The following is a 57,701-nucleotide window of genomic DNA, read 5'->3' as shown; positions in this document are numbered from 1 at the left end:
CCTTCTGGCAGGACACTGAAAGAAGGTGAGGAGAGTTGAATACAATGGATTTAGAAGAATATTTACACAGATACATGTCTGTGTATACAATGCATTTTATCCAGCAGAGATTGAGATATTCAATGGGTGTCAAAATAAGGTCAAACAAAGCAATTTTCCACTCATCACACTCATCCCAAAAGTAGCATATCCGAGGATTTGAGTCTTTCCATAGATGTAGTACAGAAATAATAATAGTTTGTGAGCTTTATTTGGCTTTTTGCCGCTACATCAATTTGACTTCTTAAAAGTCTGAAAAAATTAACAAATAATGAGAATGCAAATCAACACCAATATTCACATGAGGTTGTGTTACAGGGCTTACATGTTTCAACGTTTCCAGGTTTTGTGCTACGCCATACAAATACGAGAGTGCTATCCGTCATCTTACAGAAAGAAACAAAATATCAAACTCATAATAACCAGGATACTTGTATAGTATAGTATAGTCTAGTACATTATATATTTATTAGTTGCTGTTTCTATCTTGACACCTCCTGACATGCTCATCTCTTTATGGGGTCACAGAACAAAATGGTTTATCCTCACGTTGGTATTTGATTGTAATGTGCTTCTCAAATCAGCGTGTGTGTGTGTGTTCATGTATACATCCAGTGTTATAAATTCCCCCCACCCTTCTGGTTACAGCTCAGCAGTATTATGATTGATCTGCTCTAATGGGGGGCTGGCAGCATCAACCTTGTGTAATCTAATGACAGCCTCTGGGCCCCTTTATCTGTCTGTATTCTGACTGGGCTGGGATTACTAAGAAGGGGAGGGTGGCAGGATGTGATGCAGTCGAGTGTTTTCTGCAGATCTGAACCTAAGCTGGTGGCGTAAACAGATTGAGGTGATGATGGCGGGGTGTGTGGGTGAGAAGGTGGTGTTGGTGACAGGAGGTCAGGTGTGATGATGCCCTCTGGGTGGGTAGAAGCCAGGACACCCAGGCTAAACTGTGGATTAGTGAGGGGTGCAAAGTGTGGTTGTCTTCTTTTGTCCGCTTTGAGCTCAACGTGAGTCCTCTTCGTCGGATTTCACCACAATCACTGTCAACCGATACGCCGGTGCATTCCATCCCCAATCCTCCACCTCCCACGCCCATTCATTCAGTTCCTCTCAACCACTTGTATTTAAACTCCATCTGGCATTCCTACTGTATGCAGTTAATATTTATCACCCCTTAAAAGTAATAGTTTCACAATGATGTCAGATCGCCAAAGACTGATCAGCTATTATAACACTGTACACTTAAAATATTATGAATTGCATCCATAAGCCTTGTATGTTTTTGTGATTTATTAGATTATTGGTGAAACTAATAATAGTAATTGTCTTTTAAGTCACTCTCCATGCCAAATGAAGTAACACTATAGGGACTGAGCCTGTGCCCCCCTGATGAAAGTCCTCACATTTATAGGTTGCTGACTTCACTTTTGTAACACATCTTAACAGGTCCTATTAATAAAATAAAATTAATATAAAAAAAACATATGAAAGCATAATGTATATATATATGCTGAGTTTGGGGGGGTGTAGTCTGGTTAACCTTGCGGCGGTGGAAAGACTGGAGGTAGTGCGCCAAATGTTTGGCCCAAAGCAGTTGGAATTATTTATTTTAAATATGCCAGTCATGAGAAAAAAAATGTATGGAATGAAATAAACAAAAAAACTCCAAAACCATTCTAAATTAAAACTTAAACTTAGACTTCAAAATCAAAATAACTTCAATAATCAAAACTCAAAAATAACAATTCTCCCCAATCTATCCCCAAAAACACCCCTCTCATCCCACACACTTGAAATGGGAAACATCCAGCCGCACCGATTGACAGACAGGTGATTTAGTGTAGAAAAACTTAGCACCAATGACGCTGACAAACATTTAAACAGCTTATAGATAAATGCTAGACAAATTGCACATTTCTCCACAAGTAATGCAATCCCCGGAGAAACTGAAGCAGGCCTGACGATGCCCAGCAGAGACGATGGACTGCTGATCCAGTGTCGGTGTCAGCCATTAATTTTCACAGTCCAAGAGACAGTGGTTTTGTCTGGTAATGCAGGCTCTGCTAATTGAAGCGGCCTAAGTGTTTGCGGCTGTTCTGAGACGCCTGTGTCAGCAGAGACTTTAATTTTACAACCGACCACCACAGGAAGCTATGAGAGCGAGCCGATGCCAAGAAGAAACGTAGAGCAGCACATTTTAACTGGCAGTTAATCGACTGATTATGCAAATGCATGCCTTCAACCTGCAATCTATTCAGAGCCCTGACAGGGTATTTTTATTTCCAGTTGAGCGTGTGTTTTTTTCCACAGTCGGTGGTAAGAGTACGGAGTGCACCTAAACAATGTGGACGGGCTGTAAAAGCACAGTGAAACAGTGGGAGGGAGGAAGGTTTCCTGCTTACAAGACAGGGTGGAGGACACCAGAGAGACGGAGACACCGAGGTGTGATGGAGCAACGTGGACATAACGGGGAATCATGCTTGTTTGATTTCTTGCTGAATGTGAGGTGAAAAGTTTGATACCATTCTCCTATCGATACAGTAAACATGAAGCTTGAGGCAGCCTCTGATTTAGCTTCGCACAAAGAAATGATTCCAGCATATATTCCCCCCGAGACCACAACTTGTTTTATCTCTCCAACTGTGTTTTGATTAAACAAATGAGATTACATGTTCGTTTGTAAAATGAAGAGGTGCTGGTTAGTGTACTTTAGTGCCAAGTGCCAAGTTTCAGTGCCAAGCAAGTTGGACGCTACCCCTTCCAGTCTTTATGCTAAACTAAGCTAAGCTAATCTAAGCTGTCTGCTGTCCTGGCTTCATATCATAACAGACCAATCCTCTTCTCCTCTGACTCTCAAGAAAACAAAAACATCAAACTATTAGGCTAGAAACATGTTTCTAGTTTATTTATATTTATTTTACACTGGCTAGCTCACTGTTAGCACATTTGTACTGTTAGTGCTGTTAGCACTGTTAGCTACAAGCTGCTGGCTCAGGTGTCTCCATGGTGAGAGACACTGAGAATATGAATTGCCATCAATGTCCTATTATGCACATTTAACATATTATATTCAGTCACTTATTTCAATAACAATGTCAAAAGGCATTCAGTTTTCTGTATCCACTTACTGTCAATTGGTGGTCATTATTAAGTGGGTTGTAATATCAATCACACTAAAATCAATATCAACAATGATGCCTGTGAACTTCTGATATACAACACACAATAAATTAACTTTCAATCCCAATGTGGATCCAGTAAAAACACATTTTCTTCTTCAGCCATTCTCGGTTCTGTCAGCCATCCAATCAGGTTAGGGATAATGGTTATAATGAGCCGGAGACCACAGCCACACAATCTGCACCACTAATCTCCTCGAGTACCCCTCAATGTCATGACAGCGACTATTCAAAATCACTATTTGAAGGCTTCCAAAACTGGAAGGGAAAACACCACAGGCCCTCCTCCCTCAGCCTCAGTGTGGTGTGAGAGGAAACCACGGATCAGGACCTCTTTATCCCCGGGTGTTGTCTTTTGACACCACGGCAGGGACAAGTAAACATTTTCAGGGATGAATCTGTAAAAAATGAAAATTCCATTGGTGAAAATCAGACTGATTCAGGGTAACCTGCATTTTCGAAGCTGTTATAGAGTGAGTTACATTCTAGTTTTTCATTTCATGGTTCAGTATTGAGTGGATAAAGACGCCTGGCCAAAAAGAAAGTGTATGAGCTCACTAAATTGAACTTGATTGAAGCAGATGAGATACAAATTGTATGTGGATTTTGTGAAGAGTGATGCAGGGATGCCAGATTTCAGCTTCACTGTGGTCTGTGACAAAAGGCAGTGACTTCAGGAGACTTAAGGGAAATCTGACGAAACTATGATATGAAGAATGCAATAAAGCATGGGGGAGCAAAGTGGTACAGAATATTACATTGGCCCACTCAGAGCATTTGAGGTTTACCGGCATAGCTAAGTATAGGGGAAACTTACTTTAAATAGTAGGTCTCTTGTTTCTGCTCTCAGTGACTCATGACTCCAAGGAAGGGATGAGGTCATCTGGGTATGACAGTTTATCCATTTTATATACATCCAAAAAGTTCAATCTGAGCTTCTTTCTGAGTTCTCTTATATTTTTATATTCTCAAAATTGTCTCTGCACTGAAAACGATCCTCATTGCATTCACAGATCTACAAAAACACACAAACGACAACAGGGGATTATAGTCCATTTTGGCCATTTTCACAAAAAAATGACAGCAATTTCTTTTGTGCAAACACAAACCTTTAACTTATGCCACAGTTATCATCTCACCCACATGGTCCTACCAGGTCCTTCCTCTCGACCACCTACCCCGATCTACGCTTGAATTTCACGCCGTCGCTGTCACCATTCCTTTCAAACTCAACATCATAGTGATCTATCGCCCACCCGGTCCTCTTGGTGACTTTTTGGATGAGATGGATGCCCTCCTGAGCTGCTCCCCTGATGATGGCACACCGCTCGTCGTCCTCGGTGACTTCAACATCCACTCGGGAAAGCTGCACTCATCTGAATTCATCGACTTCCTTTCCGCATTTGACCTTACGCTCTCCCCCTCTCCACCAACTCACCGGGCCGGGAACCAACTTGACCTTGTCTTCACAAGATCCTGTGGCATCTCGGCAATCTCTGTTACCCCGCTCACCGTGTCCGACCATCACTTTGTGACTTTCTCCCTCCCCATGAAGCCCACCACATCCCTCCCCTCTACGCCTCGAATGGTCACCAGCCGCCGCAACCTGAAATCCCTCACTCCCTCCGCTCTCTCCTCAACTGTTATCTCCTCGCTCCCATCCTCGGAACAGTTCTCCTTAATGCCTACTGAGGAAGCCTCCTCTATCCTGATGTCCTCACTCGCCTCTTCTTTGGACACTCTCTGTCCCCCAATCGCACGACCGGCGCGATCATCTCCCCCCCCTCCCTGGCTGTCTGAACCTCTGCGAACCAACAGATCATTGTTGCGAGCGTCAGAGAGAAAATGGAAGAAATCGGGACAGCACGAGGACCTTGCTCACTACCACCTCCTCCTCTCTGACTTCACCTCAACTGTTTCGGCAGCTAAATCTGCCTTCTACCTGGCAAAGATCAACTCTTCTGCCTCCAACCCCAGGAAACTCTTCTCCATGTTCTCTTCCCTCCTCACCCCTCCTACCCCTCCGCCCCCTTCCTTCCTTACTGCCGATGACTTTGCAACTTACTTTACCAAGAAAGTAAATGACATCAGCTCATCATTCACGCCTATTCCCTCCCAGAAGACATCTCCCCCAACTCTCAACTCGGATGGTCTTACCAGCTTTAGCCCCCTCACCTCTGAAGACGTTCACGCACTTGTTACATCTAACCGTGCCACCACCTGCTCCCTTGACCCGATTCCCTCCTCTCTTCTCCAGGACATCTCACACGACATCTTGCCATTCCTCACCACCCTGATCAACTCCTCCCTCACCTCAGGTGTCATTCCAGCGGATTTTAAGACCGCTATCGTGAAGCCTCTCCTGAAAAAACCCACCCTTGACGCTACTGACATCCAAAGCTACAGACCTGTATCTCTTCTTTCATTCCTCTCTAAAACCTTGGAACGCGCTGCCTACAACCAACTGTCATCCTATCTCTTGTGGAAGAACCTCCTAGACCCTAACCAATCAGGATTCAGGACTGCCCACTCCACTGAGACGGCCCTCCTCACTGTGACCGAGTCCCTGCGAGACGCCAAAACATCATCCAACTCCTCCGTTCTCATTCTCCTTGACCTATCTGCTGCATTCGACACAGTCAACCACCAAATTCTCCTCTCCACTCTGGCTGAACTTGGCATAACCGACTCTGCTCTCACCTGGTTTACATCATACCTGACAAACCGCACCTTTCAGGTCACATGGAATGGCTCTATGTCCAAACCCTGCTCTCTGGACACGGGTGTCCCTCAAGGCTCAGTATTAGGACCGCTTCTGTTCTCACTATACACCAGATCACTAGGTTCTGTTATCACATCGCATGGATTCTCCTACCATTGCTACGCTGATGACACCCAGCTGTTCCTCTCTTTTCCCCCGTCCTCTGACGCTCACATTGCAACTCGCATCTCGGACTGTCTGGCTGACATCTCTGTCTGGACAACTGCACATCACCTCAAGCTTAACCTGAATAAAACCGAACTCCTCTTCATCCCAGGGAAAGACTGCCCTCGCATGGACCTGTCGGTCACTGTTGAGGGCATCACAGTATTTCCTTCCTCAACTGCGAGGAACCTGGGTGTAATCCTCGATGACCAACTATCCTGCACCCCCAACATCACTGCTGTGGCCCGATCCTGCAGATTTGCCCTCTACAATATCCGCAGGATTCGGACCTTCCTCACAAAGGATGCAACGCAGCTCTTGGTCCAAGCACTGGTCATCTCCCGCCTTGACTACTGCAACTCTCTCCTGGCCGGACTCCCGGCCTATGCGATTAAACCATTGCAGCGTATCCAGAACGCTGCAGCACGCCTTATCTTCAACCTACCCAAATTCTCCCACGTGACCCCCCTCCTCCGTGACCTCCACTGGCTCCCTGTTGCAGCACGCATCCAATTCAAGACGATGACACTGGCCTTCAGGGCCATCAATGGAACAGCACCTGCCTACCTTCAAACACTGGTCAAACCTCATGCCCCGAAGCGAGCACTCCGCTCCTCTACTTCAGCTGGCCGGCTGGTACCACCATCGCTGAAATCAAACAAATGTCGCTCAGCAAAGTCCAGACTCTTCTCTGTTCTGGCGCCTCAGTGGTGGAACGAACTCCCGACCAATATCAGGACAGCAGAGTCATTTGCCATCTTCCGAAAAAGGCTCAAGACTCACCTGTTCAGACTTCACCTCGACTCTACATAGCATGACCCACTAACACCCTCCCTCGACCCCCCCCCCCCCCCCCCCCCCCCGCAAAAAAAAAAAAAAAAAAAAAAAAAAACTCGGATCGTAGCACTGTTACTCTTGAAGTACTACTTTACTCAGATGAGGACCTAACACTTGTTCTATTTTTAGCTCTTACTGCATCGGCAATGATACGTCGTGGTTTCTTTGTTTCCTTCTTTTGACAAATGTACTTATTGTAAGTCGCTTTGGACAAAAGCGTCTGCTAAATGACCTAAATGTAAATGTAAATGTAAAACCACCAGCTCATGTATTAATCAAGGTTTGCTGAGCCATAACCACATGCTGAAGTTTGACCTTCTAAAACAGCAAATAACTACATTATTTTATCATTCAAAACTAAAAGTCTGTGTGCTGTTAAACACTGCCGCTGAAAGACCACACTCAGTTATCAAAGACATTAGAGTTGAACATCAGGATTCAGGTTGTTTTTTTCTTTTTTACAGTGTGCAAAACAATGGAGAGGTTAACGGTAAAATACAGCTATGTTCACGTCATTCAGTTAAAATAACTGTAAGATACTTTTATGAAATAAGTAATGACAACACACACATTTGTTTGTTTCCCCATTGCATTTGTGTTCATTGACAGCAGACCACAAATGCCAAAGAGTCTAAATAACAGTGTTTTATTGTTAGCACATCAGTGTGCCCTCGGCATGTAGAAACAGCTATTTATTTGGTGTTTGTGTGAGTAGTTCTGACACAAAAATAACATTTCGGAGGAGTTTATCTAGTTTTGAATGAAGTGTTTGCTTTTGCAAGTGATGTAAGATATTTTGTATTAATTGTATCTGTTTTTGGTTTTGACAAAGAGTGCTCTAGTTTCAGTGATTGTGTTTGATGATGTAATAATAGGAACACTCTTTTCTCTTTGCCATCCTCCTCTCATACTGTAGCTTCATGTTTTTAATCCCATCGTCTCCTCCTCTCCCTTCACATTAACAACCACTCGGATCCTGTGGCAATTTGTTAGGACATTCCCAGATGGAGGAATGTGACACAAGTGGGTTACTACTGTCTTGTGTTTTTACTCCAGAGGTCCCCAGGCTCCACGGGATGCTGAGGGAAACAAGCAAAGGGGCAGACCCAGGCCTGGTGTTCCCACCGCGTGACGTGAGCAAACGTGGGTCAAGGTCAGCGGGGGCCAGGCTTTTGGGGATTGTTGTTTGGGAGTTTCCATTGGCTACACAAAGATTTTGCGGTGAAGTAACGTGGTTGAGGAAGGAACCATCTGTTTCTTGTTAGGGTGATTGTGTGACTATGTGCATGCTTGTGTGTGTGTGTGTGTGTGTGTGTGGTTTCTCAACAGGATTCCCTGTTGGCAGCGTACAATTTGTTGTCCATGCTCACTATTTGCAAGATGTAAACACATTTTTTGGAAGCTGTGACTCGTGTCTGACAGAAAAATACGTTACAGCCAATTAAAACAACAAATGCAGGAGGAAACTATTGTATGACACTGACAATTCAACCCAAGGTTGTATCCATTCCCGTTTGTTTGAAGACTGAATTAAGTATTGATCATGTAATCCCTGACCAAAGAGTCAAGGCTCTTGTATTGATTCTTATTCCGCTTGAGCGGTTGTTATTACATTGAGGCGCTTGTGTCGTCAGATGATGCCTATTTCAATAGTAGTTGTTGAACATTTTCCTTCAATAATCTTTGAGACACATTTAGGTAATGTATACCAAACCTGATCAAATGAAATTACAGAAGATGTGATACAGAACATGTATGTTTTCACTGAAATGATTGTGTGTTATGAAGGGAATGCTTGTCTTCTCTCATTCTATGTAATGTCTAAACTGTCTGTTATCAAAAGGCAAACATGCCCTAAAGTATACATCTACAAACACCAGACTTTATGCCTTTGTGTGGTTAATGTATGTCAAGAGGAGAAAGTCAGCAAACAGAATTCGCTGTAGCTTAAAAAGACTGTGGTAACGCAAACCGCCCAATCCAAAACTGCCGTCCGCCTTCTGTTTTTAGGGTGATTAGAATGAAAACACAGTTTTGTATATTATTATATTTCTGCTAATCGAGCCCCTGAAATGCAACACACTGGACCTTTAATACATGTTTTCAAGTGGTATTGCATACTTGAACAGTCTATTCAGCTGTTGAAGAGAGGTGCTTACAGGCCCAACACAACTAATTGTCCATACAGTTGTTTGTATTTATCTTGCTTGATTAGATCTCCTCTTGAGGGCTCTTATTAGTGGTGTTGCACCTGTATCGTTATCTGGTTCATGTTCAACCTCAAGAAAAGTCTAATCAGCCGGAACAATTGAAAATACCCGAGTTACTCTATTAAGGAGTTTTAAGTATTGGACATACCCAATACCCCCCCCCCCACACACACACACACCTCCATTTTCAAGGACCAAAATGTCACACTCAAAAACGCTGACAAAGTGTAAGTAAAGTGCGCTTAGTATTATGTTATTTCAATGTCTTAAATGCAAGGTTTTCAAGCATGATTGTGAACTTTAGAACTGAATTCCTAAATTCAGGTTTTTACCAAGAACATGATTCTAGTCAGCTTAAAGATCTAAAACATGGCCACACCTACAGCTGAGTATTTAGTTTAAGGGGTAAACAACACATAGCTGTACGGGTCTCTGGAGAGCAGAGCTTTCCAGTAATGCACACACACACATGAAACCAACACACAGCATACACATGCTCCTTCATACACATGAGCACACTACAAAGCCAAACAGATCCACAGCCATATAGATCCATATCTGCACCACAACTGTATCCAACCCTGTTCTCCGTCACGCCCCGAGTTCCTACTTCATCCGTGAGTCAAATGGACTGTAAAAACATCCGAGTAATTGTCTAAAGCGGTCGTACACGTTCAAAGAGAAAATAGGCTATCAACCCATTGGCCTATAGATCTACTGTGGTTGTTCAAAGATCAAAGGAATATTTCCAGTCAGAAAATAGGGAACAAGTGCAGAGAAGCCTGGGGTGTCGCCCTGCCACATGCCCGTTGTGGACCTCAAACCAATTAGGCCTTAATTGAGTTTCAGAGTGAAAGGGGGCCATTCAGCTGAGCCTCTTTCACCCTGTTAGCCAGAGACAAGCATGCTTTGTGACACACGTACTGACTGATCTGGAGGCATTTCGTCCATCCGACCCACTTAGTGAAAAGGTTGCCCGAGGTCCCTTTCAAAAGACTCATGTGCATCTCACGTCTCCCCCAACAAACAAGTGGACAATGGGATTTGCCATGCAAATTCTTGGGTGAATGGTTTTGGTTGAATGCCCCATAAATATGTGGGGTAATAGTCAATTTTTTCCACTCCTCCGTCACAATCGACGAGGATGAGCTCTTCGATGGTGTCTTTCATGGGCGTAGCCACCATATATTGAGGGGGGGTCGGGACCCCCCACCTTTTAAAATTTGCCATTAAAATATTAGTGCATTTTTGTCCAGTGCTCTTTTCATTGCTTCATATTTATCCACTTTATCAGTAAGAGAATACCCACAGCAAGAGGAATTTACTCCATGTTTTCCTGGTTTCCTACAAACACAAAGACGCCCACACGAGCACCAATATATAATACTGGTATATAATATTTAATTCTATAGAGAAACATTTTAAGCCATGTCTTCAGGCATTTGAAATAATTGGATTTTGGGTCCCTGTAAGCTTTATATTTATTGTTTTTGACAGAATCAAAAAAATTTTCAGCGTCATGCCAGTCATTGAGCAGCTCATAAAAATGTTGAATACAAACCTATCATATCTTCTCCACCATACTTGTGTTTTCAGTGTCTCAATCACCTGACTGGAAACGCTATTGACAATTTATGGCGCCACATCACTGGAACATTCTTGAAATTAGATATTGCCAGGTGATATCAGTCGTCCAACAGGCATCAAATAGCTCTTATATTTACAACTCTGTCTGACAGTAATGGCTTGTATTCCCAAATTCTCCGAGACCTCCAGCACAGAAGAGGGTCCCAGGGGTCACATGGGTCAGCACAGCTTCTGTCTACATGCTTTTTCCCCGTCTGTTTGCTCGGTTCCACCTGCTGCTTCAGATACTTTTACCTCATGTGTTTTTCCATTGCCTTTCCACTGTGGCTTCTTTCAGATATTTCATTCTTTGCGCGCTCTCTCTCTCTCTCTCTCTCTCTCTCTCTCTCTCTCTCTCTCTCTCTCTCTCTCTCTCTCTCTCTCTCTCTCTCTCTCTCTCTCTCTCCTTTTCCTCATGAATGTTGATGACATCGATTTTCCTACAACTGAGCTGCAGTTGAGCTAAGATTACAGATTAAAGGGAGCGAGAGGGTTTACATTCCCAGAGAAGCCAAATCTGCCCAACTTGCAGTGTGCTGCGACGCCTGGCAACCAAACCATATTTCTCTATTCCCGCCCGATGTTTACTAAACGAGGAAGCACGGCCAAATTGCGAAGTGTGCTCATGCTGCTCCACACCAGCTAAGACGTATTTTCCTTGTTTCCTTTGTGGCCCGGAGAGTTTTGCAGCGAACTTGCCACAATGTGACCTTTACCCCAGATGTTAAGGCCTTCAAAGCCAAGTGGATAAACATCAGTAGCCAAAGCCCTTCACGATTGCTGCACAAATTAATGCCATGCGATCAATGCAGGATTTACAATGTCAAGCTGCTAAAGCTTTCTCCTGATGCACATTAACAGGGTTGATGACGAGAGCCAGAGCATGAACGGTGGCGTTGGTACACGGACCCCCACCCGCTTCTCTTTTCGGTCAGTTGGTCCGTTTGCTGATGGCCAGATTGATGAAATTGTGAAAAATTCACCAGTGAATGCCAGAATGTCATAAACATAGTGACCGATTTATTTTTATTCCACCGAGTAATTTCGGCCCTGTGATAGACTGGCGTCCTGTCCAGGGTGTATGACAGCTGGGATCGGCTCCAGCCCCCCCGCGACCCTGAATACAGGATAAGCGGTAGACAATGGATGGATGGATGGAGTAATTTCAGCATATCAGGTTTGTTTCATACATTATTTTGTTGATGAGAGCACACTGCACCAGTATGTTTGCAAGACACATCTCTTAAAAAGGACCAGCATCTAGAATGAGGGGGATTTATTGGTTAAAACAAACATAAAAAGGCATAACTTTGTTTTCACCTGAAACTGCATTGCTGTGTTTTAGTTAGCTTAGAATAAGTCTGTCAGGTCACCCAGGTCACCCTCACATTTAACCCATGTTAATGAGCTTACAAGAGGTTAAATACCTAAACTCCACACCAGTCACTAAGAACTGAAGACGCCACCTGAATGAGAGGCGAAATGTATTAACAAACAAAATAGAAAGTTGGTGAACAACATGGCTGTTGATTATCTCTGCAGGATAAAGTGGAGAGCTAAAACCAGAAGGATGAGAGTAAATGTTTGATTTACATCCATCAGCTGGACAGAAGCAACCTTGTTTCATGGCAGTTGGATACAGTTTAAATTAATGGAAACCAGCGTGGCTTCCTGGAATGGTGCAAGAAACCCATCTAAATACCTAAAACGCCATTACGCATTTTTCTGTTAATCAGCATTTGATTTAATGTCATATAGTCATATTTATATAATTGGCAGTCTCGTCTCACGACCCCGCGTTAAGCTGCTACGTTTGCAGACCAGGAAGCAGGTACTGAGGTCTGCTGCTGGGGGGGCTTCTGGGTCACTTGACTAGACATGCTGTGTGTTCCAATACCCATACTATCATTCTATCTACTATGCCAGGAAAATATTTAGTACCTCCCAATACATAGTATGTCAAATGCAGCATGCCAAAGATACCAGGATCAAAAATACTGCATCAAGTTTAATTTTGCAGCATGCAAACATGCTTTTCTGGCTATTATGAGGAAAAGGCTCCAAGTTCAAGATGCAATGTCCATACTTTGTAAAGGCAGCTGCAGTATGTACTGAATAATATAAAGTTTAGTTATTTGATTTCAGATCTTCTTGATGATGAGTGGGAAGTCATTTAGTCCGCATATTCATTTGAAACACCTGTGTGATGGCTTTCATGTTGGGATCCTTCAAGTCAGTATCACCTTATGGAAGACCTCTCAACACAGAAAGTATAATCCTGAGCTCCCAAACTCTAAGCAGAACCAGAAACACAGTTTCTCCACGTCTCTCTATTACCATGGCATCACGCCTCTGTGCTTTTTTGTCGAAGCCAGCAGCTCTCTGCACAGTCATGTCCTTTTATGGCAAACAGGCCCCGGCACAGAGGATCTTAAAGGATACAGCTCCCTTGACATTGTGGGAAAAACAGTTGGTGAGCTCCATAAGTGGTGCTTTTCTGTCTCCTGGTGGATAGAAAATGCAACTACATCTGTTTGACATTAGATAATCACAGATATTCTCCTATACTGTCCTGTCCAGAGTGTACCCTGCCTTCGCCCAATGACAGCTGGGATCGGCTCCAGCCCCCCCCCCCCCCCGCGACCCTGAATACAGGATAAGCGGTAGACAATGGATGGATGGATCATCCCATATAGTTTTAAATGTCATGTTATGATGTCATGTGATGTATTTGGGCATGTTGCTCTCTCACTAGAGATGTTTTCTTCTTTTCTTTGATTCGGTTCAGTTTGTTGTGATTGTTTATACAAAGCTGAATGTTTATTCAAGTTCCCTTAAGATCTACCCAACTATTTAAAAACTAAAGGAAATACTTTAAATATCAATTTAATTTACACATTTTCTGTTTCACTAATTGCTATAAAGCGAGACTAGAATGTCCATCACATATTGGTATGTCCTTTACAGTAATAGCTGCTGCAATAAAAGTAGAACTTAAAATCCTGTAATGCCTATGAAACTGCAGCTCTATAATGTTGTTATTTTAACGTCTACATATTTTACACTACAGATGTATTATTTACTTTTTAAATGTCCAATTGCACAAAATAACAGTGGCCTTTATGACAATTCACTGTGTGCATAGCTAGGGCCTGAGCGCCGACAACGCTGGGCTGCGAAGCCCTATTGAAATGCAAAAAGAAAAAGACCCATCATCTATTGCCTAACAAATACAAGTTGAAGAAAACTGAAGAAATATGAACTCTTACCAGATGAAAATGAATCAAAGAGAAGAGCTAATGCTGCAAATTGGACAGCCGAGCCCTCTTTCTCATCCATAGGCAGAAAGGCCGGATGATGCAGAAGTGGTAGGAGAATAAAATCAGGCCGATATGACAATTTGGCCAAAAAATATGAACTCTTACCAGATGAAAATGAATCAAAGAGAAGAGCTAATGCTGCAAATGTGGACAGCCAAGCCCTCTTTCTCATCCATAGGCAGAAAGGCCGGATGATGCAGAAGTGGTAGGAGAATAAAATTAGGCCGATATGACAATTTGGCCAAAAAATGATTTAGGCAGTTATGCTATGAGGCTAACGATACACATTACATGACACCTGACGTACACCTAGGCCTATATCTCTACTCACGAATGGTCGTTATATCACTTTCAATGTCAAATTGACATCTTACTCCAGCATGGGCCTTAGCTGTGGAAGCTGTGGAACGCAGATGATGAAGACAGTGATGATGAATCAGCTGCGCGCCGGCTACAACTGGTCTACGAAACTAGGGCCCCATGTCTTCTCCGAGAACCATCACCTTACCGCGGTGGAGAAGTTTGCGTGTCCCTATGACCCTGAGGGCTATGTTGTCTGGAGCTTTGTGCTCCTGGTGGGGTTTCCCATGGCAAATTGCTCTCAGGTGAGCTCAATCGATCCAAAACAAGAGCATCCAGGCTTAATTGGTTGCACAAAGACCAAGCCAGGATGAGCAGACTCAGATTCATCAAGCCAGGTGAAACCAATCCTGGATAGGTGCGCGCTCACGGCTCCCTCAAATAGACCCCATCGGACCTAAACCTAACCATGACCCCCAAGGGTCATGGTGAGATTTGGTCACCAGTTATAAGTATCTGGGATTCATTATTGATGATGCACTTTCATTCAAATTGCACATTAAAAATTTGATCTCTAAATTAAGGGTAAAGCTCGGTTTCTTCTACAGAAACAAATCATGTTTTTCACTCAGAGCTCGGACGTTTCTGATGTCAGCAACCTTCATGTCTGTCCTTGATTATGGTGATGTGGTGTATATGGCAGCTTCATCCAGCTGCCTCAAATCCTTAACTCCGGTCTATCACTGTGCGCTGAGGTTTATTACTGGCTGTAGTCGCCTCACCCACCACTGTGAATTATACGCAAAAGCTGGCATGCCTTCCCTCAATGTAAGACGCCATACACATTGGATGACCGTAGTTTTTAAGGCACTTCTTGGCCTGGCTCCGATATATTTATGCATGTTCCTTCAGAGAACTGGAAGCCGCTATGCCTTAAGGTCAAATGACATTCTGCACTTCACTGTTCCTCGAGCTCGGACTGAATCAGGAAAAAAAGCATTCAGTTTTGCTGCCCCTTCTGCTTGGAATGCTCTCCAATCTGAACTGAGATTATCAGAACTTGTTTCATTGGAAACATTCCGCTCTATTTTAAGAAAACGTCAAAGGAAAACTTTTGAACAGTGCCTATGTTCTTAATTTGTTACTGTAAATATATCTTCTGCACTTTATTTGCCTATCGACTTGCACTTTAGTATTTGCTTATTCACTCGCACTTTAGTACTGAATATTTTAATGTTTTCATGTTTGTTTTTTTGCTGCTTGTTTGTTGTTGTCTGTCTGTCCTGATTGTCATGACGTGTGCTGCTGCCTTTCTTGGCCAGGTCACCCTTGTGAAAGAGGTCTTGATCTCAATGGGTTTTTTATCTGGTTAAATAAAGGTTATAGAATAGAATAGAATAGAATAGAATAGGGGGTTTAGCTCAGGAGGTAGAGCGCGTTGGCTGGCAACTGCAAGATTGCCGGTTCGATACCTTGCTCCTCCTAACTAGCATTTACCCAAACTTAATTCTAATCCTAACCCTAAACAATGAAAGCTCATATACATTCACTGAAGGAATAATATGAGAACAAAATGCAGATTTTTCGCTAGGAATGTCATCAAAACTTACTTTACTCTCCTCTAAAACAATGTGTTACAATATTATGACTTTATTCTCGTAAATGTATGACTATATTAGACCCACTGTCATTATTTAAATGTTTGTGATCAATAATTTCAATCATTTTGGATAAATTATGATTTTAGATGATATTGCTATCATTAGATAATTTACTGTTTCCCATAGACTATAAGACTATATATAAAATGACAGATTAGAGCCACAGAGAAAAAATAAAAATTCACAGACTTCGAGAATAAAGTCATGAATTTACGAGAATAAAATCATAAAATTGTAACCCGTTGTTTTAGAGGAGGAGAGTATTAAAGTACGTTTTGAGTGTGAAATGCTTGAAATGCTTCCAACAAACAGGAGATCATTAGGGTTTCAAACAGCCGAAACCTGGCCTCACCCTTTTTATATGTTCATGTGCTAATTTGGTAATTGGGACAGCAGGTGTGAGATAATGAGTGCGATTCAGGAATGACCTTCCGAACAGCTCACAAACCAGACATTTGAAAACACTTAGAAACAAAATGAATAAAGATAGACATGTGTATGGCCTCAAGTAAGACTAAGATAAAAATATTTAAATTTGTGTTTTTTCAAGGGTTTGAAATCATTTTCTATATTCCCGCCTATATAAACGTTGCATCAAGTTAAGCAAGTGTGTTTTTAATTACACTAGATTATCATGTGTATTATTTATTAACATCAATATTTCCTTTTTTTTATATCACCATTATTGTAAGGTACTCAGACCTAAATGAGGAAATTACGCAAATCACACATGTATTTCTTTTTGTTTTTATTTGAGTCAATCAATGTTATTTCTTGGAGATTTAATTTGTTTGCTTTGTGAATTCTTGGGAAGGTAATCCCTGCATGACACTCATTATCTCCCACCTGTTCTCCCAATTACCAAACACACACCCCTGAATGAAAGTACAAAAAGGGTCAGGACCAGGTGTTGCTCTTCATTTGGAACCCTGACAAGTGACCAAACAGGTCGCCTTTTTAAACTATGTAAGCCAATGAAGGACTTCATCAAAACTCCAAATACTTGTGCTCCTCTACATTTGAGTTCCTGAACCTTTCGCAATAATTCACTGATCGTGCTGATCCTTGTCACAAAAAACAGACAAAGTCACAATAAACACTTTATTTTCACCGCGAAAAATAGACGAAATATCTCAATATACAATAACAATTTCTGTCCAGCAATATTCTCATTATATTTAATTATTTGTTCCACTTCCACTTGGTTTCAAAGATACATTCTTTAGTCTTTTCTTTACACCAGACAGCAGGTGTTTTTATGAATGGCCTAACACAGAAAAAATAGATATCACATTTCTCACAAACTGTAACGAAGTTTCAAATACATTACAGCACAGAGTACAAAAAGACATTCTTTGGGTTGGTGGGTGGTTTAGAGCATGCAGATGACGCAGCGCAAGCAGCTTACAAATGCAGTAAATTCTTTGTCCCACAATCACCTGCAATTACTCACAGAATACATCTGTTTTCATCATCTCACTGATAGCTTTGAAGTGATATCCAAGGTTTGCCTTCGCTTCACAGTCTAATGTGCTTTGACGAACAAAACTGTGTAGATTTTCTCTCTCACTTTCTGAGTGTTTATTTATTCTCTTTGAACGTCTTCCCACGTTTCACTTGAAATGTGACTGAAATAATTCAGCAGAGAAATATATTACAGTGGCAGCACATGAGTGAATGGAGACACGCACAGCATTGCCACATCTTTTTATATGCAAACTCATGTATGCCCACCTGGGCAATATCCTTTATGTATGGATGTACAGAAGATGCCTACAACCTATGTTACTCCCTTTCTGACCAAGCTGCCTGTACAGTCTGCACGCTGCTCTCTGTGAGGACTGTACATTATTCCACACTCTGCACTCTAGTGCTCCTGCATCAGAGTGCAGAGGAGCAGTGTGACACCGTAGAATGTGTCTTTCAAGCCCCATAAAGAAAGAAAGAAAGAAAGAAAGAAAGAAAGAAAGAAATGCCTAAACCTGGGTTTGTGCCCTCCTGACATCTTTTCTGAGAGAGCACAATAGCAGCACTGATGAATATCAATTTGCAATCACATCAGTAGAGGTATTTTCCCCCCATTGTACAGCTCCACACCTCACTGTTTCTGGAGGTACATGTGCAAAACCGCTTTGGCAAATGCTGCACCATGACGCACTCAATGATGGATTTTAAGATGCATTTCTTTCATTTAAATGCAGACTGTGTGAGAGTCACTGCTGGGGTTTCCCGTTTTGAGGCTGAGCTGCTAGTTGCCTCGTACACAGAGCAGTTCTGAACTGAGGCAGGTACAGTGGAGGAAAGCACGGCGTTGCCGCTGACAGCAGCTCGTCTGAGTTCAAAGAGTACAAATCCACAGAACAGTCCTCTTTGTTCAAAATGCCATTTTTCAGGAGTTCAATATTTGTCTCTTCTTCTATCTGCACCTTATCTTTCTCACTTTCCTCATCCTCCGCCGGATAGCTCATTCCAAGATAGTCCAGGTCCTTCTCTTCCCTCGCCTCCTCTTCTTCGTCTTCTTGCTCCGATCTTTCAGAAAGCTCCTCCACGGAGTTGTAAGAGCAGGAGCGCCGCGGGACATCCATCTCTGCAACTCGGCAGCTGTCCAGCTCCCACAGTCCGCCGGGGAAAGATCCAGAAATGTCTGAGTTGTTGGCAGAGAAATTGCCCTCATCGCTGGAGCTACTGCCGCTACCATCCTTGTAGTGGAGATGATTGGGCTGCTGCTCCTGCTTCAGGTCAAAGCGCAGCACAGTGGCGTATGTGACTGAAGACTGACCAGAGGTGTCGTCGGGCTGGTCGGTTGGGGCATCGACTAGCTGTAACTGATCTATCGTTGGGCTTGAACTGATTAAAACATCCAGATCAAGGGCTAAAGAAGGAGCATCACTGAGGAGGACCTCACTCCCCACGGGTTGGTCTTGGTCAACCTCAGAGTCAAACCCTGGAGAAGGTGAAAGCGATAACACAGTGGCTGTGTCGGGAGTAAGGGACACGAGTGGGGCTTGGACTAAAGCTGTAGTCAGAGCTGAGAGGTCGATCTTATCCACTATGGCGACTTTGGAAATATTCTCAGACGGCAGGAGTAGCGGCGAAGCGGACAGGCCGTCTGGAGGTCCGAACAGGTGGTCAAATGTGTCAACCTAGAAAGAAATGCAAAAACAAGTATTAGTTTTCAGAATATCAGCTGATAAATAAATACAATTATATGAAAAAGAGAAGATATTGCAGATATTAAGATTTAAAAAATTAAGAAGAACTGCACATTTTCTCTTGGGTAGCATCGGAAACTACACACATAATAGCAGACACAGTAGCTAGACAGAGCTTGTACTTTATTTGAGATTAATACAATAAATATGCAGGCATAAACGAGAACATGTTTCTATTTGTTTATTAAAGAGACAAAAAAACAACAAAAGATAACTTTCATGGTTTAATATGTTTCATCAACCTATATATTTGCTTTAAAGATAAAACAATTGCTTTGTGCAAAAGTGTAAAAACAAGTTCTGGTTTTGTGGGAGTTTCTAGTCAATGAACGGTGACCACTGGTGTTTCCCACTGTCTCGTCATTATGCTAAGGTAAGCTAACTGCCTGCTGGCTGTAGATTCATATTTAACATATAAATGTTCTCATCTTTGTTGCAAGAAGGCGATTCACCAAAACCCCCCAAAAAAAATTTAAGTAGTCTAATATGAACTACACATGTTGTTCACTGTCATACAGATGAATCACATTTAAGCAATCTTTATACAAAAATAATTTCTGAAATCATTGAGCCTAAATCAATTTAAGAATAAAATAGTTTTAGATTCTTGAACCTTTTTGAAGTCTACTCCTCTGGCCCAGGAGCACTTGTTTGGGTTCGGCACATCCCTCCACACAAACCTCTTCATCCTGGGAAGAAATGTGATATTTAGGTTGCATCTCTGTCTAAAGGTGTTCCCCTCCCCCCACAACACCCTAACATCAAGTGTAATTACACTTGTGACCTATTAAATGTCACGCACATTTGTCATGGTCAATGTCTTTGCTGTTTGATTTCCACCATTTATAATGTCTTACTGGTAAAAAGACTATCCTGATACTGCATAATTAATACCTGGCAAGATTATTTATATTATAAAAAACACATTCGGCATATTAAAGGTCATATTACTAACATTTTTATTTAAACAAATATTTTATTTTAAATAATACATCCAGAGCTTTTAGAAAGGTGCAGAATCAAAGTATCACTTCTCGTGAAAAAAATGTTTTGATTGTGAATTAATCATTTTCAAAAATGTTGACGGGTCCAAAATTAATGTTTTGTTTACCTCTGTGTAGATGTGTGACGTGTGGCTGGCTTCTAGCAAGGCTTGTGAGCCAATAGAATAACGACGTTGATATCACATGGTATCTCTGCCATGTCTTTGGGGTTGCCAGTTAGTGAGTTTGACAGTAAGCGGGCGGCATTGGCGGTTGTGCAACAAACTGGCAACCCATTGAGGGTGCATGGCTTCGAGCAACAGCTGTGTTGTCACGTGAATGCAATGTAAGGGGGGAGTGCGAGTGCGACATCTAGTGGCTGGATGTTATCAATGTTGTCAATAGCACCTTTAAGTGTCTTTTTAATATAAGATTGCTATTGCACCCCAATTCATATCACATGTTTTTCATAGTGATTTTCCAGGAGTATTCTTTTATTTTAACATCAGTCTTTAAAAAAACATTCCTGTAATGATTTTTTTGTTTGTTTCACCAAACAGGAGCCTCTTACTTGTTTTGGGAGAGAATCAGGGTGACAAACAGGACGATGGCGAGGAAAGAGATGATCATCAGCAACATGTAGGCTGCAGGGTCTCCTCTGGAGGCTACAGGACCTACAACTAATAACACAACAAAATAACTTTCCGTCCTTTAATGCAATAATGTTGAAATGATTCTGATGCTACAGCCAGAAAAGGTGCATACCTGTAGCGTGCATCGGCTCTCCTTCTCCATCAGCAAACACGGGGTACAAGTAGAAGTCAGACTCCTCCGAGCCTAAGAAATCACCTGAAATTACACATCAACATCATGTTTACTGTTTTTTTTGTTTTTGTTTTACAGTAAGACACACTGTCGAGAAATAAATCAATACAAAGAACAGATAAGAGATCTGTCACCTCTCAAATAGATGGGACGATCCATGTAGGGCAGCCTGGCCCATGACTGTCCACTCCTGCCTTTGTGATGATCAGAGTCCTGTTGCCTTTGCGGAGACCACTGGACCACCATGAACAGAGGCACGGTGCTGTTGTCCAACAGACTCCAGGTCAAAGACACACAGGTGCTGTTGATAACCAACACACTGAACGAATGCAAACAGAGGCCTGCAGAGGAGAGGAAGGGAAAAGAGTGAATATTCTTCTTCTCGTTGACTTCTACGCTTGTGGTTCATGTTCTGTTACACTTGCATAACAAATGGAACAACTTAAAGTAAAATCCTTTATGTGGTGTTTTGGATGATGGTGGCTACGCCTCGCTCCCTGAACAGAAGTATAACTTATTCATGATATTCCTGTATGTTTTGAGCAATTACAACTGAACAAATTGAGATGAATAAATGTATAGTTTCTCTTTCTTTTTTGGCCACTTTGGGGCAACAAGTAGGTGTTGTGAAAACACATTACTCACATTAACCTTTTAATTGATATGATTGACTTGTTTGGGATGTTTTTTGTGTCCAATTGATGGAATGAAATCCAATATGCACTCACTTTTATTTGATCTCCTCCAATTCCTGAGGGAAATATCTCTAACCTCTAAAGGCTCCACTATGTACACCATGTATTATAAGCAATAACCTCGCCTGCTTTCCATTTGGTGTTGGGTGGGTAGTGCACAGAAGAAGACACGGACAGCAATAGTGAGTGAATCAAAACTGCTGTGTGCTTAAAACATCTAGTTAAAGACAATAAATTGCTCTGTAGAACTGTAGGGTTGGATGAAAAATGAATTGAGGCTTTGTCACTATGAGCACCCTCTTTGACATATTCTGATCTATTGTTAAAATATTGTTTACAGACACTTTAAGTAGCATGCTTTTTCTGACTGCTATGAAACCTAGAAAAACCTGAATAAACGAGCAAAGAAACCAAAGCATGCGCTTCCATACAAGACGTCACTTAATGGTTTGTTAATGATGTGAATCACAAGCTACTATATTGTGCTTTAATGCCGTCATCAGTTGTTTAGCTTCAGATTGGCTGCTAATAACTAAAATCAGTGCCTGAAAAACCTGCTTTGTTAAAAGAATGAGAGAAATGGAAAACCATTTAGATTACGCCTCCTCTCCACCCTGGCTAAACTTGGCATCACCGACTCTGCTCTAACCTGGTTCCCATCATTCCTGACAAATCGCACCTTAACCTGAATAAAACCAGACTCCTTTTCATCCCGGGGAAAGACTGGCCTCGCATGGTCAACTGCGAGGAATCTGGGTGTAAACCTCAACAACCAACTATCCTGCACCCCCAACATCACTGCTGTGGCCCGATCCTGCAGATTTGCCCTCTATAATATCCGCAGTATCCGGTCTTTCCTCACAAAGGATGCAACGCAACTCCTGGTCCAAGCACTGGTCATCTCCCGCCTTGACTACTGCAACTCTCTCCTGGCCGGACTCCCGACCTCTGCGATTAAACCATTGCAGCGTATCCAGAACGCTGCAGCACGCCTTGTCTTCAATCTACCCAAATTCTCCCATGTGACCCCCCTCCTCCGTGACCTCCACTGGCTCCCTGTTGCAGCACGCATCCAATTCAAGACGATGGCACTGGCCTTCAGGGCCATCAATGGAACGGCACCCATCTACCTTCAAACACTGGTTAAACCACACGCCTCGACATGAGCACTTCCTCTATTTCAGCTGGCCGGCTGGTACCACCATCGCTGAAATCAAACAAATGTCGCTCAGCAAAGTCCAGACTCTTCTCTGTTCTGGTCCTCAGTGGTGGAACGAACTCCCGACCAATGTTAGGACAGCAGAGTCATTTGCCATCTTCCAAAAAAGACTCAAAACAAAAAAACAAACAAAAAGCACTTCTATGTTCTTACCTATAGCACTTTGATCATAGCACTGTTGTAAGTTATCCTTGCTGAACAGTTACTTCTTTACTCAGATGAGAACCTAACCCAGTTTCTATTTTTTTTTTCTAGTTAATTGTAAGTCTCTTTGGACAAAAGTGTCTGCTAAATGCCCTAAATGTAGATGCAAATGTAAAAGTTAGTACTTTAATGGAAATACCATTCCCTGCATTATGAGTCATGGGACAGAGAGACACAACTGTCACACAAACACCCACAATGTCTTAAACGGTGAACTGTCATTTTAAAATATCACTGTGAGAGTGGTGCATTTACTACACTAAAAGGCAGCAGAGCCTCAGTCAGCGCTTTCATGAGCTCTCCAGAGCTCAGCTATACACGTCATGCACTAATTGATGTCTGCATATGGCCCTGGAATTTAGGAGTGCTTCCACTGATCAGTGTAAAATAGACAATCAATACACGCACAACAAAAACAATTAAAAACAGACAACAAATGTTGTACTGACTAAAAGATATAAAAATAATCAAATATTACTTGAGTTTGACATTTAAAAAAAGGAATTCTAATTGATTCCTTTTATTTATGGGTTTAGACAACTCCAGTGTTGATAAAGTTAAATCCAAGATTAAATCTGCATTATGATTGTATCAGAAATGCTTCATCATTTTCTAATCAAATGTACATTTACTTCTGATTTTGTAGCATTTTTGTATTATCTCTTTTATACGGTTTGTCTGTAACTCACTGTTATTGCTGCATGTGAGCCATGACAGGGTTTCCTGCTTATTATTTAATCAGAAATGTTTTATGATAAATTTATCATGTGTTTTTTTTTTTAATCAAATTAATCATTGAGATGATAATTCACAAGAAGAGTGTCAATAAATGCTGAATTAACTGAAGGATCAATTTAGCACAGGAATAATCCCATGCAAATGTAACACTCAAATGACTATTTTCATGGACCACCGTTCCACAAACACACCCTCCATCCCTTTACTATGTTAGCTATCAGTGAGTCTACAAATGTAATGGGAGAAACAACATGTTTTTTTACTATTTTCCATCCAGTCACTGAAATTCCCAGCTCACTCACGTTTTGGCTGTCTCTCCAGCGTCATGTTGATATTGTTCGCGGAGCTCCCCAGATCATTGTAAGCCTCTACAGTCACAGTTTGAAGCACTTGGTTCCACTCAAAGCTGTAGGAGGATGCCAGCTCGATCTGCTCCCTCACCACAGAGCCGCTCGACGTCTGATACTGGACTATAAATCCATCCACGCAGTAAGAGCGCCCTGATATTTGAAGATGCTGCAAAAAAATCATATCCAGGAAAGAAAATGGAATTATATTTGGTTATGTCTTTATTACAACACAAAAATAAAAAATGTTTCTTTTAGTTTGTGTACCTCAAATAGCAGAGTGACATTTGTCAGGCTCATGTGCTCGTATGGATCATCTTGAAGGATTCTCCAGAAATCTGGGCCCCGCTCAGGAGCTGAGGGGGACAGGTGAAAACCAGATGTGATTTAGAAAGTGACATCGGGCATCTAGCTGCATCTGTAATCCTTATAGGTTAGTGTTGTTGGAAGTTTTGGGTGACAGAAATGGTGGTCTACCTCTGCTGTTCTGAGGTGTGGAGTAGACCGGATCGCTCCATTCGCTCCAGTAGCCGGTGCCGTTGGTGTGCATGCAGCGTACTTGTACCACATACACCTGGCACATGTCTGAAACCGCCACCTCCGCCCACGGAACCCGCACTGGACTCTGCACCTGCAGGCATGACATTTTATTAAGAGCTCATTTTAGGTCAAGTAGGTGGAAAACATTTGATCTGTGGAGCGCACATCTGTTTCATCCATGTATCCATTTGAGCAAAAAGAACAAAAACAAAAGTATTTCTTCATCATTCTCCTCCTTTTTATATCATGTCCAAGATCATTTTTCAATCAGAGGACAGGAATATGGTCTCAGACTTGCTTGTATTAAATCATGTCAACTGACCAATAGAGTCTGTTAAACCCGTGTCTGTCTGTCTGTCTGTCTGTCTGTCTGTCTGTCTGTCTGTCTGTCTGTCTGTCTGAGCCCTCAACCGGACTAACTTGTAATGTTATTTCTTGATACATAAACATATTTTCTTACAAGTAGAAGAACATTTTTAGAAGTATATGTTGAGTGTAAACCGTCTTGCTTTTTAGAATAAAATAAAACAGTGTATTGAGTTCTAGAAAGCATTGACAATTTACCCCCTGCAATAATTGGTTTTCGATAAAGTTTGGTTAAATGCCGGGTACTGCTGCATAAAAAAACATGGAACATACAGAGACAACGATGCATAAAAATCATCCAACATAGAAGGCAAGTTGTTGGTAAACATCCAACAGACCAGCTCACCTTCCACTTGGGCTGGGCTCTCACAGCGGAGGGCGAGTGGCAACGAAACTGACACTGGAGCCCCTCGACCGGCAGAGACGGAGGCTCCCATGTGACCACCAGGACCCCGCTGCTTCGGCTCGATGCCTTCACATTAGTGGGTGTGTGGGGTTTCACTGCAAGGCAAAAATGGCACGGACTGTGAGTTTGTCTCATGCAACATGATCACAGGTAAACCAAAGCCTAAAAATAGCTCTCAACAACAATTTGTGTAAAGACGTTTGAACCTTTCAGTCCTAGTTCCAGTCATACAAACTAAAATGATACCTAATAATGATCAATACATGAATCCATCTTGCTCACCATGATCTATGGGCGACAGGTAGATGGGTTTAGACATGATGGGGCCCAGATGGGATGGTAACTCCAGCCACAGCTTGTAGCAGTTCATCCTTAGAGGCGTGATGGTGCAGGTCATGCTGGACGGTGCCTGCAGGCAAGCAGCCCCCATCTCCCCCACTTTCTCCCCAGCTCTTTCCCTCTCCTCCATCACATCGCATGGAAGGTCAGCCCACCTGGCGTGAACAATAAATGCAAAATTTGAATGTAGTCATGTTCCTCCTGTTGGGCTTTTCTTTTCCCTTTTTATACAACTTCAGCTCAGCTCAATATTATAGTATGGCTATTTCTTCAGCTGCATAAAATAAAGGAAAATCTTTTCTGACAACTTGGGTGTAGCTCTGAACATCACTTCTGTTAGTTATATATTTGCAGTCACAACAATAAGACAACCTTTTCTGGAATTAAGTTGGACCAGGCAATAAACAAGCAGTCAGAATATCAGAAGTTAAATCAGATTATCTAAACCACGTGCACCCAAAATGTCTGTAATAATCACCCACTGCACTGTGATCTGTGGCAAAAGTTTGGGAATTAACTTTCATTTGAAAACCTGTACGATTGTGTGACTGCTCGTGTTTCTAGCCACATTCCCAGATGTCACCAATTTAACTTGTCAACAACAATATGGTGGCTAAAAATATGAACATAAAACCTTAATTGTAGTAAAATGGAATTATACTTAAAACTTCAGATACTGTCACTGCAAAATCACAAAATAACTTTCGCATCTAAATATACAATGATGTATTTTTTTTCTGTGCCATGAGGTCAGATGTCCTACTGACATCGACTTGTAGTTCACTGATTAAATTAACTTCCTGGTATCACTTCATACAACTATTTCAAGGGTGTGTTCACTTAATGTGCTAAATGGGAGTTAGGTTTGCCACAGACTGCATAAACAAAATGCACTACTTGCTGCTTTACCTGGATCTGAGTTTGAGGATAGTCCACTGTGTGTTCTTCCAGCTACAGTCCATAGCATCAATATCACCATTGGTTACACAGTTTATATGGATGGAAGCTCCTGAGACGCACAGTGAGAAACACGCGTTTAGGTCACAATAACAAACTTCCTCTGTGCACTGGAATTATGTAATCACATTGTTTTGCTGTCTCATGTTGCCACTCTCTTCCTGCCTTTGTCCACTGCTGAGGTAAAAAAAAAAAAAAAAAAGGGACTTCCAGGAACTTTAAAACATCAGAAGCGAAACCAAATTGATGTTGGACATTTAGAACAGAAAAAGTTGATCCATGTCATCAACTGTAGTTAATGGCTGATCTATGTGTCTGTAATATTCAACTTAACTGTTATTGGTGTAAAAAAGCCCACCTTCGACATAGATCTGGCTGTATGGGATGGTCCACTGAGTGCACTGCAGCAGGTCATACATCCGAGTCTCCGAAGGACGCACTGTGATCTGGCTGACCTGCGAAAGAAAAAGACGGTTGTTTACATAAACTGTGCCTAAAAATACACTGGGAAGTCACTGACACTTTTTGGAAATGTTCCCAGAAACACAAAAAAAAAAAAAAAAAAAAACCCTAGGTCACATTTATTAAACAGTGTGTAGGATCCAAACGTAGAAATGAGGAAATGTAAGTACGCCAAAAAATATTCTTATTCATAAAATCTCTCAATTTCCTTTTATAAATCCCTAATCAAATTGGAAATGTGGACACATGGATCGGCCTCATATCCTCCCCCTACATACCTACATTCAACAATATATGGTCAAAGCACCTCATGAATATTCATGCATAGAAAAATGGTTGTGTGTCAGGTGGTCCCTGTTTGTCTGCCACAGCATCTGTCCCTATCGAATATATGAATAAAGTCATGTTTACTACAGCGCAAAAATTATATGAAAACTAAAACCGTACTTGGTGATAAACTGTATGCACAGTATGAGATTACATTATTGAAAGCCATTGAAGCTCTGTTGTGCAATTCTTTAATGTCATTTGATGCCTTCGGATTCCACAACTGATGATGATGATTTCATCAGCTGCAGTCCAGTTCTCTCCTCTGCCCTCGAGGCTGCAGACAGTGCTTTGGTTTGTGTTCAACTTTTACAATTCAAAGGTGCTCATGGAATATTAATGGCTCACTAGCACAAAAAACACTGCTGGCTTGAATGTTAATTGTTAATGGTGGAACTACAAGTAATGTGCAATATGAAGTGAAATTAAATGCACGAAAGGAACATTATTTAACTTCTACAGTCTGGTTTCAGTTCCCCACCTCACCTCATCTGTGGTATTAACCCCATCTCCACAATGTGCGTACGAGGGTCAAAGTTTCCATACGCACTCATTCTCTCACCAAGTTTGTTTTTATAGAATACAGCTTTAGCATGAAGCGCCCGTTTTGTGCATAAGCAACGGTTATAAACGAGACCCTGGGAAGGAAAGGTGTGTTTTTTTCTTACCCACTGGTTAACTGGGTGGTACTGACTGCGATGAAGCTGCTTTTGGAAATTGAGCATCCACATGGCCGTGCTGGCGTTGGTGCTGTGGTCGTTGAACACGCAATACACTGTTACGTTCTCACCCGGTCGCGCCACCACCTTCTCCGGGATGTAGCTCACCCCTGCACACACAGAAAAAAACACATTGATTTTACTTTTCAGAAACTCAACAGTATCTCTCTCATGAGATATTACCTTTGATGATTTTCATAGAAAAATCAATATTGCACAAAGTTTTTATATTTAATACAAAGCACCTTCCAGGAGTAAAGAACAAAACACAAATCCCCAAAGTAACGAAGGAACAGAACAAAGACACTGACTCATTCTATTCACCCACAGTTTCCATAAAGACTTTTTTACAAAAGACCAAAACTTTTAAAAACTTTCATTTTTGTGTCACAGGGTCTGACATGTGTTGAGTGTGAAGGTGCGAGGGCCGACATCTTACCACCTCCTCCGATGCAGCAAACATAAACATCTGCGTGGATTCAAAAGGATACTGACTCATCCGCAAAACAGATGAAGAAGCTCAACAAAAGAGATCTTTCAAATTTCAAATCCAAAAGTTTGCGTTTTTTTTCTCTTTTGTCATCATTTAATTTGCAATAAAGCAAAGTATTTGAGAGTTTCAGTGAGATGACTCAGTCTTACAAACTTTTAACCCCATGACACAGACACGTATTTGCACCTGGGCCAAGTTTCCCCATGTGATACAGAGATCAACCCTCTGTAAAAAAGCAGCACATCCATGTAGACCCAAATAAATAGAACAGAAGCAGGTTTACGCACAACAATCAATGACAGCACAAGGTGTTGCCAGATACTGCACAAGTGCCCTCAGGCTGGTGTTAACATTTTAATTAGCAGTGTTATGATGCAGATCTCACACTAACAACTAGCCAACATCAGCTATTTATAGTCTCTGATTAAAATTCCCAGTCTCATTTCTCATTTCTCAATTCTCAGTTTCAGCTTCAGGTTCAGCACCCTGAACAGATTTGCTGCTTGTGACATTTTCCTGTTATGTGTGTCATACTGTTTGATTTGCAGCTGGTCACCAGCCTTGAGAAACGACCTCTGGGTCACAGTCTTTTGATGTTGACCATACTGGAATGAGTTCTTTAATAGCTAATGAGCTGGGCTCATTTTAATGGTCCAGCACTGATATTAATCTACCTGAGGGATAATTGAGGTCAGTTTGAGTCTACCACTCTCAGTGATGAGTGTTTGACTGTCATCAGGACGGGTTTAAAGTGTTAGCTAGACAAGTTCATTGTAAAAAAGGGAACTAATGTACTAATATTCTCTCTCTCTCTCTCTCTCTCTCTCTCTCTCTCTCTCTCTCTCTCTCTCTCTCTCTCTCTCTCTCTCTCTCTCTCTCTCTCTCTCATGCAACAAAATTATAACAAGGCGATATTTAAGGGAGACTAACAAAGAGCAACCTACAACCCAACTTAAAAGATGAGTTTTAATGTAAACTAAATTTTGAAAGTTCAATTGTACAATGCATCTAGCTACTTACATATTAGAAATCATTCAAAATATGAAAAACTAGCTTGAAAAAGTGTATGAGTAAAAAAAAAAACTGAATGTTTCTGTCTCTGTATAAACAATTGGAAGGGATGGGTTCTTACGGTCCAAGAAGATGTGGTGAGGTTTGCTCCAGTCGCTCCACACAGGAGGCTTGTCCAGGCTGGAGCAGCGAACCTGGAGGGTGTAGTTCAGTCTGGGCTTCAGCTCCATAGATAACTTGGGCTCTGCAGATGCAGACACAACCTGGACACAAACACACAGAAATTGACTTTTTTTGTTAAACAAGATTAAATATCATATGATCGTTTTATAAATGAAACCAGAGGTACATACCAAGAGGGACTTTCACACCAAAATTGTATATATATTAAGAGATACTATATTTTATTCATCCATAGGCGTCTTAAACAGAAGATCTAAAGTCTAACCCCAGCATGAAGCACAGAGCTTCTGATCCACTGCTGAATACTGAGTGTACTGTTGAATACTAAGCACACTGCATGAGCCTATTAAAACCCCAACAGTCACACTGAATAAACACACAATGCTTTTCAGTGGACAGCACTGCTGCAGTGAAACGCAAATACACTAAGTGAATGTTTGACTTGAGGCTGAGACCAACTTGTCTAAATTTCTCACATCATCATCATAACCAATGTCATTTCTTTAAAATCTGAGACTATGTTTTCATTTCTCCATTTCAAGCTTGTTTTTCACCTGATGGCAAGATTTTTTTTTGCAATGTGTGCACCTCACCTTTCCTGTTTGAAACTAAATGAAAGCAAGAAGCTCATCACAGAAACATCTGTTTTTGTTAAAGCAAATTGTGTCATTTTGTTACCTCTTTCTAATAATGCACCTTTATTAAGGATTTATAAGGTGTACCTAGTTGCTATAGATGCTTTATAGATTAAAAATGCCATTGTGAAAAACTTTTGGGTTGATGGGTTGTAAAAAAAACACTTACTTGGACCAAAATACATGACTAATATTTACTTATTAACATAAAAAACTGCATATTTGATGGATTAAATCAAACGTAATTAATTAATTAATATGTATAGCTGCAGACTAAATGGCCACAAAGATTTATTATTATTGGGATTAGGATTATCAACCTGAGTAACAGCGTCATTAGCAAACAGAATGGATAAACTTAATGGCTTATTACTGATTTATAAGGTCATATGTTATCAATGTTGAGTGTTACCTGCCAGGCTGGATGAGTGGTGTTGGAAGAGTATCGGACTTCGTATGTCAGCGGATCAGAGTCTGACGGGTCGTCCCAGTGCAGAATCAGTTCTGCCTCAATGGTCTGAACATGTGACAGGTTGACTGGTGGACTTGGTTTCACTGTAGAAAAAGAACAGAGTGTCTCAAAAGCAGAAGCACGTGTTTATAGTAGAATCAGAGCAGAAAGAATATATGGCTAATCATAACGCCATTTGATCCTGAATTTATATCAATTCATATTTGATCAAACATTACTATGCAATAGATCATTATAATAACTGTTAGGGATGTAAAACCCCACTGTAGCTAGCTATACTCTTCTAGTCCTCATGCCAGGATTATCAATATAAAATGAATCAATCACATCTTGAGTTAATTAAATATATATATATATATATATATATATATATATGCCTTTTCAGAGGCATGGACCCAGAGGTTTATCTACTGTCATTCACTTATGTGACAGACACAAAAACAGAAAGAGATCATTAAGTCTAGCAAAAACCACAAACATGTCTACTGGGAGAGAAATGAATGTTCAACATTGTGACTAATAGTCCAACAATTTATTTCCGGGCTGCTCCCACATCAGGCATTTTCATTTTCTTCTAAAGGGCTTGCAACATTGATTACTTCCTTAATAAATAAAAACAAATGACCAAATGTCATCCAACTGAACTGTCCTCATTCATGCTATACATTTTTACAGTCATACCTAATCAGTGATTGTTTCCATGGTTACCATGCAAACTTTTATAACTAATTCAGCTCAACCTTTTTCATGATGCAAATTTGTAAAATTGTAAACAAATATTGTCCAAAATTAATTGGAGCTGCTTAAAATATTAGCTTTTTTGATCAATTACTTATCATGTAGGTCTTTTTCAATATGCCAAACATTTCAGGGTTTGCAGGTTTTCTAACGTGAGAATTTGCTACTTTTGTTCGCCTATAATATATGGAGTTTTGGACTGCTGGTTAGACAATACACAACATTTTATGACGTCACCGCGGGCAGTAGGATACTGTGATTTTATTTTTTATTTTGTTTTTGTGGCCAAAAGAAAACAATTGACTGATTCAATGATAATTCAAATAATCATCGGATAAAACTGAAGAGTGACGAAAATAGCAAAACAATACAACGTCACTACTCAGTTTCTGTTCTGATCTGTCACTTTAAACAAAAGGGATGTTTCACCGAAAAGGAGATCTCACAACGCACACATACATACACACACACACACACACACACACACACACACACACACACACACACACACACACACACACACACACACACACACACACGCACACATTGTTTTAACTCACTCTTTGATAGAAAGTAACTAAAAAGACAATTAAATAGATGAAAATGGCACTTTAAGCTCAGATTACCAAAGCGCTTTGGAATAACTACTGGAGAAATTATTTCAACTTTTCTCAATAGCACTTACTAATAAAGCATACTTATCATGAGCTGCTGAATGTATTTTTTTCTTTATCACTGTCAGTACATGCAATGTTATCTGCTTTTATGCCTAATGTTTTTTTTAATTCTGTCTGGCATTTTGGGTCTGGAAAAGCTCTTTACAAATCAAATGTATTATTATAACTCAACCACATGGGAGTGAGTTCTTAAAAGGGAGTGAGTTTAGTAATATAAGACAAAGCATGAGACAATAATAATCCCTCTTACCAGGTCGGGCAGGAATCCTGAAGAGTACCGGCAGAGCGACGGCATCGGAGATGCTGACGGTTACCATGGTGACAAAGCTTGATGTAGCATCAAGAGCGATTGAACACATGAAGGAATCCTCCGCTTCACAGACGACAGGATTATTAGGTGTAGAATTCCCATCCTTGACCTCAGTGTCGTCTTTCTGTGGCCTGAAAAAATGTATATAAAACATAGTCAGTCTGTTTTCTCAGTTAAAAATGAAATACCTGAATTTAAACCATGTTTGAAAGCTTCAGAACAGCTAAATGGTCCTTGAAGTGAATCCATTTTGAATAAATATTGTTGTAAATAAGTCCGAACATTGTACAACACTTAAAAGTTGCATATTAATATTATTAATATTTGGCATCGCTTATCAAGTGTGTTTATTAGATGACCACAATAAAAGCCTGGAGCCTATATATGATATCACGTAGCTTCCCCTTCTGCTGATGAAAGTAAACACGCATACTTAATTACCCCCTGAGCTGGGGAGACGTTCAGATCAGATCAGACCAAAGCACACACACACACACACACACACACACACACACACACACACACACACACACACACACACACACACAATAATAATCAAAGGGTGAAGCTTCATACTCACAGGCGCTGTAGACTAACTGCTATAAGACCAGCATCCAGCGTGGTTGATGGTGGACCATGAGACTGAAGGTTGCATATTAAATGTGTCCAATTTTCATCAATTCTGCACCGTATGTCCAAACAGGTGCCTGACAAGACATTAGAAATGATTAGAATGATCCACATCATCTCCACATGTCAACATCCGTTGGCTGTGACCTTCAAATGAAGAATTCTCAGAAAACAGCCTCGCTTCATATTCCGAGAACAGTGAAATACTATAGAAACAGAAACTTTGTCATGAAGAGGGAAAAGTATATATTTTTAAAGGTTTCTACAGAGTCATATTATTCTTGGTGGAGTTGGAGGTTTTAATATTCATATTTTTCAAATAATTAAATGATTTACACCAAAGTATGTCAAATAATGAATGACTATTTAATAGTTAAGACCACACCAGCATCTAACCAGACCCAAGCGACGTTTGCAGGGTCTGCCGTTTAATGTGCTACAGCTCAGCAGCTTAATAGTTACATCATATTCTCCAAACTGACGTTAGTAATGCACTTTTCCCACTTGTTCATTGAGCGAAGGTTCAGGTCAAGCCATGTGTCCATGTTTGTAAGTTGGATAAGAGGAAACCTAGCAGGAAAGCTTGTGTGTCAATTAGCTATTTATGTGTGATATCATGATTATTACACACACACCTGTGTATATAAATGAATAAAGGAGTTTTTTTTTTTTAAATAACCTCAACCTGCTGCACACTTCATGAAAATGTTTTTTATTTTGACGCTGGAAACAACAGAAGACAAACCTAGTGTGACTAACAGGCAAACATGAATGAGCAAAATGACAAGGGACCTTGGAGCTGAATCACACTTGTCAAAAAGCCAAAGATATCAGCCTCAAAAACTTCTCTGTCAAAAGCACCATTGCTTTCACACAAAGCTGGAAGTTCTAAACTGATCACTATTATATATATTCGAATGTGTCACCACGCCTCGCAGATTGATGAGAGCAAACAAATCCTCCAGTCTCATTATTGCCTCGTCTCCGTCTTCACCTCCACACTGACAATATCAAGGGAGCATTTTATAATTATGACTCACTTGAACTGGCCCCCGTTTGCTCTTTAAACTCAAAGGCCGTCATAGTTTCTTTTCTTTCTCGAAAACAATGTTTTGAGTGAAAATGTAAGAAAACAGACGGTTGGATTCTGTTGTGCTCATACATGGAAGTCCTCGATTATCCACATTATCTTGTGAATTGACGGCGCAAGACTTGGTCTCTCGCCCTGAGGGGACTCTGGGAGGACGGATGCCAGCTGAAAAGCCACTAAGTGTAATGAGTCTGTCAGGCTGATCTTTAGCAGCGTCTCGGTGACAATTGACGACTGCTGTTTGTTCTGATGAGCGGCAGCCACATCGTACAGCTACCCTGTTGCTACTTGGGATCAAAAGTGTATGTTTGTATTCTTGTAAAGAGACAGTCATGCTCATCTTTCCCCCGTACATCTTGTCTGAGATCAAGCATGGAAAACCAAAGTAGGACCCACGCATCAGAACAACATTGTTGATAGTGGATGTTTCTGCATCGTTCAGTGTGAGTGAAATAAGTAGGCATAATTAGGCATCCAGCCACCACAACCTTTATCCAACATCAACCACGTTTTAGTTGCCTAACCCTAACCATACCTTAACCATTGTTTATTTGCCACGATGACAAGCTTTCATTAACCTTAACCCCTTGTATGTGCAGAAATTGTATAAACAAAGACCTGAAGTAGTTGATTGGTTCCTTGTGGATATTAAAATAGTTTGAATCCAATTAAAATTGCAGTAGTAATATACTTTATACATGCATCCTATACTGTATGTCCTTGAACGATGACCCCAGGGGGCACCTCAAGACCTATGTCACTGTATTTCATAAATGATGTTACCATTCATCATTACAGAATCTCTCAACTAAAAGGCAGTACTCTTTGGAGGCTCATGTTTGATTTCAGTATGTGATAATACAGACACAGTGTGAGCAACATCCCTTCCCACGCATTGACTCTTTCAACAGGGCGAAACGTCTCAAATCAATCAATTAATAATTCATCCTTGCTCAGAAACATTTTGGATACCAGCAGGGGAACAAATGCTTACCGCCAAAGGGCTCATGAGGATGTGTTTCAGTTGTTGAGCTCCTGAAGTTGCAAAGGGGACGGTGTGGGAGGTTTGATTGAGAGTGGTTTCTCTCTGGTGCGTGCGTGCTGTCTCCCTCGAAAGCGGGGTGGGAAGAAGGTGAGTCACAGCACAGCTCATCCTGCCACGGGAGATCCAGGGCACCTGAATGGAGAGATCCAGCTCCCTCCTCAGGCTTTACGCAGTGAGCACCTGCTCACAGAGAGGCAAGAAAGTTGACTTAGGTTTGATAGGAAATAAAGGAATAGTCAGTGGTTTTATATTTTAAGTTTGGGTTTTATTTTCTGAGGGAAATGTGACAAATGTAACCCGATTAACCTTAAGCATTAACACTGGTATGTGGCTGCTGCTTCTGGAGATGATATAGACTTCAGGATTTAAACCATTTCCATCTAATGCAAATCTTCTCGTACACATTATAAACATCCCACACACTATCAGACTGCCAGGACCAAAGTCTCACACAATCCATTTAAAATAATTAACTCCTCACACACTGATGTGGCAAGCATAGTGCACTGTTTTAAAGCCAGCGATATATAGCACCCCCATGGTAAGTTCCATTAAATAACAATTTTTTAATTAAACAGCTCCATGGTTAGTTTATCTGTTTCCTCCCAAAACGAATCGGCTGCATGAATATGTCTTAAGAAAGAGAACTCGTACTAGGTGGAAGAGTGGTGGAGGTTTAACTCACCATGAGATACCAGGAGGATGTGGATCAGGACTGTCAACATTGCAGACCAAACCCTGCAGAGACAGAGAGTGGAAGTGTAACGGATGGAACAGATATGATCCACACTGCAAATACGCTCTGTGACATAATAGATAATTTCCTTTATCAAGATAATCATAAATATCGCCATGAGTGACGTGGAAAAAGCTTCTTATCATGGTAGCCAAGTCAAAAATAGCGTCTGATCTAAAAACTACAGGCGATAAAAATACCTTCTCTATTTATCCTTTTTTATTTGGGCAGGGAGACCTTATGATATATGATAATTATAACTAAAAAGGGACGTTGCTATCCCAGGGGTAAATCGCTTTCCGGAAGTGTAGACAAATGTGCCCTCTTGTAGGCCAAAGTAAATAATCTCAATGTAAACCAATGCATTTTCAACTTGCATGTGTTCTCTATAAATTATCTTCTCTATAATTATTATAACTGTGAATTTCTGGAGATCCCTGCACAAAACTGGACATCACTTCATTTTTTAAAAACAGATATATTGTACATTTTGTATTTAAAAGATACATTTTAATTATTTTGTTTATGTTTCTAAAACACTGAGGCAAATGCATTGTATGTTATAACCTACTTGGCAATAAGCCTGATTCTGATCTATTTAATTATGTATTCCATCTCATTACAATGCACTGTCATGAATTAAAAGATCGTTGATTTATAATGACAAGCTAGCAAATTCTACAACCCTTTTAAGTGTCGTGAACAATTCCAGACAATTGCTCTGACACTGAATAAGATTCACATAGACCACCTTCAGAAAACACTGTGATACTTACATTGTAGAAGTCAGAGTGTGAGCATGGCCAGGCTGGGCTTTAGCTGGGGTGAATCTCACTGAGGGGGGAGAGAGAGAGAGAGAGAGAGAGAGAGAGAGAGAGAGAGAGAGAGAGAGAGAGAGAGAGAGAGAGAGAGAGAGAGAGAGAGTTTCAGGCATTTGAAGCAGTGCTGCAAGCAAGTCAATTTTGACTCCAGCAGGACTGAAGACCAGTGTCATGATTGGACTAAATAAGGGTAACACGTTAAATCAAAGATCAAGAAGAATTTCGATTCCTGGCAAGGGTAGAACTAGATGGACTACAAAGATATTTTTTTTTTCTGGTGGTGACATTAAAAGACTTTCTCAGGCGCACCATATCTCAGACGCAGATCTTTCACTAGCCCCACTGATAGCTGCACCTCCCACTCTATGACGTTCTCTAACAACTCTGCTCACGGAAACATCAAAAAGCAAGACTCGGAGGCAGAGTTAAGAGATAGTTGTGGGACAAACAGAGCAAGCACAACGGATGAGGGACTGGGTGGGTGTGTGTGTGTGTGTGTGTGTGTATATAAATGGAATAGAAGGTAACTGAAATTAAAAAAGAGACTAATGACTGGGGGGAAAACAAAACAAAGGAAAAAAAGAGGTCGGCGTTGAGACACCTGGGCTGATATATCACTTAAACCTGTGGCACGAAGGATTGTCTTCTTCTCAACTGCAGGAATGTTGATATTGATTTGATGATTGAAATAGATAAAATACAGCAGCATCTTGTTATCTTTCTTTCAAAACACCACTGCCCATAAAAGTGTAATAATTTCTGCTCAACCATTTCTCTAATCGAATCATGTTATGCTTTACCATGACTGACACTTGAAGCTCTCTGCTGCTCGTTGTGGCGCCAAACAAGAGCAGGGAGGCAATAAATGAATAGTGTAAAATTCACAAGCCCATAAGCATGTCTATTAATTCATTGATATGCTGGACCAAAACAAGCACAGCGTGCTGTGGAAAACAGCACCATGGACATGTGCGTGTGTGCGTGTGCGTGTGTGTGTGTGTGTTTGTGTGTGTGTTTTAGCGCCAAGTACTTTGTGTTCGGTGAAATAAAGTGATCACTACAAAAACAATCTGTAACAACCACACTCTCCTTGAGGTGCTTAAAACCAACCTTTTGCTGTTTGAACAAAACAGGCTGTACCAGTACCAGGCCCAGGTTGCAGTGTGTCTCCCACTTTTATTTGCATGTTCTAAGATGCAGCATCCTGATCCTGAACCTGAACACCTCTGATCTCAAACCGATGCTTTATTAGCATTCAAAAGGAATATTCAGGAAGGATAATGAGTGAGCATATAAAACCTCTGATCGCGGTATGTGATTTTATATCATTATATGAACATACAATAGTATATTCATATATCATAATTTATTGAGAACCCATTCATGGACAAAATTATTAAATGGGAACACATATTTTACATAAATTAAAAACTTGACAACCAAAGTATTTACATGCAATCCAGCTCAATGATTTGCATCAGCACACAGGTTCAATCTAATATGAGATTTTAATAAGAATGTTGTCACACAAGGAGTATCGAATTGATATCACAGGATAGTATTTATGATCTCAGCACACCCAAGCCTGGTAAGGGCTGCTCAAAATGTCAAAGCCAATGGCAAGTAGCAAGAAACACACAGAAAAGTCTGCGATACTTTTACAGCCACTATGTTCATCAAAACAATGTGGTTGGATTAGGATTTAAGGTTTTACAGAGTCAACTGTTGATTTACCAGATAATAATAATAATAATAATAATATAATCAGTCTAATAGTTTACGTCATACGTTTACGTCATCACTCAATCACCAGCAATGTGTGATTTTTCTTTTTTCCTAATCAAAGGTTGCTTCCTCGCATTATTTGGAAACTTTTTCTTTTTTTTTCCATATTCCAAAAAAGAAAAGAAAGAAAAGGAGGAAGCTCTGCTCCATGTCCTCCAAGCACTCCACCTTGCCAACTATTCACCCGGGTCTGACTCACTCCCTCCCCGCCGGTCTCGAGCTGCTCTGCAGGCGCGTCGGGGCTTGTTTCCCCCATCACAAGCAAGTTTGTCCTCTTTTCTGTCCTGTCACCCACACATGAAATCCGGGAATAATAGGAGGTAGGGAATTATTTAGTGCCCCATTAGAACCTAATGACCCTTAAATCAAGGATACCCATCTTTGTTAATAACGCGCCTGTGACGTGGAGGCTAACGCCGCAGGGGTGACAGGAGAAATCACTATCAAGTGGGGGGGAAAAACACATTTACACCGTCAGTTAGAAAGAAGGAGGTGAGTAATTTGCCACCTCTGTGCGAAGAAACGACAGAAAGTCAGAAAGGTCAACAGAAAGGGTTGGCAGCCCGACCCCAAACACACCATGAGCTTGTTAGAAAGACAGAAAGAGTTTGCTAATAATGTTCTTACATCGCACCTGGAAAACTTCTTCGGCTTTTGTGTCCCGGGTTTTCTTCTGTCCGACGCAGAGTTCGTCCAAGTGGCGTTTAACTCCTCGGTGAAGAAAACTCCGTCAGAGTCTGACGGGACAACAACACTGACGGGAGGGTCGTTTCTCTCACACACTTGACGTACGGAGCGGCTCAGCCTCCCTGCGTCGACTAGTGAGGGCGAACACGGCGGAGCACCGGGCGGAGGGAGAGGAGAGACTCCGACGTACTCGGCAGCGCCCCGCCCACCGTGATAAGTTCAGGAACCCCACCGAAAATCCGCCCACTCAGAATTTAATGCTGAACGAGGAGCGGTAGCTTTCTTGGGACGAGAATTAAACAAACAAACAAACAAAAAACATGTTGTTATTAGTTTAATCAGTATAGTTAGTTATAATTGTATAGTTTGTTAATGTTTGGCACACGATGTTGAGTATTCCATGTTGTCTGCTGATTATGTTAAGATATGTGTGGTGTGTGTATTTACCTATAACCCCTGAACTACACAATACACCGACAAGTGCGAGACTTGTTTCGACTGGCGTGGTGACAGTGTTGAATAGACAGTTACTTCAAATATGCTATAATAATAAGTATCTTTATTTGTCATAGAGTGTTTTCATATTGCTGTTACTGTTCATTTTACTTACAGTAGCCTATAAACAAAGCATCTGAATATTTCTTCCAGCACAGCAACATGTAACTGGTAGCCTACGGAATCTGAAAAATTACCCAATCTTACATTTCAAAGATTTTATATTATATTATTATATTATATATTTTTTACTTAATTATATAAATACAAGCAAATTAATAAGTGTCCGTATTGTTGTGTTGGTGTGTGTGTATTCGTCATGTTGTGAGGACTCTCTTTGATTCTGACAAAAGCCAAAAGTGAGTCTATACATGACCTGTGGAAATTAACCTCTCAATTTGCATTCAGCATGGAGACCAACTGCTCTCCAACACCCCTGTCTTCCTAAGAATACCACTCCCTACTGTAACTGCTGCTCAGGACAAAAGAGCAAAAAATAACAAACTAACTTCTAGGGAACTCCGCTCCAGGCACACACGTCATGTCAGTCATACAAACATTTGTTGGACTCGTATGAAACAGGAGTCCACAGATTGCAGTCAAATGGGAACAAACGGGGCAAACAGTCTAGTTATTTAGTGATCTCATGCGGCCTCCATCTAACACTCTTATTTTCCTTAAAAAGCCTCCTGTTTTAATCCTGGAAAGTAAGTTAACTTCCAAATACAAAAAGACACGTGAGTCAATAATCTTGAATGGAAAGTATGTCTGTGTCAGTATTGACTGTAGGCTTTCCTATTCCTCTTAAGTTCCATGACACTGAAAATACAGAACGTTTATTTTTTTATACTGTAATGCTGCATGGTGTCCTTGTATTTCTCCAATGTTGTCCTTCAGATAATAGCTTTAATTTGCAGGTGCTGAGCATTCAGCCATACAGAAACAGAGGCAAGGGAACATTGCCTTTTTAAATGGCACATGTCAGTGGAAAACACCGCTATTGTCTGTATGATGGGAATCAGTGTGGATATTTAGATGAATAGAGCAATACTCATAAAGCACAACTCATTGTTTCCCACGGGCTTAATATTTATTTCTGATGTTGACTCTATAAATAGCATTGTATTCATAAACTGTATGCAGAGATTTGCACTATCACCTACAAATATAGAGTGAGATATTTCTAAGAGTAACAGCTCAATTTGAACTAAACACATTTACCAGCTCTCTTTCTGCTCTCATGATTGTAAAAGGCTATATGTGATGTTCCCGACACATGGCTGCTCGTGTTTGCATGGGAGTGCACAGAACTTGGATCTGCACTAATGATCACTGCATGATAACATATATGATAAATAATGAGAGTAATACAATTACATCAGTAAATCACTGGCTTTTCGGACAGATACAAATCGTGGCACTGTGGGAAGTGTCTGTGAGAGAAGACTGGAGCATCTGGAGATGAACCAGGTAGAAAACATGCAAACTACACAAAGGACACAGCTGGACAGCAGATCAGCCTTCTTGCTGGGTGGCAACTGTGCTAACCACAAAGCCATTATGCTGCCCAGGTCGGAATTACGACCAGACTTTTGTTTGACATGTTTATGGATAAAGTTCATCCAGGTCATAAATGCAATACAAGGTCCTCACAGGTATAGCAGTACATGTTATGTGTGTGTGTGTGTGTGTGTGTGTGTGTGTGTGTGTGTGTGTGTGTGTGTGTGTGTGTGTGTGTGTGTGTGTGTGTGTGTCACTATCAAACTTAATGACGTAGAAAAGATGCGTCATTGTGTGCATAAATTTGCCTATGTGAAGAGGAGGCGGTACATTTGTAAATGGATTTCCTCGTTCTGCGTCATGATGGAGGAACATCGCTTCACTTCTACAGCCCACTGATCTTTATGGAGATGGATTTTGCTCATTAGTTTCGGCAGCCTGGTGTTGCTCTGTCATTGAATGCCGCTGTGACGGTTGGGAATCTGCAGCATCTGGTTTCAGACGCATTCCGAAATCCCTTCAGAGAAGCTGCGCTATTAAAGAGATAGCAGACTGCTTTCTTCATTCCAGCAAATTGGTATGAATATGTGGAAAACTGGCAATGAAAACAGAATCATTTTTGGTCAAAGAAAAATCAATAAACAAAAATGCACTCTGGATTTATTTTGGAAACTGATTAAAAAAGAAAAATACTTTTTGATGGGAATTCTTTTAACAAGAGGTATAAGATGAAGCACTTTCATCCATTCCTCCTTCTGGGAATCTTTTCCATTCCTTTGTGACCCAGCCTAAAGGGATACATACATATGAGATTTACATACACTGTATATAAAATGAGGTGCAAACATATGGCTCCCCGATCAGATATGTGAGTGGGAGGGGGAGGGGGAGGGGGAACACACCACAGCAGCCTCACCAGTATGCATTCAAAATGAGGAGATGACATCATTCCTTCCAATGACATCATCCCAACCTGTGTGCAAACATGACATCACCCTCTTGGTATGTAATCCCCATGTGAAGGTGTTTGTGTGGTGCAAATATTTAAAAAATAAACAAGCAAATGAATAATCAAAATCTGATAATTATCCATGATTGATCAGTGACCTCAAGAGACTAAAAAAAGATGTCTCCTAGTATCTGATAACCATGCCAATTATCATTCAGACTATTCAGGGACAAAGAGATTTTGGTATGAGCCTGTATGTAAACACTTAATTTTTGTTTGTTCATTTAATTGATTAATTATAAGTCCTATGGTCTTTTCACTGTGTGAAGGATATTAAGGGCACATGTTTTATTTATTTATTTTCTACTTATCTTGCTCTACTAAATCACAATCATTATAATTATCTTAGTGATTAGAGTTCTTACATCACGTATTCCAGTTCAAAAATGATGATTTGAGGATTATACACCCAGTATACACATTATTAATTAATATCATTAATGACAAAGTATATGACAAGTATCTTTGTTGATTTACAGTTAAAGCAAATATCTTGTGTGATCATACTTGATCATTAAATTCATCATTCATTTGACCCTTTAAATACCGTCCACCAAGAAATAAACAGCCAGCTTCAAATAGTCCTGGCCACACTGGAAGAGCTAAAGTGCTTTGCAGACATGATTCATGACCCATTAACATTATTCACATGTGACCTTTACTCGGGGGGAGGGGGGGGGGGGGGGGGGGGTGATGGCAGAGCTACAGTGTCATCACAACAGTAGATGAGTTAAGCTATTTACGCTGTATCAACATGATGAGTTGGCTCCTTCTATCGAGCAGCCTCCCGGCCCTGCAGTGTCTCTGCACCTCAGACAGGGAAGCCGCTGATGAATAAGTAATCAGATTCTGCTCGGGAAGGAGAAAAATGTCCCATTGGGATTTCATACCAAGAGGATGATGTCATGCTTGCAGACTGGTTAGGATGATGTCACCGACAGGGATGGTGTCATCTCTTTATTTCAAATGCTGCAATGAGATTCCCCTGCCAGCACATGCCGATAAAGTATCTTTGATCACTGAAGGGTGTAACTTGATTACATTTACATTTACATTTAGGTCATTTAGCAGACGCTTTTGTCCAAAGCGACTTACAATAAGTACATTTGTCAAAAGAAAGAAACCACAACATATCATTGCCAATAAAGTAAGAGCGAAAAAATACAAACAAGTGTTCGGTCCTCGTCGGAGTGAAGTAGTAGCTGTTCAGCAAGTATACCTTAAGAACAACAGTGCTATGATCAAAATGCTATAGGTAAGAACGTAGAAGTGTTTTTTTTTGTTGTTTTTTTTTTGGGGGGGGGGGGGGGGGTGTTGTTAGTGGGTCATGCTATGCAGTGTCGAGGTGAAGTCTGAACAGGTGAGTCTTGAGCCTTTTTTGGAAGATGGCAAATTACTCTGCTGTCCTGACATTAGTCGGGAGTTCGTTCCACCATTGAGGCGTCAGAACAGAGAAGAGTCTGGACTTTTCTGAGCGACATTTGTTAGATTTCAGCGATGGTGGTACCAGCCGGCCAGCTGAAGTAGAGGAGCGAAGTGCTCGCTTCAGGGCGTGTGGTTTGAACAGTGTTTGAAGGTAGATGGGTGCCGTTCCATTGATGGCCTTGAAGGCCAGTGCCATCATCTTGAATTGGATGCGTGCTGCAACAGGGAGCCAGTGGAGGTCACAGAGGAGGGGGGTCACATGGGAGAATTTGGGTAGATTGAAGATAAGGCGTGCAGCGTTCTGGATACGCTGCAATGGTTTAATCGCAGAGGCCGAGAGTCCAGCCAGGAGACAGTTGCAGTAGTCAAGGCGGGAGATGACCAGTGCTTGGACCAAGAGTTGCGTTGCATTGTTTGTGAGGAAAAGACCGGATGCTGCGGATATTATAGAGAGCAAATCTGCAGGATCGGGCCACAGCAGTGATGTTGGGGGTGCAGGATAGTTGGTTGTTGAGGTTTACACCAGGTTCCTCGCAGTTGAGGAAGTCAATACTGTGATGCCCTTGACAGTGACCGACAGGTCCATGCGAGGGCAGTCTTTCCCTCCGATGAAGAGGAGTTTGGTTTTATTCAGGTTAAGCTTGAGGTGATGCGCATTTGTCCAGATAGAGATGTCTGCCAGACATTCCGAGATGCGAGTTGCAATGATTTTTTTTCTCAATGATTCTGCAAATCTCACATCTTTCTTATCACTTAAGTGCTCTTTTGTGAAAGGGGGGAAATAAAGCAGATGAAGGGCCATTGTTAGGGAGCATGCTATGAAGAAATTACCTCAGAAGGCATGGGTGGATAGGTGGATTTTTTGCTGTTACCCCTGTTTCAGTCTTCATGCTAAGTTAAGCTTCATATTCAGTTGGACAGATCGGTCTTATCATTCTTCTCATCTAACTCTGGCAAGAACACAAATGGGGTTAGGGTTCGGGTTAGGGCGCAAGACTGATAGGCCTTTTGATCTTTTCATTCACTCTCCCTTTGAGTATAATGTTGATCTATTCCCTTTGAAAACATAACAACTCAGCCTTTCTTTAAAATGTATCCAAATCTAGTTGAAATGTTTCTTCTTGTCTGAAAGCTGTACCATGTCATCAATGTTTTATCTCCTAAAACCTGCACCATTGATGTCAAAACAGCTGTTTTTTTCTCACCACTTACAGATACTATAGCATATGCAGTGTAATAAACCATTAAAGTTAAAGAAGAATGTTTTCTCATGAATCTGGACCAGGAAGAAGTCAGTACTGGGATCTTCACTGGTCAGCTGATGTCTGAAAACCAAAAGTAGGTCATCCTCCTGCTGGTTTTCCTCTGGGAGGACTGCATGGAAGAGACCAGTGAGGAAAAGGCCAAGCACAGCAAGTGCAGCACTATAGCTCAATCACTACTCCGCCCTTCTAAGTAGCATATAAATGCAATGTTGACTCAAAACAAACTCTGTTCCACTGTAGAGATTTCCATTTCATGTGTACTGGAATATATTTCCCTATCTGGCCTTCCCTGTTTTTATTAGTTTAAACATGTGACATGTTTGCTGTTTTGTGTTTTATTAAACAATTTTTTTCTGTTTTCCTGTTCATAGTTAAAATAATGGACATAATAAAGTTATGTGCCCTCATATCTGTGGGACATATATATATAGGACACCCTTATTTCCATTGGCATAATGGCCAGGGTGAATATCCTTGTTAAATACTGCAGGTTTACTGAGAGTCTTCAGAGGAAGAGTGGACCAAACAAACATCCCTTGTTTGGCCCTTCTTTTTATTTTGTTTTATTGAAAGATATAATGAGTATGAGCTTTAGTGTGAGTGCCTCTTTGTGCCATTAAAATTAATCGTCATGTAAGCAGTACTGCATGCTGACAAAGTTCGAGTGTGATGTCTTTTCCAGAGCACAGCCGTCTGACGTGTCTCCTCCAAAGCTACGCCTGCTGAAATATAAGCTGACCCTGCGTTTCTCAAGAGTTCTGGCTAATGCAACCGATATTTATGACAAACAACGGACCAAACAGTTTGGACTCATCAGCCAGAGAACAATACAACCTGCCGACATCTGCCATGCTGTCAACTGACAGAAGGCAGTGGGATCTAAAAAAAGAGTTTGTGGGGAGGAAAAGTGTTAACAACGTGGTTTTGTGGCAAAGTTAGGCATGTTACAGAATTCTGAAGAGAAACGTTTTTTTGCCACTTGTGCAAAAACAAGCTGTTATTGCAACGCTGACATATGATCATTTAAACCTTTAAGTTTAAACGTTCAGCTTATTAGTTACGCTTACACATTCAGCCTTTCTGAAGACTGTGAATCACAACTTTTGGCTCCGTTTTTGGTCCAACCTATCCTACCAACTGCTTCAGCTGCTAAATGTTCACCAGTTAGTCGCCAACTGTGTCTCACTGCAGTTTGGTGCTGAGGTGGTTTGTTTTTTACCGAAACAATATGAGAGCAATGAGAGTGAAGCAAAAGCCGGACTGCTAAACAAAGGGGCGCTGCAGATTCAGTTGGCAACTCTGTATGTTTTTGACAATGAGCTCCGCCTTTAACATTGTTTTCACATAGAAATTTCATACATGAAATGATGGATTACATTTGCTTCACACTGCTCGATTAAGATCTTCTGCTCAACTAATTTTAGGAAAAACATTTTATCAAAAGAAAGGAAATGGTTGAGATGGTACTTTTCCATAGTTCAGTAGCTGTTTATTGAATTAAGAGAAAAGATTTCCAATTGCGGAGCTGCACATGAGACACAGCACCTGCCAATATCAAGTCCGTGAGAGAAGAGACAGACGGAGAAAGTTTCAGTGCCTTGACTCACTCCTTTTTCCGTTCTGCTTCTTTATGTCCTCAAACCACCATATGGGGAAACAAAAACATTTAGACTGTGTCCAAATTTAGCGACATCTAGAAGTGTATGAAGCCATTTCTCTCCTCGCTCACTTTTCGTGTTTAAAACCTTAGTTGATTAATTAATAAGTTAAATGAAATGCAAATGATCCAACATCAATTCATGACTGGTTGCAGCTGCACAAATGCAACAAAAAGTGCTTTTATCTGTTATATATTACTGTTAATTTAATATCTTTGCTGTTGATTTAGATTTTTACTATTTTCTGACATTATATCGACTGAAATCATTGCTTTATTCATTGAAAAAATAACCACAGAAATAACTGATATTGAAAACAACCAGTTATTTACAGCCAAAAAGTGTTTCACTTGCCCTTTCCCTTCTTCTCTCTTCCTCTCATGGTGGTTTTCCTGTATGTCACAACACAACTGGAGCTCAATTGAAACCATGTGTGCTTATGACACAATAACCATCCAACCCAGCCACCGTGTTGGTGTGTTTGCAGCCTTCAGGTCTCGTGGGAGTGAAAGAGACACAGCTTCGAAATTGTATTTGTCTTATTAGTGTCAAAACTCATCCACTGGCACACACAAAAAAAACACAAGGAGTTCTTGCTGTCGGGGTTTGCGGATGCACAACTCTTGAACAACACACACTAAGTGGTGAGTAACATCTGCTTACAACCAGCTAGGCTTGTGGGGGGCAACACGTATCACCAGAGACCAAAGCAAAGAGCCTGAGGGGTGAGATGAGCATTTCTTATTCATCCAGCGGTTCTTCCTTTCTCTCTCTCTCTCTTCCTGCCTCTGTCTCTCTCCCTCTCTTCTGCACCCTCTGACATGAACACACATGAGCCACAGTCTGCAGCATTGTGTGCACGACGATGTGATGAAATGACAGCACAGTATTGACTCCCAGCTTGTCGTCTGCACCGCTATGACCACATCGTCACAACGTAACTCATAAAAACCACAATCACAGCCTCCCTCTCTCTCCCTGGGATACAATCTCCACCTTGTTTCTGCACACACACACACACACACACACACACACACACACACACACACACACACACACACACACACACACACACACACACACACACACACACACAGACATACAACTGGTCTGTCACTTGTTCCACGCACAAGTAGGTTGTTTGCTCATACACAGTCTCCTGTGAGAGACAAGTCATATTACAAGGGAGTGGGTCTCTTCTCTCCATCTTCCTGGGGGGAAAAACAAATATGGAAAGAATTAGAGAGAAAGGCTGAAATAGAGTGAAAGAGCTGAGGTGTCCCAAAGCCGAGCATGTGCGTCATCAGATTTTATTATCTTAAACCTAACGATCCGTGTCTTCTCAGGCAGCACCACGAAGAAATAGTTAAAGGCGTCAAGTGGTCACCGTCATCTGGTGGTAGATCGAGGCTGTGTTAGTGCAGCTATCAACTTGATATAATTATGCGTCTGCTTTCCAACCAATGCTTTTTAGAGGAAATGGTGAGCAATCTCAACATATTCTTCCTCCCTGACGCTTTTGATGGAACACCCTGCATTTGGACAGCATGCTCCTTCTCAGAGAAGCAATCTCCAAAATACCATTGAAGTGATTCAGTATCAACAAAAAGCTTGAAAACAGCCGTTACAAAGGAGGGAATGTAAGTGCAGCTGGCTCACTTTGGCTCCTGGACATGCACGACAATGCCAAACACTCCACCAGTTCTCCAGTCAGTTATTGCAAATTATACTCATTAACTGCATGACCAAAGGAACTCTGTTGAGTGAGTATTTGAGCATTAAATAATGTCCTGAATAGTCTTTTGTGATTTTGCGATTTGACAGTCGCATAACGCATCAATGTGGGAGTTTATATCATCAGTTCATATCAAACCACTAACAACTGTCTCTATCTAATGCTCAGAAGTCCCCAACCGCCCACTTGTGTCTGTAATGTTGATGTTTTCATTCAGCGCCCACTTACGCTGAGGCAGTCTACGTCGGTCAAGCAACAGGCAATAACATCCAGGCAGCTCTCTCTCTCTCTCTCTCTCTCTCTCTCTCTCTCTCTCTCTCTCTCTCTCTCTCTCTCTCTCTCTCTGAGTCATCCCCTTAATGTTTCTCTGCATCCTCTCAGCGGTGGAGAGACTTTCAATTTGCCACCTTGAGCCGTTTAACCACTCTTATTTCCTAAATGAAAGGGCTTATGTCATAAAACCTGCTGGGGAAGTGTCAATTGAGTGTACTGACATTTCCGACTGTGTATTTTTCTGAATGAAAGCGCTTCATCTGCTCTCACTGAATCCAACTCCCTTGACTGGGGCCATCCCATCACCTGCATTGTTCTGTTTTATTCTCAGGTTCCTTGAGGAGCCGCTGTTTGTAAAATGTGTTTACCCGAGGCCAATAATTCTGTCTAGTCAAGCTACACATTCATTAAAGCTTAGATGAGACATTTCAGATTTCTAAATGAAATATAGCTATATATGAAATATGCCAATCCTTGTTTTCCCCATTCCTGCCACATTAATGCTGTTTGACCTTTTCAATGAGCTACAAATATGAGTCAAATTGAGTCATGTGTTTCTGTGTGCAAATGCATGCATGGACTTCTGTGACTGCAGCAAAAAAAAAAAAAAAAATCTAAACAGGAAGCCAGGGTGAATTAATATGAGAGAAACATGTGGCTTGTATATGGAGTAGAATTCATTAATGAGATAAACAATAAAGTGGATAGACAAAATGGGAAAAGTAGAGAGGAAGTAAAGAGATTTTCATTTCCCTTGATATGTTCCAATAAGTGCTCAGGAAATTAAGTCATCTGAAAATATTTGCACCGCTGTACCTCTAAAAGCATTATTACCATAAAATGTCAAATGAGGCTGTTTTGCAGACTCACATCCAGAACATTTGGTCATGATGTGCTAATTACAATAATATTGTAATGATTACAAGGAGACGAGAGAGACTGACAAACAGGGGCGTCAACATTCTGAAAGACACTCACAGCACCATGTAGTCAGTGTTGAAACTCAAAGTTATGTTTCTATAATTCCAAAAACCTCAAACCCAGGCTCGCTGTAGAGACATTAAAATCTGAAGGTATTTGTGTTCATTGCCATGTTAGCCCTTCCTCCAGCTCCCTGTGACCCTTGAATACCAATAAGCAGGTAGACAATGACCTGATGACAAGCTTTTTTCTTCCATTTAGTAACCAGCTTATTTACTGAAAGATTTGACCAACTGGGCATCAGATGCAGACAGGATTTTAGAGCAACTTTGTTTATCTCTCTTGTAAACACCAGACTCCATATGTTTGATTTTTTGGACATTAAATAAGCCATTAAATTATAGTCATTTATCATTGAAATAGCAGCAGTTATTTCAGGAATACAAACTTAAATAACAATACTTGCTCTACAGTATGTCCCTTGTTATGATTTTATTGCAGATTACATGTAGGTATAGTACATATTTCAAAGTAAATTAGGAACACAACTGTAACTTAAACAGTTTCTGTTTTATGCATGAATATAAAGAAAATTGTGATTTTGTTACCTGTTTACATGGAGCCAGGCTAGAAAGCAAATAAGCGTTTTATCTCAAAAATGCCGAACCTTTCCTTGAAGTAAACATTTTCTGTAGTCAGCCTAAAAAATAAACCATGCCTAAGTTTTTCACTGCCTAAATTAAACTGCCCTCCAGGTTGATCAACGCCACAAATCCCTAGAAGCAAATACCGAAGACAAGACCTGAGTGTCCTAGCAGCACAGGGTTAAATAATCATTGACACTTTAAGGTCCTGTGTAAATTCAGCCCTACAGGTCCAACTGAGCAAACAGAACAGAAGCCCCTCATCACCATGGAGATCCCTGTGTCATAGCCTCACCTTTTGCACTCCGAGTTAAAATAAATCAAATGGTCACATTGGCAACAAAGTGTACCCGTGCTAAATGGCTGTGATCGGTGGCTCTGACACAGATTAGAAAAAGCTTTGCTTCTGAGAATCTAGCACTGGACTGTGGATCGAAGCTGCACCGCTCAGCTTTTGCCCGAGGCTTGTCTCACATGTGTCTGTGGTCAAAGCGTCTGTTTCTCAGCTGGCTGTTAGTGAAGCCTCAGATCCGGCAGTCTGAACACGAGGGCTGTTTTCACTGCTGTGGGAAACAATCTATTACTGGAAGAAGAAATGTTTTTTAATCCCAGACGAGGAGAGTCTACAGCTGTTTATAGGACAGAATAATTCAATATAAACATCAAAGGAATTTGGGGAAACGTGGTTTCTTGCCATTGATATCTGTCTATTAAATAAGAGCCCACAGACTGTTAGCTTAGACTGGTCCTGCCCAAAGATATAAATAATAAAAACATTTTTAGTTATCTGTCAAATAGATTCCAGGAAGTTTGCTTTTGATCACAAAAACGGCATATTAGGGCCACTGTCGGGAAAAAAAAAAAAAACGGAGCCAAGATAGGTGGGCAATATTCTGAGATTAAAAGTCGCAAATTTGCTAGTTTAAAGTGGCCCATTTGCTAGTTTTAAGGTGGCAAATTTGCTACTATAAAGTGCCAAATGTGCTAGTTTTAAAGTGGCAAATTTGCTACTTTAAAGTGGCAAATTTGCAACTTAAAAACTAGCAAATTTGCTAGTTTATTAAGATGCTAACAACTGGCATTTATGCTAGCTAACTTCCCATGAATGTCGCTTTTATCTTTCTAATTAATCCATCCCAACGTGTGACAACACTTTGCTAAGGTCCTTAGGGTGATGGGCCAAATTGTCATTTTATGGGTGTTTGTTGATCGGGTGGTTTGGCTAAGCAATTTGGCCCATATAAAATTAACCAACAATAACCATCAACAGCCATCACCCTAAGGACCTTAGCAAAGCGTTGTCACACGTTGGGATGGATTAATTAGAAAGATAAAAGCGACATTCATGGGAAGTTAGCTAGCATAAATGCCGGTTGTTAGCATCTTAATAAACTAGCAAATTTTCGACTTTTAATCTCAGAATATTGCCCACCTCTCTCGGCTCCGTTTTTTTTTTTTCCCCCAACAGTGGTCCTAATACACCTTCGTAAAAATAGCCCCCCATAAAAACATGGAATTTCCAACCATTTTTTTTTACAGGTGAAAAGAATGAGATGACACATGTTGAGTTATTGGCTTCAGAAGGATTGATCGACCTGTTGCTAAACTTTGTAGATAGCCAGTATCTGTTTCTCCATCTTCCATTACTCAACACACAGACAACAACTTTTCTCACCTCACTTGGAAAAAAAAATCTAATTCACAAAATAATTATTCCTTTATGTGTTGATTGTAAGGAGCTTCTAACTCAAAACAACAAAATAATTCATTTAAAAAAATCACATTCACCCTGAGCTCATGCTTCCTGTTGTACTGCCTCATAAAATGTAGAAAGAGACAGCAGCCGATAGACTGTAACAAAGTTCTCAGGGTCATTACTGTAACCAGAAAGTAGAAACACTGACAGAAGAAAGAGAGACTGAAGAGAAACCCACAGAGTTAATTATTCCTCCTCACAAACGGCATCAACAACTCCAGTGATTCTTGCATTAAAACAATAAGCAAGGTGCAATTTCAAAATGAGGTGTGAGTCACTGTGGGCGGCCGGTGTAGGGTGCCAGTCACCTCACAGCTTTTGTTCCCTATGAAATGTTGTGATATAACGATGAGGAGAGATTACTCACCAGCTGCCCCACATCAACAGACCTCCGAAAGTAAACCATGGAAAACTCAGTTTGTCTTCCCGCTCATGTCCTGAACATTTCTGGTCGCAAAACGGAGAGCTTTATGTGGAGCAGTATGTCTCTGGGCATGGGGGGCTATTTCTGATCCACGGTGTCAGAATACACACCAATCGCTCACAACACCACACGCTGGCCAGGATGTGCATGCATGTGTTTGCACTGTATCTGCATATGTGTGCGTGTGTGTGTGTGTGTGTGTGTGTGTGTGTGTGTGTGTGTGTGTGTGTGTGCACTAGATGTGGGGTTAGATTGTATTGGCTGGAAGCCATCTATATTTGTGCGTTCACATACATTGACTGGATGTGTATATTTGTAACCGTTAAAGGGATTTTTGCTTTTGATAAACATTAGTATAGCAACAAGACTTCCTGTCAGTGGCCTCAAAATGTTCCTCTCTATTCCAGGAGAGTACAGAAGGGTTTCTGTGTGTGTGTGTGTGTGTGTGTGTGTGTGTGTGTGTGTGTGTGTGTGTGTGTGTGTGTGTGTGTGTGTGTGTGTGTGTGTGTGTTGATGATAGTTGATCCCATAATTCCTCTGACGTACTTGAGCCAAGAGTTGCCTTTGGGTTGCGATGCCTCTCACATTTGGCTAAACAAACTGTTTTTGCTGCTTCATTAGTGAAGTCAAATACCTCCATAACTGAATATCACACTAATGCAAGATGACAGAGGACCACACAGTACAGCAGAGGCACAACTTAATGTTGCTACATCAATATTTTAATATATATATATATCAATAATGGATCAAATATTGAAAGAAGTCAATTGTTCCTCTGAGTTCTACAGAAGATATTAGCACCTTTCAGCCCATTGTGTTCTATGTTTTGGTTCAGGTTCACTGCTCTCATAATGTTCCTTTCAGGCAGCAACGAAAAACAAGCCTACTGTGCTCTTCACCACACAGCAGACTGACACAGTTGGTGACTAGCTGGTTAATATCGGGGACCATTTAGCTGCTTAATAGCAAGATATTTCCCTCAGGAAGTAGTGGAGACAAAAACAGAGCTAAAAGGTATTACCATCATCATGTGGCCGGTAATGCAGCTCTGAGGGATGCTAATCTCGCTCCGTATCTGTTGATTGTATAAAAGTGAGTGTTCACAAGAGCATCAGTGGTGTGTTTGCAGCTTTTTGTGCTTTCCTCAAGTTGCCAAAAAATGTATGAATGCAGGTTTGAATATGCATAGAAGAGATGCAGCATAACTGAAGATTAAACTTCCAGGTAATTTACCCAACACAAAGAGTGATGATCAGATTATCCTGAAACAAGAAGTACAACCAACACACCCCAACAACAGCCACTCTATTTTAAATGCCTGTTAGGGTTATTTATAAGTTATTGTTAGTTCAATCACAGCTGCCGTTTCACCGAAGCCAAAGGGGAGCACCACTATTTTTAAACTGCCAGGAAGATACCAAAACTCTGCTGACAACAGTAGAGTTGGTAAGGTGACTTGCATGACACCAAAAAGTGTTCACGCGTATATGCACGGGTTTTCTGACAAACATGCATCACGTCTGCAGAGACCCGACACTTATGTAATGCGTATAAGACACATAAGGTGGACTTTTACAAAACAATGTTTGCTTCCTGATTACACATATCAAACCTGCAGCCAGACTTTCATTTGAAAAACAAGTTACAAAGTTTAATCACTCATGTTGTTATCAGTTAAGAAACTATTGGCTTTTAAAAAAAAGATCAACATATTTGGCATTTCTTTTGTCACCTAATTGATTAGTCAACCAATCACCTCACCTCTACTTGTATATACAGTTGGGTAGTTTACTTTTGTACTATGTATTATATTTTAGTATCACTTTGATGTGTAAAGTTATCAAATAATCAAAACAATTACAAGTACCTCAAATTTCTACTTAAGTACAGTACTTGACTAATTGTAATTAGTTGCATACTGCCATTGCCCATTTAAAAATATTTTAATTAAATTCTCTTTGGATGAGAAAACCCTGTCAGGAAGCAGCTGTAACACAATTCCAGATATGGGTAAGATAGAATGAACTAAAATACAGACACTGAAACAGTGTGTAGTGTACACAGATACGCTACAGCAATGATTAAAATGAAATAACTCTTATTGCATCTCATGGAAGCGTTCTATCAAGACACTTCATGTAGCGTGAAGTTGGATTTGAGTTTAGGACTGGAAATTCGCTGGCATTAACAGGATGTCAGGGGAAGTCTGGTCAACTGTGTGGAAATCGATACTAAAAGTTGGTGATTCTGCACAAAGAGAGCAACAATAATAAAACAGTTCCTAATGAAACGCTTCCCCTTCAGGAGTTTGACAGTTACGCAGGTTGCTTTTAGTCTATGGTATGCAAACTAGATCCCCGAAACATGATTTGTTTCGTTGGTCAACAACCCCGAACAAGTCAACATCTCTCCACATGTCCTTTATTGGAAAAACAGAACTGTGAGAATGGTGTGAGTGTGTTTAATCAGTAGACAGCGTTGGTGTTGTTGAGAGATTATGAGTGTATGAGTACTGAGGTCTTGCTCCAGTATGTGGAGGCCAGAGAGCATTTAAAAATACATGTGGAATCAATTAGCCTGTCTCCTGATAAACATAATGAGAATAACAAGCAATGGATTTTGAATCAGGCTGCTTTCCTCTTTGTCACCCACAGTGTTATGTCACTTAGTTTGCTCCACACTTGGTTGCAATACTTTTACGGACATCCATGAAGCTTGAAGGATGAATCGTACTGACTTTGTTGATCCCCCAACTTGACCTCTTGTGTCAACAGCAGGTCAAGTTTCCCACTTATACTTATCTTCACATGAAATGATGTACAGACATTCATTTTCTGCAGAATGATAATCCCACATAATTTTTTATCTAGTGGCATCATCAGGTAAAAAGAAAATGTATCCAACAATTTGGTATATAGTGCATGCACACTTGCAAAACTAATGGCATCCCAGTCAGCCTCAGCTGTGCTGCTAATGAACTAAACAAAGATGGTAAACATCTGCTTGGTTGTTTTTTTGTTCTCCTCTAACGGTTATGGTAAATGAAACAATGCAAAAACAAAGCATTTTTGCATTACATATACTGTATGTTGTGTCTATGACTGATATTTTGGACATTGCAGATCACTGATGATCATATTGACTTCTGATCCCAAACTCCTGCACAACAACACAACATTAGAAAGACAAATCAAAGACTTTCCAAACAAATGAAGCATCCACAGGTCTAAGTGCAATGTATTTCTATTAATGAGCGATCTCTGGACGGGCCTTGTGGAAAAATGTTGTTTTAGTCACGTTCCTGGAGGAGAAGCATCCCTGGAGACATGAGTTTCCCATAACAACAGTACGTAGTGTGCTTGTACAACGACTCTGTTTGCTTTTTTTGTTTTTAAGCGTATTTGTTTCCCAGACATATCCGGTTTCACAGTTGCACACAGTCAGTCGCGTAAGGTTCCAGCAGGAGGTATTTAATCGAGGGACCAGCGAGGTACTTGGGGGTTAAGTGCCTTCATGGGTGAACCGACAGTCGTCCTTGATCGAGGGAGAGGCATGCTTCATTCAGGTTCCACGTTCACGACTTCACAGCTGGGCTTTAAATCCAACCTCCTCTTTCAAACCAGACTAAGCTAATTGTGTTGAGTGTTGTGACGGAGTTTGTGTTTGTTATGTCGTTTATTTGTCCGTCCACTACTAGAGCAGACATTTGGACATGTAAATATTCAGCCACAGATGTCAACAGGATCAATGAATAAATAAATAAAATCCTAATGACATCAAAACAAAGAGCACTGGTGGTTTACAAGCCCATACTATTCACTTCAGGAGGGAAGGAAAGATGAAAGAAAGTTTGTGGGCAGAAAGACAACAATTCTTTCGTCTGGGTCAGATGAGTCACCGTTTCAGGGATGTGCCATACACACCTGAAGGCAATGGGGTCAGCATATTTGTAGTGTAATCAGTGTAATGCTTTGCATGCTCTCCATGACATGCCAAGTAGCAGATTCATACTGTGAGTAAGCTGGTTTAATGTAGTTTCCATAAAAGGCAAAAAAAAATTTAAAAAATGGCAAAGCAGTCAACCCAGTGGAAGGTTTTCTCACTTTCTCACTTTTTAGGAGCATGATATTCCAAAGAAAAGCATTACAATAAGTGATCATTCATTGTGTGTATATACTGTATATATATATATATATATATTTTTTTTTTTTTTTTTTTTTTTTTTTAATGCAGAAGACTAAAAAGACCAAAATGTTTCGGCTCAGTTATATGTTATGTCATAACCAACCTCTTTTAGACAGAGTGGTAGAAACAGGTGCAATCTATGAGAACAAATCAAACACATCACAGCAATAAGGCACACACAGTAAACATAGTATAGTATATAAAATAACTTCAACTTCAACTTCTTCAACATCAATTAGATTCACTGATTAATAAATAGGCTCCCCCCACCCCCAACCTACACGCCCTTGAATACAGGATATGGCTGTCTACATCCATCTGCCCCTAAAGGACATCCATGTCTCCACTGGTACCAAGATGTTTATTCAGAACTCTGGGTGGAACGGCTCTACATCTAGATGAGACTTGTGCCTAATGGTCTAGGGCGTCATGAATAATGCTGTGAAAGTTCACATCCATTAGAGCTGAATTAGTCCCTGGAAGTGCGTCAGCAGAGCGGGTTGCATGAGGGAAAAACTGAAGAGTGCAGCAGTAACCTTATTTTACAATGAATCATGATTTGGGGGAGTTATGTTCAATTAGCCTAAATTTCCTCCTGTGTAGCCAAACACTGGCACTGGTTTCTATTTCCCAGATCCCAGCCCCAAGGGGG

At 40.9% G+C, this 57,701-nt stretch overlaps 1 protein-coding gene across 3 annotated transcripts; it reads right to left on the bottom strand.

Annotated features, from left to right (window-relative positions):
- Window positions 1-17,191: 17,191 nt before the first annotated feature.
- lepr (leptin receptor) lies at window positions 17,192-40,038 on the bottom strand. Of its 3 annotated transcripts, none has more exons than XM_084012537.1 (21): window positions 39,697-40,038; window positions 37,240-37,297; window positions 36,413-36,465; window positions 35,677-35,907; window positions 33,543-33,669; window positions 32,903-33,093; window positions 31,178-31,320; window positions 30,069-30,210; window positions 28,393-28,553; window positions 27,294-27,390; window positions 26,888-26,987; window positions 25,922-26,133; window positions 25,580-25,734; window positions 24,805-24,958; window positions 24,595-24,683; window positions 24,283-24,496; window positions 21,259-21,465; window positions 21,065-21,148; window positions 20,871-20,979; window positions 19,930-20,005; window positions 17,192-19,247 (listed from the first exon to the last, which is right to left on the bottom strand). In XM_084012537.1, coding segments are annotated over exons 2-21 (3,477 nt in total). In that variant the 5' UTR covers window positions 37,242-37,297; window positions 39,697-40,038; the 3' UTR covers window positions 17,192-18,317. The 3 variants fall into 3 exon arrangements, with proteins under 3 accessions (XP_083868663.1, XP_083868662.1, XP_083868664.1); XM_084012536.1 differs by having other exon boundaries at window positions 39,704-40,038; XM_084012538.1 differs by having other exon boundaries at window positions 20,871-20,973; window positions 39,704-40,038.
- Between the last annotated feature and the right edge of the window lie 17,663 nt (window positions 40,039-57,701).

This window comes from Eutrigla gurnardus, assembly GCF_963514095.1.
Source record: "Eutrigla gurnardus genome assembly, chromosome: 6".
Lineage (NCBI taxonomy): Eukaryota > Metazoa > Chordata > Actinopteri > Perciformes > Triglidae > Eutrigla > Eutrigla gurnardus.
Note: the sequence above shows the minus strand (reverse complement) of the source record. Positions and strands in the feature narration are given on the sequence as shown.

What these genes read in the sequence shown, in the direction of transcription:
- lepr (XM_084012537.1), bottom strand. An exon ending in TCACCACATCTTCTTGGACC is followed by an intron (nt 28,554 to 30,068) that starts GTAAGAACCCAT and finishes CTGTGTGTGCAG; the next exon opens with GGGTGAGCTACATCCCGGAG. An exon ending in CTGATTCTCTCCCAAAACAA is followed by an intron (nt 20,006 to 20,870) that starts GTAAGAGGCTCC and finishes ATTTCTTCCCAG; the next exon opens with GATGAAGAGGTTTGTGTGGA.